The sequence below is a fragment of the Terrapene carolina genome, unplaced genomic scaffold (genome assembly GCF_002925995.2).
Source record: "Terrapene carolina triunguis isolate 2854851 unplaced genomic scaffold, T_m_triunguis-2.0 Scaffold66, whole genome shotgun sequence".
Classification (NCBI taxonomy): domain Eukaryota; kingdom Metazoa; phylum Chordata; order Testudines; family Emydidae; genus Terrapene; species Terrapene triunguis.
The window spans coordinates 19,827,309-19,888,539 of record NW_020664417.1 but is presented as its reverse complement, the minus strand read 5'-3'; the positions used below and the strand labels follow the sequence as shown (position 1 = coordinate 19,888,539).

The 61,231-nt window shown below is 40.3% G+C and overlaps 1 protein-coding gene across 2 annotated transcripts; it reads right to left on the bottom strand.

The window, feature by feature from the left end:
* Positions 1-881: 881 nt before the first annotated feature.
* On the bottom strand, positions 882-39,010 carry EDNRA (endothelin receptor type A). 2 transcript variants are annotated; one of them, XM_024207594.3, is made up of 8 exons: positions 38,801-39,010; positions 35,425-35,904; positions 18,527-18,654; positions 9,291-9,489; positions 6,020-6,172; positions 3,986-4,119; positions 3,424-3,532; positions 882-1,131 (listed from the first exon to the last, which is right to left on the bottom strand). In XM_024207594.3, the coding sequence occupies exons 2-8, from the start codon at positions 35,824-35,826 to the stop codon at positions 991-993; spliced, it is 1,266 nt and encodes a 421-aa protein (XP_024063362.1). In that variant the 5' UTR covers positions 35,827-35,904; positions 38,801-39,010; the 3' UTR covers positions 882-990. The 2 variants fall into 2 exon arrangements, with proteins under 2 accessions (XP_024063362.1, XP_029766539.1); XM_029910679.1 differs by lacking the exons at positions 882-1,131; positions 3,424-3,532 and having other exon boundaries at positions 3,952-4,119; positions 38,826-39,010.
* Positions 39,011-61,231: the final 22,221 nt, after the last annotated feature.

Genomic DNA, 61,231 nt, shown 5'->3' with positions numbered 1-61,231 from the left:
GTGGACTGTAACTTCAGGTCCACAATTTGTAAGCAGTATTATGCATTGCTGTAATTTAGTGACCATCTTCTGAGAAGAGTTTTGGACACTTTTAGTAACACTTTACTGTGTTACATTGATATTGCTGCACTCCACTTCAACTTAAATCCAAAACAGATTCAGTCTCTGCAGAATAACAGACCTAAGAGCTAAACATGACTGGCTAATTATAAATGTGCTTCAAGATTCATTTTTACAAATGATTGCTCTTTTGCTGATATAGAAAAATATATGTTTATTTTGTAAAGAGAGTTAGAATAAATAGCACATTATAATACCCTACTTTTGGTATCAGTCTGTGCTGTAAGTGCCTAATGTTGGTGCTATTTTTAGATGGTCTATTCCTATCTTTGAATTGTGAAATGCTAACTTCCCAGCTAATGTATTGTCTCGTTTTGCAAAATTAAGGAAATAAAATACTGGTGTGGACTGACACATTTCCAAATAAAAGCTTTTAAAATTCATGCTAAACATACTTCTATACAGAATATATTCACCACTCAGTTAAATGTTTCCTTTAAAAAGTGGCAGAAAGACAGAGATAAACTATATCCTCACAGATTCCACATTCAACATCTTCTGAAAATCCCATGGTGACTAATTCTAATTGGCTATCAAGTAAAAAGATGGCTGGGTACCAGGTACACACTGGACACTTCCTGCTTGGGTCAAAGATTGCAAACATCCTGCACAGTGCTGAGTGAGTCTTTCATTTTTCATTAAAAAGGTGAATGTAATTTTCAGAGACAGCAACATTGTCAAGAGGATCCCAATTTGCAGATCTTTAAATTTATAGTCAATCCATTAAATCACCTCTGAAATTTGCCCTTCTACCTAAGAGCTTCTGAATGGATTATATTTTGTGGAATACTCAGTGGATTCCCTCTTAAACAGCTTTCATGTGACATTTTTTCCTCCTGGATTCTGAAGTGGCCTCAGTGTCCTTCAGTCTCAGTTTATGCTGTCCTTATGGCTGCTTCGATCTGTATTGTGGTTATTTAGTTCATGGTTTTTCCACTGAATGCTTGTTCCATTCATTGGCACTGAAGTCACTAGACTTTTGGATTGGTAGCAGCAACAGCAGAGACATGACTGGAAAGAAAAAAGATTCCAAATAACATAAATCTAGAAACTCTCTATAGAACTATATTCTGTCTTCAAATGTGTGCATGGGATTCCAAGTGAAGAAGTGGGAGCTGCACATAGGCAGAGTTTGGCCTTAAAAATGCAGGTGATTCTGTAATTGCCCATCTGTATGACACAAAATTAAGGCCTGACCTTACACTTCTTATTTAGGCAAAATTTTCACTTCACTAAATGAGAATTTTGCCTGAGTAAGGTGTGCAAGTTGAGATCCCACCACACTCCTCAAGTGTAATGCATTCCACTCTACAGCAGATGATCCCTTCCTGTCCTGCAAACTAAGGCAGTGTTCCAAGACAAGGTCTAGTAGTAGCAGACAGGCGGGGGTGAGGAAAACAAGAGATCCTCATCCTCTTTAGATTCTCATCCTTTCTTTCCCTCCTTCTTCATCCCTTCCACCCTCTAAGAAGCAGAGAGAGTAAGAGCAGGAGCAGACTTTTTTTTTTTTTTTTTTAGCCAGGAGAGTGGTGAGGATGGTGACTCAAGCCTATGATGCTGGATTCTGCACAGGCTGGGAGGCTCCATTACCTCTTTTGAAAAGTGCAGCAGCACAACCTGCTCCCTCAGGCTTTCTCCCCCCCTCTCATGGAAAACAAAGTCCGATCCTAGGCAGGTGGGATTCGTGACTCTGCTCCGGAGAGGGAAGGGGAATGGGGACTGGGATTCCAGCAGCAATAGCAGGACTAGTGACCTCTCTGGGACACAGCAGCAAAAGAGCTTTGCAGATAAGTCTAGCTCTGCCTAAGTTAACTGTATTGTGTATCTGTGGGTTGGGATGTAAAATAACGGTATTGATACTCAGGTAGGGGGATAACTTAATTGTAACATGGGAGGGTGGCCTGAATGTATTGTTTTTGGTATGGGAGATGTGGGGGTGGGTTACAGTGAGGGGATGAGAGGCATAAATTAATTGTATGACGGGGTGGAGGATGGCCTGAACTAATTGTACTGGGGCAGGCAGAGGGACTGAATTAATTATATTGGAGGCAGCCTGGGTAGGTCCAACTCTATTTCCAGCCCCAGTTCTCCAGGTATCCAATGAGAGGTCCAGGCAAAGATCCTTTCCACAAACCCACCAGTCCCCAAGCATCCTGGGCAGGGATTGCCCCCTCAGCCCCCCGCAATTTGTAACTGCTTGCAAACCTGGTTTTATTTCATTTATAAAGTGTGGAAATATCCAGGGCCAGCTCCAGGTATTTTGCCGCCCCAAGCAACAACAACAAAAAAAGCTGGAGTGCCGCCCCTTGAAAAGTGCCACCCAAAGGGCCGGAATGTCGCCCTCTTGAAGAGTGCCGCCCCAAGCACATGCTTGGAATGCTGGTGCCTAGAGCCGGCCCTGGAAATATTGTAAAAACCCCTCTAAATTAGTGCATGCAATGCTGAACAAAACACAGGTGTTCCACATTGTAACCATTTGTCACATGATTCATTGGCTTGTGTCACACATTGGCGGGTTTGCTTTCTTTCCTTTGCATATAATCCTAACAGCTAAGGAAACTATACATATTTTGAAGGGTCAGCTGGTTTCACAGTCCCCTCCCCCCCATTCTACTTCTTTCTACTCTGCTCTTCACTCTCATCTTCTCTCTCACTTTACTACTTTTGTTGTGAATGGATACTTTAGGAAGCACCAACAACAGCAATCTGGAGGTACAGTGTGATAAGTAAAGGAGGTTACTTTAGCCCTAAGTTTTCAGGTGTCCATTTTGAGTTCATGTGAAAAATGGACTATACAGCTGTCCAACAATTCTGAAAGCCATTCCACTTATTTAACTTCCAGAGTTTGGATTTAGTTTCCTAACTTTGGGCTTCCAAAGTTGCAAATTTGAGCCAAAGTGTGATTTCCTGATCACAGGCAGATTGGGATTTCTGCCAGACATATTCATTATTCTGAGTAGATGCTAATATTGGGAGAAATGTGATCAAATGAATTCCACTCCATGTATGCGCATTAAGTGGGTAGACAGTACCTAAGATGTACATGCATAGATCACTGAATGTTTGACTTGGTGGAGTTTGTCAAAATTCTATTATACTGGTTTAGTATTTACACTGCATGGATAGCTTCAGCTCTCAGTCTGGTATGTGTGCTATGTGACCTTCTAGCTAATAAATTAGATAACTTCATACCTTTACATGCTCTTCCTTAAACTTTATAAATACCTATATCATCATTAAGTACTTTAATGGAGCATGTCTGCAGGACAGCTACATAAAAATGTCTCATGCCAGAAGTCTTACCTGGAAACAGTTTTTAAACTTCTTGCTCACAAAATAGAGAGCTATGGGGTTTATACAAGAGTTCATGGTTGCCAGGTTAATGCTGATGTAATCCAGTGGCAACAAGAAACTAGGCAACAAAAGAGAAAGTAAAATAATTACAACTTTTTACACATTGTAAGGGCACAAGCATAGCACATGGATACTTTTCTCTGATGTATAGGCCAATTCTCTACGATCTATACTGATCTTCTTCTAGCACAGGCAATGTGTCAGCAAAGGCCTGTCTGAAATAACTAGTCAGACATTCCAGTTTGGAAAAATGAGAGGAAGGTGAACATAATGGCAATGGTCCAAATTCTGCTTTATTATGAAACCTCATTGGAATGGAATCCCCTAAAACTGAAGGATATAATGGAAGGATCAGAAAATGGAAGAGTCAGCACTTATAATCTTCTAGTGTCTGGCTCTGACAGGTTAAGTTACCAGTTCTCACAGCTGCATGAACAATCACATTAAACTCTAGGTAACATATCACCCTATATTTTTTCATTCTAAATGGTTGAGTAAGAAGATACAGTACCTGAGCAGTTCACATCTGTTAGGGTCCCTTTCATTGTATACCATTTTCTTCAAAATTCGGCTCAAATGGAGAGGAAACCAGCAAAGGGCAAAAATCACTACCAGACAGAAAACTGTCTTTGCAACTTCTCGACGCTGAAGGAAGAAAGCAAATAAAAAGATTACTGATACATGTCAGTCACATTGCTATATAAGGGCAGGGAAGTGATAGCAGCACAAAAATAGGCAGTCTAGATAAAAGCATGCACTTAAGATTGCTCATGCAAAACTCATGTTTATTCAGGAACAACTATTAAATTGAGGTGGAGCTTTTCATGAGCAGACTACAGGCTCAGGCCTTTACAGATGGTTTCACCTGAGTCTTGTCAATGCACATGTCCTGTCCAACAGGTGTGGGTGGGTTAGTGAAAGGAATTGTGTGTGTGTGTGGGGAGGGAGGGTGTTGAGAATATAGTTGTTGCCTTTGCAGCTACCACTGGAATATAACATGGAGGGTAAGCCAAAGTTGTTACAATTTTCAGCCACATTACTCCAGCTAATCTCCTAATATGACTTAATATTATTATTGCTTCTTTCTTTTAATAGCAGTTATCAAAATATGAAATCTGATGTAACTTTGACTTCTGTGCTAAGAATGGGGCTGCTGCAGCCAGGAGCACAATTAAGATTCAATGTGGAGGAGGCTGTGTGAGGAAGGGGAGAAAGTGAGAGAGCAAAAATGACAATTAAAAAGACACTTTTTTATAAACTGAGGCACAAATCCACCTTGGCTGGGCTTTGGAGATCACAGCAAGGGGAAAGTAGTGGGAGGAGTCCTCCCCACACACTTCTATTTCTAATGTTTGGAGTGTACTCTGGGGTCCTAAAGCCACCTGCCCCATGTGGGAAAGGACTGGAGCATCTGCATGGTGGAGGATTTAGTCTCTCCTTTGGCCCACCTGACTCTGGCTCTATTCCCTTTCAAGCACAGCTGTGGAGAGCACTCTCATAGAGTTCACTTTGTATTATGAATGGAGTAAAAACCCTAGGACTCACCCTTGTGCAGTGAGACTGCACAGGTACAGCCTTTAAAGGGTTATTCACAGCTGTAGACAGAGGGTCAGGATTTGAGGGGGTGAGGTAGCAATTGTAGCCTCCTTTCAGACCTTAATTGCAGGGACTTGGCTAAAGGTTTTAAAACCGCAGTCCAGAAGGTAATCTAGAAAAGAGCTGCAAACCAAGCAAAGTACGGTCTGATATTACTGTGAGTGACTTTGCACCGTAATCAGTGTTTACACTAGACTTCTTTTTGCCACTCATGGTTGCAATGATGGGAGCATCAATGTAAACAAGACATTGGTGTTTTTATCACTGTCTAAAACTGTTCAGAGTAGGTGTAGATGAGAGAGTGGCAAAAATGCTGATGGCTGCCCGAACCTTGTCTACACTAGTGCTCTTACTGTTTCTACCACCAGTACAACAAAGGGTGATTTCTCCAAAGAGTCTAGTTTAGACAAGGCCAAAGTGTTTATAACTAGGATGCATGATCTCTAGCTCTTTTCAAGAAATGTAAAGTATTCAGCTGTAGCTAAAGTGGAAAGGACCAGCAGAGCTTTATGTTTAGGGGTAAAAATTCAGAAAACATAAAGCTCTGCTGGTCCTTTCCACTTTAGCTACAGCTGAATACTTTACATTTCTTGAGAAGAGCTAGAGATCATTTTGCCAATTTTTGCCAAATCTTTGTAGCAGCATTCCAAGGAATTTAGCCAGTAGAGATTTTAAGGTTAAAGAGTGGGTGAGCAAGACTCTCACACTTTCTTAGGAAAGGAAATAAACACTGTTTAGGCTCTTGAACATACAGACTCCAATATCTACCTATTCTATAAATTACTCTTGTGTTCTGGGTTTGGTTGAATACCTCAAGGTCAGAAGTCACCAGTAGCCTCACTTTCTATTTCTGGAATTAATTTTATTAAAACCTGTTTTGAAATGTTTATAAACCAACTTGCAGACACAGCAGCAGTGTTTTCCTGACCTTGGATTCCCTAATATTTACCTGCTTAAGATGTTCGCTGAGGGCAATTCTCAAATTGCTGTTCCTTCTGTTTAACATTTCACAAGTCATTAGTGTGTAAAAGACAGCAGTACATGCTAGTGGCACACAGAAATAAAATCCAAACAGCCACCAATCCTTTGCGTTTTTGTAAAACTGAAGATGAGAGAAAAAAGAGAATGAATTCTCTCCAAATGCAATGCAACAGACAACAGATATATAACGGAACATGTGGTGGTTGATAGTGGTTCTTCTGAGCCTATTAAGTGGAGTGAACTTTGTGCATTCTTGTTCCTTCTAAGATGTGTTTGTGGTGGAGTAGGATTCTGACTGTTTGCAGAAGGCATCATCAAGACATTTCTCAGGGAACAAGATAAATATATCTAATTCCTACTCCTGATTTACCATCACTTGTTAATTAGCCCAAAGTTTTAAAGGGTTTGAATTAGTAATAAACCTGTAGTATAATCTCCATAATGGTGTGACTAAACTCATCCCTTATATGAAACTAAATAGTTATAAGGTGTTCTTTTACAAAGGTTTGCACCTAGCATATTATGCCCTTGATTACCATGCTATTTCTATATCTAATATAGAGGAATCAGGGAGATGACCTTTAGCCTTGAATACTTTATAAAGACAAAACAGGCATTTGGCAGCAGCATAAACATTTAATTTACCCTGGTGATAACCTGTCTATAACTTTGTTACAATCTGTCTTGGGTTGGAAATTGCTGCTTGAGAAAGTGCTTGCTGGGTATTTATGCTCATTCATGTAAACCAGTGCTCAACACCACACAACTGACTTGCCAAATTGAAACAAGCTGCAGGTTGACTCCTAAGTCCCAATAATAACACAAACACTAAACTGCATATTAAACCTCTAGGATAACAAGTCTTGATAAGAGCCTTTCTCAGCAAAAGTCATTTACCTTTTAAGGCTCCTGTAAACTGTTTTGGATTCCAAAATGGGCAGGTTAAAAATGTCTTGTAAGTGTAATCATCCTCAGCTATCAGTGGATAGATTACTAGTTGGTGTGCTTATGTAGTGGGCAGATAGAGGCCACTTAATGTGTGCTTGTCTGGAAAATGTGAAGCTTAGTACTGGCTGCTTCCAACGGCTTCAGCTGTCTGGTTAGTTTTAACCCTTTATTTACTTGGTACGTGCGCTATGTGACTTTCATGACAGGAAATCAGGCCCAACAATAACTTCCTAGTATTTTCCTATGTACAGTTAAACTGCTGATAGTGATTTAGGAGGCATATTACATTTGACAAAACATTTACAATTTTATTCCTCTGTTGGCAGCTATATTTGCACACTTGAGGACATGCTGTATTCTATTTTTCCTTTTTAAAGAAGAGCTGTTTTAATCACCAAAACTCTCCATTGAAATATGACATTTTAAATACTTCCTGTCTCTAGGTTATTAGTCACTGAGCTGGATGTGTGTAAAATGGGACCACCCCCTTCTTTCTCAAACACTTTCCCCTAGCTTGTTTATTCCTAACGGATGTGATCTTACTTGTAACATCACAGTTCCCGCACCAAAATATCAGATGTTAATAATGGAGGATTATGTGTCTCCTAACTACTGTAGAAAGATGTCAGAGGTCTGAGATCTTGTTTACGTATATTTCTGAATAGTGCTCAGCTTCTGAAAAGGAACAAAATCAAAGCTATACTCCAGATTAATTGATGTCCATTTAATGAGGTTGATTTTTTATGCACTCCATCAGTACAGCCATGGGTTACATGAGAGAAAACATAACTTACTAAGGAAAAGCTTTCTCTCTGCACAGGTGGAAGGAAAGGAGGGATCACTGGTCATACGTCTGATTCTGAAACCTTTATGCATGTTGACTATCACACAAATATTCCCATTGAAGCCAGTGCTTTCTTACTTAGTAAGAAAGTACTACTCAGGATAAGATTTTCAGAACTGGGCCCAATAGCACTTCTCCTCTAGAATGATTTTGGGTCTTAAGTAGGGTTTTAAAGCCCAGTGCACCCAATTTCCAATGGACCTCCCCACTAGCTAGGATATAACCAGGTCAAACTTCAGTGAACTTACTCCTTCTCCTGTTGCACAGATAAAGTCCAGAACTGAGATCTGAGAGGTGGTATTGGGAGGGAGGAGTAAAGGAGATAGTTCAGGAGGACGTCTCAGGGGAACAACTTTACATTCCACATGGGACTTCATAGGAGCACACCTAGAAAAGCCACTCAGGGCATATGATGAATCAGCACACACCCTTAGTGCATTGGCCAAACCCCCTCCCCAGCTGACTTTCTGAATTGTATTGGTTGGCTCTTTTCTCATCATCACCACGTGGAGGAGGGGGTGGGGGGCTCTTTGCATAGCTGTATTCTCTGTGGGCAGAAGTTCCACCACTAGGGATGCACAGCCTGGATTCTGGTAGCAGAAACCCAAAAGAGAGTCAAGCCTCACATTTTAAAATTTTTGCTGCCTGGGCTGGGCAGGTGGAGATTGCCATTTGCCACCTTGTTGGCAGAGAGACAAGGACTGAGAAGACACACACAGAGAGAATTATTTTCCCTGCTACAGGATGTTCCTCCAGATCATGCTTGAAGCATCTTGGTAGGGGAATGTAGGGAAACTTGCATTGCTGTTACCCATGGTGGACCTGTTCTGTGCTGAAAAGGAACACCTCACTTTCTAAAACTCCCATGAGGACTACATGAGTGTGATAAAGAAAAGTTCAAATGAACAACAAAAAATACACCCACAACCTTGACCAACTTGTACACTCTGTATGCAGCACTTACTTATTGACATGTCCAAGTTATAAAACCTACAGCAAGATGTCTGTAAATGATTAATTAAGGAATCTGAGTTGCAAGAAGCTTACATCAAAGTACAAAACTGGGCTGATTTAAGAGAAATAGGCATCCTTTTGTTTGCCTTGTAAGTCCACATGGAACTAGTTTTCTACAGGAAATGTGCATTTTAAACATGTTTCCTAATGCTCTCAGCCTCCTGGGATTCATGTCCTCACATGAGTCGTTCAAGTCTTTCAAAGGATAATGCTTTAAGGTCAGATTTACTTTTATTAGCTGTGGCTGACTATGGGGACTCATGACTAAAACTGAAGTTCCCTATCCTAGTTAATCTACTTTTGTATGAGTCTCAAACTTTAATGGATAAATAAAGCTTTGTTTCACTCTTCAGTCCGACATCTTGCAAGAGTCTATATTCTAAACTGTTGACTGCAAAAGAAGGAACTTTGATTACTTGAATATTATACATACCATCATAAACTTGTTTGTAGCATTGAGCATGCAGGTAATATGATTTTCATCTTTGTATTTGAAAGATATCATGACAAAACCGATTGCTTCTGGAATAGCCAGTATAAAGGAGAGAATCCAAATGGAGAAAATTTCAATAGCAGTGATCATGGGGATACCAATTCCCTGAACACGACTCCAGGAGGCAACTGCTCTGTACCTAAAATAAAGAGATAAGCATGACATTCCAACCTATTTTCTTTATTAAGATCTAGAGCTCTTGGGTTGTCTTAACATATCAGGGATGGTTCTAGATTCCTTAAACTCCCTCAGTGTGGCAGCCTTAGATCTGTGTTACCTATGTGATAACAGAGGACCCTACTCATCCAGGAAACCTACCACCCATAATGCCACCAGCAGCATTGTGGAACAGATCAGGAGGCTGGCGGTAGACAGCTGGATGCAAATATTTACATAGGGCAGCACTGTATCTGCAGGCAGTTAACTAATATTTTATACCCAGAGTAGGGTTGTCAATCTTCCTAGACTAAAATACTGAAAAAAACCCCAAAACAAAACCAATCACAAGCAGGAAAACATGTGTGTTTTGTTTACTCGGCTTAAAGTGCAATCTTCCATTTATTTTAAATGCTAAAAATACCGGATTTTATAGTATGGGGCAATTTCTAGCCTGGCCTCAGAATACAAATAGTAAGGGTGCTAGATAGTGCTATTGACAGCATATCAATTCAGTCTCAGTACCTACATCACTTTTCCTATGAGAAACTGAAGCACAGGGTAAGAAAGTCTGAAAATAAAATCCATGCTAAAAACAGTACACTTTTTTCCATAACGTTATCCATTTAAAAATAAAGAGGTTACCAGTACTTTTCAGAAACAGGCTGTGGTTCTCTGGCAGCAACAGTATATTGTCCCCCTGTAATAATCTAAAGTGGCCTGGTGGGCAGAATTCTTTAATCTATTCAGTTCCACTTTGCAAACTGTTTATGCTTAATTTGTTTGTTTACTTCCCCAAAATAGTAATAAATAAATATAGTATAGTAATTCCAGATGGGGAGGTATAGGTTTATCATATTGTCTGTTGAAGAAGTATTTTTTTGAAGTTTGGAAAACAAAATAGGAATCCTAGAAATACTGTCCAACTCCTTACACAATAGTTATGTACAATATGAATATGGGCCCATTGAAACAGTAAAAATACCAATGGGAGATGTTGTTAGTCATTGTAGGGCCTGGTGGAAGTTCCATGTACAATCTCATTAATGTGATGGTGGACTTATGAATTCAGTATCATACAGCAAGGATGTTTGGGAAATAGACTGAATCAATGGATGCAGGATTGGGCCCTTACTCTCAGAGGAAAACTATTGGATGGCAGGACTGTAGAATAATAGCAGAGAATATAAAAGTGGAAGGTGCAAAGTGCTCAGTTTTTCATCACTTTAATAGTATACAGACTAGACTATCTCTCTCTGGTGTATACTACAGGCTCATACAGCATACTTGCAAGACATGCTGGGGAAAGGCTCTTAGTCTTAAGTTATATAAGCTCTTCAAGATATTAAAACAACGTAGGCCATTTTAGACTTGCAGGGGGGGAAACAAAGGAAAAACTCAAAAAAACCTTATTTGAAATGTATTCCTATGCTCTGAGAATGCCCTAAGAGTTTAGGTGATTGCTCAGTCCCTGGAGGGCATATGAGACAAAGCTATAAGATCATCTAACTGGGCAAACTGTATTTGAATGATTTAGGAAATTACCCTCGGTAACAGAGCTGACTGAATAGCCAAAGAAATTTTGCCATAATATTTATACACTTTCAAAATCAAGTTTGTTTGATCATATCTTTGACCCTTTTCAGTGTTGCTTTGTGAAAAAATTTCAAGTGCTTGAATTTTATTAGCAGGAATATCCATAGAAGGATCATTTCAGCACATGTACATGAATATTAATAGAAACTGAACTTAGAATTGTATGTTTGTAAAATTCTCATTCAGTTACACAAGTCATGTGATATTATTTCAGTTCCCCAATTGGATTATATATATAACTAATACTGTGTGTAACTGTGAACTGCAAATTACAGTCAAATACACTATCTGAAGTTCGTGCTGTTAGTTACTCATGTGTAACTTTTGTAATTGAGTGAATTGCAAGTTGTGAACCTGATTCTCTACTTCCCTACACTTTGTGCAGTCATTTACACTTGTGCAAAGTAAACTATTATTCAGAATTGGTCATGTTTTACAACCTTTTTGCACAGCTGTAAATCACTATACAAGAGGGAGGGCAGTGGAGAATTGGGTCCTGCATATTCAGTTGTGATTTTTGCAGCTCACAATTCAAATGACTCATCAGACCAAGAATTATTTATTGAATTTGAATAATTTCAAATAAAGAATAAATTTAATAATTTGATTATCAGAATTTGTTGAATACATTTTCATACAGAAATTATATGGTCAGCTGTACTCAATTGGTACAAAGATAACTTCAGTAAAATAGTGTACTGTAATTTTACAAGTGTGTGTACTGTGAACTATTTAATACAAAGGATCTTTGTCTAGCCCCCAACGGCCTATAATTAGGAGTGTGAAAATGTTGCAGAGTTTTATTCCTTCAAACTTACAGAAATATAGTATGTATATCAGGGAAGTATAATAAAACAAAGGAGCATAATACATTGCATTCAATTCCCCAACCTAAAAGCCATGTGTGTGTTTTCTGATTTTTCATTTTCTTTTGTTTTTATTTTCCTTTTCTTGCCATCAATGTCTAACACATTCTATTCATCTCCAGATTGTTTTCTTTTCTCTTTTTCTGCATTTGTTATTCTCTCTATTCTTTGAAAAGCTCCGTCTTCTTTCTTTTCAATCTTTAGCTTTCCTATTATGTTGTTTACCCACTTGCTTGCTCCTATATCATATTGTGTCCATCCCTTGCTGTCCTTCTCCTGTTCTCTCTGCTTTCTTTTACTCTATACAGTCTTAATTATTTATCCTCACTTGGTCTTCATTGCCTGTAACTAGTCCTCCCTACTATTTGGCATGAATATAACGCTTTTAGATTCATAGAGTTTAAGACCACAAGGAACCATTCAATCATCTAGTCCAGGGATGGGTAAACTATGGCCCAGGGGCTGCATCCGGCCCTTCAGACATCCGGCCCTTGAGCTCCTGCTGAGGAGCAGGGTCCAGGGCTTGCCCCACTCTGCGTGTGCTGTGGCTCCACGTGGCTCCCAGAAGTAGCGGCATGTCCCCCCTCCAGCTCCTATGCATAGGGGCAACCAGGGGGCTCCGCACACCACCCCTGCCCCAAACCCCCGCAGCTCCCATTGGCCTGGCTACCCCTCTGTGTAGGAGCCGGAGCGGGGACATGCCACTGCCTCCGGAAGCTGCTTGAGGTAAGCACCGCCCAGAGCCTGCACCTCTGGCCCCCTCCCGTGCCCACCCCTGGTCTAGTCTGATCTTCTGTATATAACAGACCTTTAAATATTACCCAGGCAGTGTTCCCTCTAATTTTTCCCACACGTGTGGAATGAATTTTGTTATGTGCACCAGTATGGAGGTGATGTGTGACATATCACCTTTATATTGGTGCACATAACAAAATTCATGGGGCAGGTGTGGGGCTGAGGGGTTCAGAGTGTGGGTGGAGGCTCAGGGCTCTCCCCGCCATGGCAGCTCTGGGGCTGGGGCCGCGGGATAGGCGCTTCCTCCCCTGGCCATGTCAGGTCTGGGCCAGGATTGGGTTTGGGCCGCCCCTCCCCCGGCCACAGCAGGTCCTGACTGGGTGGTTTCCCTGAGCGCCTGCGTGGCACTTAATAGCCTTCTGCACAGCTGCGCAGCCGCACAGCTTACAGGGAACTTAGCTGGGTACCCCTGCATTGAGCCCAATAGTTTGTGTTTGGGTAAAGTATTTGCTCCAAAAAAAGCATCCCGTCTTGATTTGCAGACATCAGGAGATGGAGAATCCACCACTATCCTTGGCAGGTTGTTCCAATGGTTAATCACCCTCACTGTTAAAAATGCTTGCCTTATTTCTGATTGGAATTTGCCTCACTTCATCTTCCAGCCATTGGTTCTTATGCCTTCCTCCACTAGAATGAAGAGCACTTTAGTATCCGGTATTTTCTTCCTGCAGAGGTACTTATACACTGTAATCAAGTCATTCTCAATTTTCTGTTTGATAAACTGAACCGACAGAGGTTTTTAAGTGTCTCAGTGGAAGGCTTTTCCCCCAGGCTTTGAATTATTTTTGTGGGTTTTTCCTGCACCCTCTCCAATTTTTTGAAATGTGGACATCAGAACTGTATGCAGTATTCCCGTATCGGTCTCACCAATGCTGAATACAGAGGTAAAATCATCTATCTGCTCCTACTCACTACTCCCCTGTTTATATAGAGGTTAACAAACATTATGTAATCCCTATAGTAGTAAAGTACTACCATCCCCATTTTACAGAAGGGGAAACTAATGCAGAAAGGGGAAGTGATTTGACCAAGGACAAAGAACGAGTTATTGTCAGAATCAAATTTAGAGTACAAATAATCCCTTGCTTTCATTCCTATGCTAACTCCACTAAACCACCCTGGTTCTCCTGCTATTGATCTGTTCTTTTTGGGAAGAGATTACAGTGACTGCTCACTAGAAAAGCCAGCTCAGCTGCAGCCAGCTGGGTGGTGGCTGGGAGGATATTTATGGCGACCACTCAATGCTGTGGTTTATTGGCATGATCTTACCCATCTGTATAGATACTGAAAACTGGGCTACCAGGTGAAAGCATATAACCTGGAGTGAGTTCCACACAGTACAGTATGCAACAAAGGCTAAATGAGACCTTACACATACGGGATAAGATCCTTACCTTTACTTTTCACCTTACAATCATTGTCTGGGACATGAGCAAGAGTAAAAAACTCAGTGGGGAAAAAAAAACCCTTAGTGACCTAAGTTTTCCCAACATTAGGCAGTACTGTAGACATAGCCTTAGTCACAGTCAGGCACTGTTTAGAAAAGACTCTGACTGTAGTCATCACCATGAACCAGAGTTTAAAAATGCCTGACAGGGATTTGCAACAAATGTGCATTTCCTTTAAAGGGTAAACGGCTGGTGTGGCACTGTCTGTCAGCCTCTAAGGGCTTGTCTATACTTATGCGCTGGTTCGGCGGCAGGCAATCGAACTTCTGGGTTCAATTTATCGCATCTTGTCTGGACGTGATAAATCGAACCCAGAAGTGCTCGCCGTCGACTCCGGTAATCCTGCTCGGCGAGAGGAGTACGCGGAGTCGACGTGGGAGCCTGCATGCCGCGTCTGGACCGCGGTAAGTTCGAACTAAGGTACGTCGACTTCAGCTACGTTATTCACGTAGCTGAAGTTGCGTATCTTAGTTCGAATTGGGGGGTTAGTGTAGACCAGGCCTAAAAACCTTCTCCACATGTGAACAGCATTGTTCCCCTGGGCATAAACAGTTAAACCTTAGTACACCATCCATGCAGGCCAGTTTCTGTGTGGGCATGGGTAATGGGCAGGGTTTCATAATAGACAGATATAGTTAAAGGCAGGGACAATCCTTGCAAAAAGGAGCAAACTTAAGGTTCCTAAATCAGGGTTAACATCCACAAAAGATGATTAGAGGAGCAACAGTGACCAAAGATGTGGAACACTGGGTTTTTCTGATTAAGTTCTGCCATTTGAAGTCAAGGATGTATGTGTAATTGACACCAACTGTGGGGCTTGAGGCATAAAACAAAGCTGTTTTATTAATGACCATGTATAACTTTTCCAGATATTTAATTACCTATTTCTCTAGAGAAGTAGTAGTTAAAGCAGCAATGCTTTGTCTTGGCTTCCCTTTCAGATAGAATTTCGCTGGAGTTTGAATCAGTATTCAGACTTCTTTTCCAGTAAGATCTCAGATTTATTTTGTATTTTAACAAGGCTTTTAATATGACAAAAGAGGTTGGAGGGTTTTTTTTTAGCTTGTTACCTATGAAAAATAAGAATGATTCTTGTTTTGGTAATTTACAGGGCTAATTGGTCATATTTTACTGGAATATATTCATTTAGCTTGCTATGTGGTTTCAACAATTCTAAAATTCTTTCTGCTGCTAACACTAATTTGGAAGTTCATAACAAACAACCCATGATCCGTTTTTACATATAAATTTGTTATTTTGAATGACAAAAGATGTCCAATCATCTTTGATAGCAAGATGATAATAGTTATCATGTTTATGAATACTGTTATTTTACTCCCAACCCATGTTTCTGTGCTTTGCACAATAAGACCAATTAATTTGGCAATAACAAATGAAACTTTTACTTATGTAACACATACTTATTTTGTTCTCTGCTTTACTTTCTCAAGTTCTAGTTGAAAATGTTGATAACTTTGATACACAATTTGTCCACAAATATAAGAAATGATGTGTTAATGCAGTGATGCCAAGCTTAAAGCAGCACTTCCAAAAACTATGTTGGCTTAGTTTTGCACCATGGAAAACAAGATGCACAATTAAAAAATTTACATAATTCACAATCAGCATGGGTAACTTAGTAGTATCTGTATCTGAAGTGGAACATAACATTGCGCTATTACCTCATATTTCTTTAACTGCACCCCAAAACTGAAAAACTTAAAACTCCATCCAAATACTGGGTCTGAGCACTGGAAAAATAATTTTATCTCCCAAAAGATGTGGGAATGATATTTGCTTCAGTGTAAAACTTTGAAGTAGAAATGTGAGATCGTGAGAGAGTGCTCTAAGGAACAGATCCTACATCAACAACATATGTGGAATGTATAGTTTATGGGATAAATTCATAGATTCATAGATTCTAGGACTGGAAGGGACCTCGAGAGGTCATCGAGTCCAGTCCCCTGCTCTCATGGCAGGACCAAATACTGTCTGACCAGTGCAATCCCACTGGGCCCTATGCTACTCTCACTAATACTGCAGTAAATTGGGAGTAACTCCATTGTAGTTAATTATCACATATATAATACTTTACAAACATTAACTAATTAATCACCAAAACAACCCTATGCTATTTCCATTGAAGTATAAAGCTAGTGTGGGATTAGAATCAGTACTGTAACTCCTTGCTTAACGTTGTAGTTATGTTCCTGAAAAATGCGACTTTAAGCGAAACGATGTTAAGAGAATACAATTTCCCCATAAGAATTAATGTAAATTGGGGGGTTAGGTTCCAGGGAAATTTTTTTCACCAGACAAAAGACTATATTATATATATATATATATATATATATACACACACACACACACACACGGTATAAGTTTTAAACAAACAATTTAGTACTGTACACAGAAATGATGATTGTGAAGCTTGGTTGGGGTGGTGAAGTAGGAGGGTGGAAGAGGGTGGGATATTTTCCAGGGAATGCCTTACTGCTAAATCTAGCACTCGGCTGAGCCCTCAAGGGTTAACACATTGTTGTTAATGTAGCCTCATACTCTACAAGGCAGCACAAATGGAGGGAGGGGAGACAGCATGGCAGACAGACACACCCCCTGTGTGTGAGAGAGAGATGCGCATTACCCCTTTAAGTATGCTGACCCCACTCTAAGTACATTGCCTTTTTAAGTAGATCAGCAAGTTGAGCCCTGTCGTGTCCTCCCCCTGCTTTATGGAGATGGGGCATGGGGGGGCAGGAGCAGAGGGGAGGGGGACACCCTGATATTAGCCCCCTTTTGTCCCCCCCGCACAGCAAGCAGGAGGCTCCCGGGAGCAGCTCCAAGGCAGAGAGCAGGAGCAGCACATGGCAGTGGGGGAAGGGACAGCTGAACTGCCAGCAATTGATAGCTTGCTGGGTGGCTGCTGCACAGGGAACTTAGGGGAGATGGGAGCTGATAGGGGGGCTGCTGGTCCACCCTGGTTCCAAGCCCCCACCAGCTAGCTCCAACGGGCTGCTCTTTCTGCAAGCAGTGGACAAAGCAGGTGGCTGCCAAACAACGTTATAAAGGAGCATTGCACAACTTTAAACGAGCATGTTCTCTAATTGATCAGCAAGGAAACGACGTTAACCGGGATGACTTTAAGGGCTGGTCCACACTGGGGCGGGGGATCGATATAGGAAACGCAACTTCAGCTACGAGAATAGCGTAGCTGAAGTCGACGTTTCCTATATCAAACTAAATGTACTTACTTCGGGTCCACGTGGCGCAGGCAGGCTCCCCCGTCGACAGCGCTTCCTCCTCTCGGCGAGCAGGAGTTCCGCAGTCGACGGGGGAGCGCTTCTGGGATCGATCTATCGCGTCCAGATGAGACGCGATAAATCGATCCCAGAAGATCAATCTCTACCCGCCAAATTAGGCGGGTAGTGTGGACCAGCCCTAAGTGAGGAGTTACTGTATCTTGTTAGTTCTCAACACTTAACATTCCTCACAAGGGTATTGTTATCCCCATTTTATATGCTTTGCCAAGGATACATTATTTAGCACCTCACACTACTATAGTAAATATTTGCAGGGAATATGTTGGGGGCAAACAGACATGTAAGGTCAGATTCAAATTTCAGTTGCACCAGAGTAAATCTCAATTAACCCCAGTGAAATCAGGAACTGACCCAGAGAGGTTAATACCAAAATTTTCAAATGAGGGTGTCTAAAGTTAAATACTTACATAAAAGTGACCTGAGTTTCAGAGATGCACTCGGATCTCCCACTGACTTCAACACGTTTGAAAATCAAGCCCACTTTATTTAAGTCAATAGGACATCTACTGACATCAGTAGGAGCACTGGATGCTCTTTGAGTGCACCCCTAAAAATAAGGACACTTTTATTTGGGGACCTACATATGGATGTAGATTCTTGATCTTAGGCATTCAGGTTTGAAAATTTGGGCATGAGTGATTTGTCCATGGCTACAAAGGAAGTAAGCGCCAGCCAGGATTAGAACACAGAGATTCTTTGGCCCCTGTGCTGTGCTTTTAGATCATTGCCCACAATGACTTGCGCCTAGAAAGCTATTTGTCCTTTGAGTGAGGAAAAATAGGGATTTTAGTACATACATTTTCAAAAAAGACTAAAACTTGCCATACAACAAATCCTAACAGTAAAACTGAATCCTATATGTTTTTGAGAGTCTGAACAATATGCACTGTTAAGATATGCACTTATACCTGTGGTATAAGGCTCTCAGTTCTAGAACAAGCACAAGTGAGAGGTCTCAAAGAAGAGGTCCAACAAAAGGATGAGAGATACTATACCTGTCCACACTAAGGGCACAGAGATTGAGGACTGTGATGCCCACTGATGCCTTCTGTATAAAGGGGAGGAATTTGCAAAGAAACAGCCCGAAATCAGAATCCTCAAATGGCCACCGCTGAGCATGAAGCTAAAGAAAGGACATAAGATAATCAGAAACTTTGAATGATAATGTAGACTGTGAATATGTAACAAACTGTAATCATGACCTATCTTCGGATCCAGCCCTAACAGCCCCAAATTCTTCATGTTTAAGCAATTCTCTTGGTAATGAATGAAACTGGGAGGTAATTCTGCTGCCGTAGAAACATGGAGGAATTAAGGAGAGTGTTTAAACATAAGCAGTGGGAGGATGTATTGATCCTCTCCAACTGAGGTAGTAACAGTTTCACTGTTAAAGGAGCCTTTCCTAAAATGCTTCAGCCACTGTTATGCACACAGAAAATCAAAGTCAACCCTACCCTGGCATCAGGGCCGGCTTTAGGACCTGCAGGGCCCGATTCGAATACCCGGCAGTGGTCCCGGTCCTCGGCGGCACTTTGGCGGCGGGGGGTCCGCTCCGCGTCTTCCGTGGCACTGAAGGACCCCCCCGCCGCTGAAATGCTGCTGAAGACCCAGAGCAGACCCCCGCCACCGAAGTGCCGCCGAAGACCCGGAGCGGAGCGCCGCCGGGTGAGTAAAAAAAATTTTAAATTTAAAAAGGCGCCTAAGGCGCGGGATCCTCTTAGGCGAGGCCCGATTCCAGGGAATCGGTGGAATCGGCCTAAAGCCGGCCCTGCCTGGCATAAGCTGGACCAAACCCCATGTGTCTGCTTTCACCAGGGCTGAATTTGGCCCAGAGTCTAGCATTCAAGGCATGACTCACACCTCATAATGGGACACTTAAGAGCCTAATTCTCATTGTTGCACACAAACAGATTCTTATCATTGTAAAAGTTTTGGATGCTGGATTATGAAACCTGTGGAAAGATTATTATTACATGTATACAATTTGTACCATGTTATATTTTAAAGGGCAGGCATCCCCCAGGTGGGCTGTGGTAGGTGACAATAGACAGGCAGTTGTAAGTGAGTATATGCATGAGTGGCAGCAGTTTGGACTAACATTTCTCTCCCCTAGGATGTATCAACATAACAAATGTGAATAAATTGATTCTGTGCATAATTAGGGAACCAACAGTAATCTCCATCCCAGCTGTCAGTTATGCTTTGAACAAGTAAAGATGCTTACAAAGCTTTGCTCCTTGTATTACTCACACTTTTTTTCACATCTATGAAATAGGTTATAGAACTCAAAACCTTATATGTAAAATTGAAACACAATGCATCTGAGCCTGGGATGAGATTCAGTCAATGTCCTGAAGTCTGCATAACATCATTTTTTGAAGGAAGTACAGAATAATAACAATACGTTCATTTTTTTATTTATACCCAGTCTTACTGACCAAAGGCATGGAACACAACGCATTTGCATGACACTCTGCAAGTGGTAATCACAAATGTCTTCCATTTGTTTCAGGGGAAGGTGGGAAGTAATACCCAGTTACTTTAGAGAGTTGGAGAGACTATGCTGAATTTCTCGTTGTGCATTACTTAATTAACAGCAACGATGGGCCCAACCAGCCTCCTTGGGTCCTAATCCTCTGAACACTTGAGGAAGTTCAGATCCAGATCTAGATCTTAATTTTGTGGATGGCTGAATTAAACCCTGAAATTTGAATATCCCCAAGTTTCACCTCAGGAAAGAGTAGTCCCTGCACTGGTGCTTTTTTTCCTCTCTGCACACCAGCACCCAGGTCAGGCACAATCTGACCAAAAACCTTAAATCAGACCAGCCTTGTTCTAAACACTGGCCAATCACAGTGTGAACTGGTGCCGAATTAGAATTGATAATGAAACCACATGAGTTTCATGACATTTGGGTTTTGCTGTGTACATTTCCTACACATCTGCTAAGCACACACAATATTATTTTCAAATGTCAACGTAATAGCCTAGAGATACAACTGTGGCATTTCCAATCAAAAATTTGTGGTACGTCATAGTCCGGCTGCCACTGAGCAAGGGCACAATGGTGAAAGGTGGGAGCAAGGAGTCATCCTTTTCCCTTGTACAGCTACACAAGAATCAGTTGGAATCGCGGTGCTTTTGCCTTTTGAATACAAAAGGAAAAGTGAGTGTTAGTGGGTCTGTACTCCATTATTGCTGCAGTAGGCTTAAAAGTCATGGAATAATCTTGTATATTAACTCTGCTACTAAGAAAGCTACAAGGTGAGGTCTTTGGTATAATGTCTCAAGGAGCCTCTCAAGATAAAATCACTCAGAGAAAAAAACTATATAACATCTTTTCTGATTGTGTTTGTAGAATTGGAATAGATCTGATTCTCTTCAATTCCCAGCAGAGCCTTTGGGCCTTTTTCTCCTCTCTCTTATGCTGGTTTTACATCATTATAACTCAGTGGAATTACTCTGATTGCATTGGTACAAATAGTGGCAGAATGAGACTTCATCCCTGTAAACTGATACTGCCCATCTGTACAACAGCCCACCGTCTGAGTGCTAGCTTGAGTTTGCTTGTTTTTAGATTACAAAAATCTTGAGTTTATTTCCACAAATTCTCTTCCCCACCCCTTCCTTTCTATTTTCAGCCTGAAATCTGGGGAAAGAGAAGATCTTGGACACTTCCCAGCCAGCATCTTTCCTCACGTGAGCTCCAAACAGAACTCTGGTCACTGTGGAGGTCAGGGAACTTTTCCCAACCCTTATTGTTTATTACTGGACACCATAAAGGCATCTATTCCTGAAGTGCTTTTATACCGAGATTGGCTCCTCAGGTAAATCTAATTCAGAGCTTTGACAATCAGATGGTCCATAAACATGTGTCCTCTTGTTTCCTGACTGAAGCCCAGACAAATGATTACTCTGTGGTATTAGTTGGTTTTCAGTCATTTGTCAGTGCATAATTGTTTGTTATGGGGTTTCTTGCACCTTCCTTTGAAGCATCTGGCTATGACAGGATCCTGGAATAAACTGGACAACAGGGTTTGATCTGTTATGGCAATTCCTATTGTTCTCAGCCAATTCCAAACATCTCTCCCTTACACTACTTTGTTGCTAAAGCTTTTTATCTTTGGAGATATTTTGAAAATCTGTCTCTTCTGTCTGTGCACTTTGGTTTCCAGGCCATCAATTCTTCTATCCACCTTGATTATATGGTTAGTAATTTGGACTGTAATTTTTTCAAGATTACATTCCAGAATCCACATATGATGTGGATGACCATCAATGTTGGTAAAGGGAAGGTGTGTAGTAGCAGTTTTGAGCACAGGACTGAGAATCATGACTACTTAGTTCTATTCCCAGCTCTGCCCCTGACTGCTGTGTAAATTGGGCAAGTCACTGCATGTCTCCGTGCCTCAGTTTACCGACCTTTAAAATAATGCTTACTTACCAGGTTTGTTGTGCAATGTTTTCAATTTACTTTGAGTGCAAAAGCATTACTAATGTTATCAGTACTAAATAATTGAACCTATGGATTTGACCCTAAAGAGATTAAAATGAAGATTATCTTTGTAACTGGGCTAGTGCCAATGCTGTGCTGAGTGTCAAGTTGGCCTAAATTCGTTTGTCTAGGCTCCTGTTTTCTTTGGTGTCTGTGGCATTTAATTGAATTCAAAAAAGGAAGTTTCCATTATTCATTTTCATGTAATCCAATACAAATTGGTACAAAGTTGCTTGTTGTTTTGATATTGAATTTAATTAATTTTATTTTGCCCCTGCCGTTTTCATTTTTCCATGTTTTGCAGCTTGTTGTAGTAGCATTCTATAACTGCATTTTAGAAGCTGGATAACAAGTGGGCGGGGGAAGCTCAAAGTTTTGATAATTGGAAGTTTTACTACCTGGGAAACGCAGGAGGCAGCTTAATATATTGGGATAAGCATATTAGCTGAATGTTTTTTCTAATATAATAAGCAGTAAAGTAGTTAATAATGTTGACAATCAATGTCGTTAGGTTTCAGAGTCAACACCCAGTTTATGTTTTGGGCTATCTGCCTACTTGAATAGACTCTACTGCTTTGGCAAATAGTAAGTTCATATTCTGAAAGTTATCTTTGCAGACATAAGCTTTTTTTCTAAATGAAAGCTTAGACTTTCACTTGCTATTATACTAAGGGCATGATTCTACAAGGCACTGAGCACTTCACCTTCCCCAGGAAATGCTCAGCACTTTCAGGTGTGATCTGTAAAGCAGTACACTTGTATTTAACCAAACCATAGCAGACAAAATGCTGTCAGCTTTCCAGTGGTTTCCCACTTTGATGAAAACATACACCCTACGTACCAACTTCTGATATCCTAACTAGGATTTGTGCTTGAACCATTGTAAATAATAATGAATGATAGGATGGAGTTTCACCAGCAAGTTATTGACCAGTTCCTCTGATTCTAGCTGAACTTATAGACTGTATTTAACAAACTACAAGCTCCAGTTTTGCAAAGGGATCATCATGTGCACAAGAAACACACTCTACCTACATTCCCATCTATTAAACAGGGAGGAGTGGAGACTGGCTCCCACTCGTTATACTCCGAGTAACCCAATTAACTTCTTGATGACCACTTTAGTACAGCCAGCAAGAATCTATTCTATATGGACTGGCTGTACTCTAACAAATATTTGCCAGGTATATATTTGCTTTTTCTCAATAACTCTTCTCTTGGCTGAGGCCTTCAATTCATTTCAGAGGCCACAGAATAGCTGTCAGAGATGGAAGGGCCTAATCTGTAAGATTTCGATTTCCAATGCCCCACAAGATAATTGCCCAGCCAGTTATGGAAACATGGCTCCAGCTGCGAAATTCAGATCTAGGTTTTGATTCCAGACTGTCAGTGTTTGGATCTGGGCCAAATAACTATTGCTTTCACTTCCTACTGCTGAAGGTAGGATTTGAAGTGGCACTGTCAAGGGGAAAGGCTTGGCATGCTGTTATCAATCCCCTTAGCCATCCAAACATTTATGTACCATTATAGTTAACATTTAAGAGTTAGTAGAAAGAAAGTCAGTTGTTCTTTTATTTGCACCATATATGGTCCCAGCATATTTCAAGTAATGGAAACGAATGTGCACTTTGTAGTGACTATCTGAAACTCTGCTACTACAAAGCAAATATTGGCATCAAAAAGAAAAGTCTTGTACTTGAAAAAGGTTCATTTAGTCACTGGTTTTCACAGTGAGACTCTGTCATAGTTGCAGCATGTACACTTCCTCCCGACACCCCAGGAATCTCTCCTTTCGCAAGATGAAAAGTATTTTATTCCTTTTGTTTCATCCTTTCTATTTTTTCCTTAACTGAAGTAACACTAGTACTGAATCATTGTACGTCCCTATTAAGTTGATTTTAATAAAAATCACTGGAATCAGAATTAATTTATTTCATTTTTCAGATTAATTTTACAATTATTTTGGTGGGTAGTTTCCATTATTATTCAGTCCTGCTTATGCATTCATTACTTTCCTTTGGATAAGGTGTCAGATTTTTCCTCTTCAAATATCTTTAGAATCAGTAGGTCTGATCCTGCTAGCACTTGCATTAGTTTTACACCACTGCAAGTCCAATGGTCTCTACTTTCCCATTAGGGTACAAGTAACTCCTAAGAACTTTAGTAGGAGTTACTCATATCCTTTGCATGGGACTTTTGGACCCATTGATTTTAATGGAGTAACTTCTGATTTACATGGGCATGAGATAAAAATCGGACCCACTGGGCCTGATCTTCCATTGTCTTGCATGTTATATAGCCTGTGCAAAGTGGATGTATAAAGCTACCTAATCAAAATGGCACTCAAGGAACAAGACAGTGGAGAATCAGGCTCAGTATCCCTCCGGGTGTTCTGACTCTCCATAACACAGGCCACGTCTCCACCACAGGAACTATAGGGACACATCTACAGCACCACAGCTTTGCCAGTATAACCCACTAGTGTAGATGCAGCCTACCACAACAGAAGGGATTTCCCTGTCACTGTTGGAACCCCACCTCCCTGAGCGAGGATAGCTAGGTCAATGGAAGAATTCTTTCATTGCCGGAGCTGCGTTTACACTGGGGTTATGACGGCATAGCTACAGTGCTCAGGGGTGTGGATTTTTTATACCCTTGATCACTGTAGCTCTGTCGACCTAAGTTTTGGGGCCCACCGTCAAATGGATTCTGCTTCTGCAATACCATTAGTAAAGTCTCCAAGGTTTCAGGACAGGACACTTCCCAAAAGAAACATATTTTCCCCTTGTGCATTTCACAGCCACAGGGTAGTCTGTAAAACCAATCTATGGTGCAATTCCTTAGAGAGAACAGAGTGTTGTCAACAACATATTTATACACTGAAATCAGAAACTGAGATTTCAAGGTTCTACTCTTGGTATTCAGAAAAACTGACCAACCAACCACAACTTCCAGAACATCCCCCTCTCTTCTTATAGCGACCTCTCCACACTGATTCTGGAGAATTGAAGCAAACAAAGCAGAAGTGTTGAGAACATTCCACTGGAATGATTTTTAAATGTCACCCAGTTGGTTTTACTTTGCTGTTCTTGCTATTTGTTAAGCACCATTAGTGTGCTAGCTGCTGTACAAAACACAGATAAAGACCCAGGCACGTAGTCCGGGTCCCAAGCAACTTACAGTCTAAGGGACATAATGTTATAGTCCTACATGTCTACACACCAGTACATATGTCCATAGGAAAATCTTGAATCTAGAACCAAATACATGGGCTGCATTGGGTACTGCATTCCGGTATTTCTAAGGAAATTCTGGTATTTCTAGGAACGGCGTGGGCCCTCCCCTGCCGGTGTGACCTCACACACATGGTACATGTGTAAGCAGAGTCAGGATGAGCTCTACCCTGACATCTGGTGGTGAATTATGGCGAGTGTGGAAAAGAACTCCAGGGGCGGATCTTGTTTGCATAGGCACACCCACACGCCTAGCATGAGCCCACAGCAACCAAAAGTGGTTACTTTGGCTGGTGTGGGATCCCCAGTTTCTCTGTTATTGGGGCAGGAAGAATAAAGTTTTGTTACCCTGATTCTGTGAATCAAGGCCAGTGGAACTGTTGTATGACAGAAGGACTGAGTGAATCCGTCACCATTACCTAAGTAGCATTTGCTTGTCAAGGGGCATGGGTTACAAAACCCAGTGAATTGAGAGAGGTTGGGGGCAGGTATTGGTACCTGGTGGTGTGGGGCCCCTGTGTGAGCCTGAAACACCAATTGCACCTTCTCCTCTCTCCACTGTTGAATGTCAGAGCTAACTTTGATTCCCTTAGGAGTCTAGTTACATGCTGCTGAGCTGAGTTCACTTTGGGCCACTAGTGCACCAGCACTGGGGCTCCCCTATTATGAGCTGAAATCACTATGAGCTGAAATCACAAAAGAGCTAAAGTTACTAAGAGCTGAGATCACTGTGTTAACTAGTGGGGGAGCCTGAATTGCTAAGCGGTTGGCGGAGCAGTTTGCGGGGACGGCTGGAGAAGCAGCTAGCCGAGTGGAGCCTCGTGGGGATGGTTGGAGCAGAGCGGAGCTGAGCGGCTCACAGGTCGGTGAGCGGAGCAGAGCAGAGCAGAGCAGTTCGTGGGACGACAGGAGCGGCTCACGGGACAGCAGGTGGAGTGGAGCGGCTCGTGGTGAAGGCTGCGGCGGAACCCCACGGAGAGGCGGCCGGTTGGTCTCGGATCACGTAAGGTGCCCCTTAACACCCTGCGCCCCCCCCCTGAACTCTGGGGCTGCACTGACCAGGGACAGAGACTTTGGGGGGGGTTGTTGGACTTTTGGGACTTTGGTGATTCTTGGGTTGCTGGTTTCAAGAACCAACGGGAAAGGACATGGCCCAATTTGCTGGGGTGGGTCTTCGCTCATGGTTTGGTCTATGAACTCTAGTTGTGGTGTTTTCCCAATTTAATGCTATGTCGTTTACCTCATGTTATTAAACATTTTTCTGCTACACCGAGGCTCTGTGCTTGCGAGAGGGGAAGTATTGCCTCTTCGAGGCGCCCAGGGGTGTGTGTAAGATTTTCCCAGGTCACTGGGTGGGGGCTCGAGCTGGTTCTGTGTCACGCTGTTGGGAAGGGACCCCTATGTACTGAACCCGGCCCTTGCTGCTATCAACTTGGCCTGGCAGAAGGGTTACACATGTAAGGTTACACCACATGGAGGATGCCATTTTTCAGAGCATGCCAACCTGGACCTGACAGCATGACCTTGTGTCCCCCCTGAAACTGAGCTCTGTTTAGCAGAGGGTGTGTGCTTTTTATGTAGCACACCTTCCCCATATGCAGTGGAATTGAATAGGTTCCATGACCAAAGGACCCTTTGTTGCTGTGGAGGTGGGGCTGGATTTGCCGCTTAGTGAAGACATCTAGATGGAGCTTTGTTAGGCATTGTAGTCTCCAACAGCTGTACCTCTAGGACTGCAATCTGCTTGTCACAACTTGCTAATATGGCCCTCATTTTGAAAAAGTCTCAAAATCCTTGAAATGAACCATGCAACTTGAAGCAGAGCAATGTGACATTTTTTGCTTACAGCTCTGCTGTTTGTAGAGTAAAAGAAGATGATTTTGGCCCATATTTCCCTCCTGCCCAAAACTGGATGGAAGGGAACAAACTAATATAAAATATCGTTAGCTCTTCCAGAGCCACAGTCCTGGTGTACCCTCCCCCTGGTCTGTGAGATTATTGGGGGAGTATGGATGGGAGGCAGGGAGTTAGTCTGGGACCCAAGCTATCCCAAGCCTCAATATTGAAGATACCCAGCCAGCTGTGTGTTGGGACTCCCTCTACACATCTCTCTGGTCCTCCCCCAGCCACTTCTGGCTAGTATGCTATCATTGGTCGTCTACCCTTATGTTTTATAGGTCAGTCGTTCTCAACCAGGGGCCCGGGGCCCCCTGGGGAGCTGTGAGCAGGTTTCAGGGGGGCCGCCCTTGTTAGACTTGCTGGGGCCAATGTTAGACTTGCTGGGGCCCAGGGCAGAAAGCCGAAGCCCCATCATATGGGATTGAAGTCCGGGGCTCTGAGTCCCACCACACGGGGCTGAAGCCGAAGCCTGAGCAATGTAGCTTCACCGGGACTCCTGTGGCGTGGGGCCCCAGGCAATTGCCCAGCTTGCTACCCTGTATAGCCAGCCCTGGCTTTTATATGCAGAAAACCAGTTACTGTGGCACAGGTGGGCCCTGGAGTTGTCAGAGCATGTTGGTGGGGGCCTGAGACAGGGCCGGCTCTAGCGTTTTTGCCACCCCAAGCAGCAAAAAAAAAAAAAAAAGCCGCTTCATTCTACGGCGGCAGGTCCTTCGCTCTGAGAGGGAGTGACGGCCCTGTCGCCGAATTGCTGCCGAACGGCCAGATGTGCTGCCCCCCTCTTCATTGGCCGTCCCAGGCACCTGCTTGCTACGCTGGTGCATGGAGCCGGCCTTGGCCTCAGAAAGAAAAAGTTTGAGAACCCCTGTTATAGGGGATCATGGAGTGTGGAGCTTCAAACAACACTAACTTTCCACAATGCATATTGCAGTCCTTTAGCAATTTGTTGTGGGGAGCATATTGTTAGTTTTGCTCCTCCCTCCTATTCGATTTTCTGCGAGGACAATGGGCTGCCTGTATTTTTTTGTGAGGGGTGAAAGGTCATGTGGAGAGGTAGTTAGTATCAGCAAAGCCATTTCATTTTCTCCCCTCTGCACTGTCCCATCACAGTTTTTTCTGCAGCTTTTACTCTCCTTTGTCCTGCTAAGCAGAGGTGGGAGTGAGCAACAGGGCCTCTGGCAATAATATCCTTGGATTCCTAGTTTTTTTCTTCCCACTTAGGCAGTGAGATGTAACTATGGATGGGGCTGTATGGGCCTCACACTGAAGCAGAAGGGTTACATTTCACAGAGATGCTGAAAGCTCAGATAACGAATGCCTGGTTCTGAAGCAAACAGCAGGTAAACGTTTTTGAGTTTGAGTTTGTCTTTAAAATCCTTGTACTATTATTTTACAAAGTCTGCCTAGTGGTAAAGCATTCCTTACAATTCTAGACATCTCCCTTGTAGTATTTTTATTGTTTACACAGTATGATTAGTTGCTCTTTTTATTTGGTCTGTGGTGTTGGCAAACGTCCTCTTCTTTTGAGGTGTACTGTACTTCAAGCTGTGCTGCTCTTCTTCAGAGGAATTATCTGTTAGGTATGCTTGTGTGCATGGTGGTTTGTTGAAAAGATTTTTTTCCCAATCCCTGGGCAAAGTGCCTCTTTTATTTTATTTCCAACTGTGTTGCCTGTTGTATGTTGCTAAAAGAGAGTGACAGTATTGCTAATGAACTACTGCAGAACTCGTGAACCCTGGATATGCGCAGTCAGAACACTCCCTTGTTATCTGTCTATTTCAGCTGATTGAAGAAGGAACAGAGAGAACATTCTAAAACATTCTTGTTATACCTAGGGCACCTAGCTACTACAGTGATCAATGCACTACAAATCCACAGACACCATATATTAGAAGAAAGGGCAGGGAGGAATTGGTTATGTGCTGGGTGAGGAGAAGTTACCTCTCAAGGGGTCTCGATACTGCCTACTAGGTACAGCTGTGAGTAAGAGGTGTTGCAGCTCTGCACCACCACAGGGGGAGCTCTGGTAAGGATTGTACCGCAGGAGGCAAAATCTCTTCCCCCAGCTCTTTGGAGTACAGTGCGAGGGTACATGTTGTACTTTCTTTTAGGTTACTATAGTCTGCTCCCACAGTGCAAATGGGGAAGACACAGGCTGGTCACTTGCTATTTACCAGAGGCGTGCCATTCACAATACTCAGCCTAATGCCACTCTACATGAACTGCTGAGGTTTGGATGCTGGTGTGACTAGAATATGAACCTACCAACAGAAAACCTCAGTCCATAAAAGATAACACCCTTTTGTTCAGCTTGAGCACTGGAGATATATATCAGCTCTCTGAATTGGGGTCATTGACTTCACCACCAGTAAAATGAATATGAAAAATGCCCTGTTAATCAGATTTAAAGAAGCAAGGAACAGAAGGGGCCAGTTTGGCCTCAGTTATTTGTATGTAACCTAATGGTCCAGAGAGTTAAAAACTATTAAATGTAAGGCAATGAGTCATACATCAACCTTATTTCCTAGGTTAGTTTTGAATGATTAGATCTTTGCTTTAAATATACATTAAAAACACACACAGAGTGGAAGGTGAGCTCATATTAAAATTGTAACTGAATGCTTTCCTGGGAAGCTAGGTTTCATTAGACTATTTAATTTATGTTTTAATAATAAATATTTATGAAGTCCTATTTCAACCCCCATCAAATATTACTCAATCCTGAACATTGCCATATTTTACATCTTATGTTCACTGCTCCAGCAATTTTTTACAAAAAATAGTGATCAGTTTTTTTATTCCCTTGCTGGAGACAAGTAACTCTCATGGACTTGTAGGCATCAGGATCCCTGGGGCGGGGGGGGAGGGGAGTGGAGATTTGGGCCCAAGCAGTGTAAACACAATAGAAATTTGATTACAAACAAAACTAAAAGCTGTCTTAAGACCAATGTTTCAGTCTGTTCGGGCTCAGGCCAACTTCAAAGGTCATTAGTGAATATTGCTAATGTCTAGAACATTTTTGTAAATCCTTAGGGGGAAGCAGTCATGAGGAAAAGAGGTTATAGGGTAATAGTAGTTGGAGACAAAAAAAGTCCTAGAAGATATTTGAGTCCATCTTTCTGCCAAGGCAGGTTTAGAAAATAACAAACATAAAGGACCAGATCCTCAGCTGATATATGGCTCTACTATGTCTGTTTGCAGTATTGCTTCACATTTAATTAGTTCAAACTGCATATTACAGGAAGGATCTCAATTGGTAATATAGTGGTGGACTCTTCAAGAAGATATAAAGGTTCAGATTGTGAGAGTAAATCCAGTAATTTATTTCCTGGAGACCACTTTCTAGCATTTTGATTAGGTTTATGGAAAAATATATCCAAGTTCTGAATATATTCTTCACTTTTTATGATCGTGTATGACTGACAATTAGTAGATTTGCTGCATTTGAAATTTGCTGCATTTGAGATTTGCTGCATTTTATGACTATAATACATTTAGGTTAATTTATATTTTCATGATTGCATATACGTTATAAATGCAAACAAATGCAAATACAAAGAAACACAAAACAAACAGATTTTGATACAGCAAACAATAATGGAATAACCTGCCCATAAAGGAAGCTTATTCTTAGGCCCAGTCAGTTAGTGTATGGTTTATGCCTTGAATCATGAAGGTTTCTATCTCTTATACATTTTTATCCTATGTTACCTAACTGTGGAAGTTATTATCCAGATAAATGTTTGCACTCTCTGATGTCCATGGCAGTTTGCCTGACTAAATGGTGCAGGATCAGATCTATAACTTACAAAACATTTGAAATCATTTATACATAAAAGATTGTGTTATATTAATTAGTAATAGAAGCAATTAATACTATCTACAGCAGAAAACTGTTCTGGCCCCTCCAACTCAAACTGGTCTGGCTTTGCTGAAGTTTATATGGCTCAGCATGAAGCTGACCTCTGAAATATAGACCCTTAAAATTTAGTTCAAAACTGACTGCAGAAAACCTTGAAACTGGTGTTTGACCCGCAAGGAAGAAAGCAAACTCTCCGTGTCTTTGAATTCTGATTTTTTCATGAAAAACCAGTCACATTCATTTCCAAATTCCAGTAGTATTTTCAGCAAGGTCCCAAAGAAGATGTCATGAGTTGCAGCTGTCAGAATGCTGTTAAATGCTGCTGTGGATTTAGGATTCCTATATGTCCTAAAGATGGAGCGTATTTTAAACTAAATTATAAAGTAGAACATTATTTTAAAAAGTATTTACTATTTAAAAACAACTCTTCCTTTGACTAGTAATATCACCATGTTTTTTTTAAAGTCATGGAATGGTTTATATTAAAAATGTGCTATAATAGCATTAACATTTGTTAGGGGAATTGCCAAGGTGCTCAGTTCTAATAAACGCTTGTCAGTCAACTCACAGTATACTTCAGGGATGTAAGTATATAATATATTATATTTCAAAAACTTATTCAGGTTGCAAAGTCAAGTACTCAAAAATTAAGAAATGGGAGAATTAACTTTAATGCAACTTTAATTCTGCTCCCTGTGTGTATGAATTGAACACAAATTGAAATCCTAGCCCCAGAGAAGTAAATGGCAAAACTCCCACTGACTTCAATGGGGCCAGGATTTCAACTACAGTCTTTAATTACATGATTATATACTATTTTTTCCACAGTGCCAAAAGGGTATTTTGATAGGGTGAGCTAGGGCCATTTTGTTTGTATTTGGTGTGGCTGCTTCAGAATGATGCATGAGATACAGCAGGGCTGGGGAGCATGCATAGTGCCAATGGAATATTCAGAGATATAGGGTGGGTAATATCTTTTATTAGACCAACTTCTGTTGGTGAGAGAGACAAGTTTTTGAGCCACAGAGAGCTCTTCTCAGGTCTGAAGAAGAGCTTTTGTGGCTCAAAAGCTTAAGAGCTCTCTGTGTCTCAAAAGCTTCTCTCTCTCACCAACAGAAGTTGGTCGAATAAAAGATATTACCTCACCCACCTTGTCTCTCCAATATCCTGGAACTGACATGGCTACAGCTACACTGCACACAATAATAGAATATTTAGAAAGTTAATGAACAAATCTCGAACAGGTTCTACGATGCATCTAAAAATGACAACTTTCTCTAGCTTGTAGCTTGACTAAATTTCAATGAATTTTCATAAAACCAGCAAAAGGCTGATCCAGGACTATCCTCCTCCCTAATTTCAAGTTCCTGCTCTAAATCAAGGAGGGGCTAGAGCTCTTTAAAAAATAGCTTGAGGAAAAATTTTAATATTAGCAAAATTACCTCTAACCTCATTCTCAAAACACCTGTACCACTTTTGCTGAAACTTTCCAGTCAAATTCCATCTCAGGCAAAAGCAGAGCATAGAAAATATTCCAAGATACACCATGGCAGTTCAACCAGAGGAAGACTAGAGATCATAGGGGATGTGGTTCAGCCACCAAGTCCAGCCCACAGAGAAGAATGGGAGCATAAGGCACCTGAATGGGAGCATGAGGCGAGGCAACATAGTGACAGATGATGTGGAAAAAGCTGAAGTACTCAATGCTTTTTTTGCCTCGGTCTTCACAGACAAGGTCAGCTCCCAGACTACTATACTGGGCAACACAGTATGGGGAGGAGGTGAGCAGCCCTCAGTGGTGAAAGAACAGGTTAAGGACTATTTAGAAAAGCTGGACATTCACAAGTCCATGGGTCCAGATCTAATGCAGCCCAGGGTGCTGAGGGGGTTGGCTGATGTGATTGCAGAGCCATTGGCCATTATCTTTGAAAATTCATGGCGATTGGAGGAGGTCACAGATGAAAAAAGGCAAATATAGTGCCCATATTTAAAAAAGGGAAGAAAGAGAACCTGGCAAACTACAGACTCACTTCAGTCCCCAGCAAAATCATGGAGCAGGTCGTCAAGGAATTCATTTTGAAGCACTTGGAGGAGAGGAAGGTGATCAGGAACAGTCAACATGGATTCATCAAGGGCAAGTCATGCCTGACCAACCTGATTGCCTCCTATGATGAGATAACTGGCTTTGTGAATATGGGGAAAGCAGTGGATGTGATGTATCTTGACTTTAGCAAAGCTTTTGATACCGTCTCCCACAGTATTCTTGCCAGCAAGTTAAAAAAGTATGGATTGGATGAATGGACTATAAGGTGGATAGAAAGCTGGCTAGATTGTCAGGCTCAATGGGTAGTGATCAACGGCTCGATGTCTAGTTGGCTGCCGGTATCAAGTGGAGTGCCCCAGAGGTCGGTCCTGGGGCCGGTTTTGTTCAACATCTTTATTAATGATCTGGATGCTGGGATGAATTGCACCCTCAGCAAATTCTCAGATGACACTAAACTCGGGGGAGAGATAGATATGCTGGAGGGTAGGGATAGGGTCCAGAGTGACTTAGACAAATTGGAGGATTGGGCCAAAAGAAATCAGATAAGGTTCAACAAGGACAAGTGCAGAGTCCTGCACTTAGGAAGGAAGAAACCCATGCCCCGCTACAGCCTGAGGACCAACTGGCTAAGGAGCAGTTCTGCAGAAAAGGACCTGGGGATTACAGTGGATGAGAAGCTGGATATGAGTCAACAGTGTGCCCTTGTTGCCAAGAAGGCCAATGGCATATTGGGCTGTATTAGTAGGAGCATTGCCAGCAGATCGAGGAAAGTGATTATTCCCCTCTATTCGGCACTGGTGAGGCCACACCTGGAGTATTGCATCCAGTTTTGGTCCCCCCACTACAAAAGGGATGTGGACAAATTGGAAAGAGTCCAGCGGAGGGCATCGAAAATGATTAGGGGGCTGGGGCACATGACTTACGAGGAGAGGATGAGGGAACTGGGTTATTTAGTCTGCAGAAGAGACGAGTGAGATTTGCCAAAATTAAATTGTTTATTTTATAACAGTGGTTTTCAACCTGTGGTCTATGGACCGTTGGGGGTTCACAGACTATGTCTAAGAGGTCCATGAAAGGTTGTCATTACCATAGAACAGTGGTTTTCAACCTGTGATCGGCGAACCCTTGGGGATCTGCAGGCTATGTCTAAGATTTCCAAAGGGGCCTGCACCTCATTCAAAAGTTGTTAGGGGTCCACAAATGAAAAAAAGATTGAAAGCCATTATTTTATAATATTATGCCTTGTTTGAGGTCCTAAGGAAAGAATAGTCATAATAATCTCAGCAGTATGTTTGCTTTCCAGGCTCACAAGGCTAAAGTGAGAAAAACTTTACAAACATATTTCAAGGGTTTCTAAAACACATTCAAGCAAGTTTCAAGATCAGCCAAATATTTTGATCCTCATGAAAAATAACAAGAGTCCAATCCTGTTCTTATTCACGTCAACAGCAGCTATATTAGGGCCCACAGGAGTCTTTTGCTTATTTAAAAAAATGTGTCTTTTAAAATCTATTTCTAATTGTAGTTCTGTCTTTCCAACCCGCAGCATATATCAGTGAAGTCTAGACCTCTTTGGGCCCAATATAATCATATGATTAATCATGCAAGTTTATGGTCAAATTTGGGTCAGTAAATGTATAATACAATATAAAAAGTAACCTTTGTGGGTTTGTATATTAAATCAAGGCTGCACTGTGTAATTTAGTTACATTTAAAAGAGTTGTTTATAATCCTTTATGTATTTTGACAAATCCAGCTGCCAAACAGTATCTAAACACTATTCTGATATATAAGTGGCCTTAACAATCATAAACTGATTTGAGCCTCTGCCATGAATGAATGTTAAATTCAAGCCCTAACACTCAACTCTAGAAGGGCTATTAAATCATCACATAAAGACTGGGTAAATCATGGGAAATATTTTCTGTATAAACAAAGGAAGAAAAGGATATGGTCCCAAAATAATAGTTATCAATCTGATCCATAAAGAGAATAGCAGTCTTTTCAAAATTCGCTCTCTTCATTTCTTTAATTCTGTCCTCAGTTGTCTGAAGGACACCATCCAAAATCAAATTCTATTGTATTTTATTTGTAACCAGGTGCTGCTAAATACACAAGGACACACCTTGCTATGGTAGGTCAGAATAACTTGCAAAAGAGGATACATTGTATCTTCATAAGAAGAAACCTAAAAATGATGTCTTGACATTTGCTTTTGAACATAGACTGAGTTTCATTTCCCTTTCCTTTATACTTTGCTTATTAATAAATAGAAAAGCAGTAATTAGAAACAAACACACTGATACGTTGTGAACCTGTTAAAGAACAGCAGTTAAAGTGTACCCGTTGTTGCTTCCTACCTTATATACATTGATAGGAATATCAATGACAATATAGATAAGATCTCCGAGTGCCAGGCTAGCTATCAGCGCATTGGGGCCATTCCTCATACACTTGTTCTGGTAAATGATCCTCAGCAAAGTTGCATTCCCAACCAATCCAACGATGAAAATAATACAAGATATCACTGTGTTAATGTATTTGAAAGTGTCAGCAATTTTGGCCGGTTCGGAGCAATAGTCTGTTTTGTTGGGTACCATGGGTCGGATAGTAGTAAGGAGTAAGCTGGGCTCTAGTCCAGAGTAGGTGGTCAAATAGTTTCCAGAATCACTCAGATTGGTGTAATATCTGTCAGAACTGTCGCTGAGGCCACATCCAGCGACAAGCAGTAGCAAGGAGACTCTTAAACAAAAGGCTTCCATCCTAAAGTCTTGAATGGCAGGCACAATCAATGAAATACTTCTTTCAATGTTTCAGTGTGATCCTTCTCACTTCTTCACCTATATGGAGAAACAAAACACAGATTGACAATCATCTTATTTCTCATTTCAAAAGAAGTGCTTGTACAGCTTGTTTTTTATACTAGTTAAGCTATCTTGGATAATAGATTACAAAATGAGACAGAAAATCCCCAGGGCATTTGAGGGGTAGTGCTAAAGAAATCCTGCCATATCACAAAAGTGTGTAGGAGTATTTGTCTATATAAGGGATAAAGCATTCCAGACAACAAGTGGTGGATAAGAGTTTTGTCACAAGACTTAGGCTTCCAAGTCGAGTAAATCAGCATGGGATGTCTTGGCGGCATTACTGATACTTTAGTCAAAAAAAAAAATTAAATTTTCCATAGCTGGAGTTCTGCTAAATAACAAAGCCACAACCCTAAATTCATAAATTCTATTTAAGGCTAGAATGTATTATTATTATTTGTTTTAATATTTGGTGTACTGCAAAAATGATTCTATAGACCTATTTTTCTTTGCCATAATCATTAGCTGGCTTTTAAAATTTAAAAGCCCTGAATATATAATTTTCAAATCCAGTTCATGAATAAGTAGTTCATTTAGTGCCAGATCCAAAGCCCTCAGAAGTGAGTGGGGAGACTTATATTGACTTCAGTAGGCTTTGGATCAGGTCCTTAATGCTTTTAAATCTGCTACATATACCAGTAGGCTAGTAGAAATTTATCCTGGATATTTCAGAATTCCAGTGCAGCTCATGTTCAGATGTTAGCCATAGATAAGTTAATTATAATTATATAAAAAGAAAACATGATCGATATTGCATACTAAATACTTGGCATGGCATTCCAAGGAATAACCCATGAAATCTGCAGCTTGTAAAGGGCACATCAGTAGCAGGACATTCTTCCACCACAAGTGTGACCCTGAGTAACAGAAAAGTCTGTGGCCTATTTACTGCAGTGGAGGAAGGTTATCATCAATATTAGTAATGCTGCATCATGCTTCAGGTCATAGAAACCATTCTGGGATTCTCTTTTGTGAAGTTTAGTGTGCACTCCCAAGCCCCAGAGATTTTTTCCCCTTCCCTTCAGCTCAGTGTGACAAACTATCACAAGACATCTCTGTGTGAGCTAGGATAAAGTCAAGGGCAGTGTTGAGCCAAACTGGAGATTCAAAAGTCCAGTGTTGCATAATATTACTAGGAGAACTTGAATGAAGGAGTTGCAGAGATACTTTTAAGTTAATAAATTCCAGTATATGTGGAGATTCCCGAATAACAGTGAAGAATTTACAGTAGAAAGCAATGAGAGAGAGTTCACTGACACTGGGCCTTTGGGCACTATCATAATACAAATATTTAGTACTACTACCTACTATGCTCTTCCATTCCAGTAGGTGGAATGTAAAGAGTCATGAGTGTGTAACAGGAGCATACATATCCCTAATGCGTGTGTGTGTGCGTATTTTGCATAGAGTATATGTATGCCTGTGTTTGTCCTCAGTGGTACAAATTCTGACTCTACTACATTGGTGTAGCTAAAATCATAATCTGGCCCACTATATTAGTCTGTGTATATGATCTTAAACCTTAATGAACTGGATATCTGTCTAAGATATTTATTTAAAAAATGCTTGTTCTACTGGTATCTCAGGACCACTAGCAATACTTTGCACCGCTTTAGTGCTTTCAGTTTAGGATTTTAAAGCACTTCGTAACAATTTTACAACAACAATTTTACAAATGGGGAAAACTAAGTCACCGAGAATTGCAGTGACTTATCCCGTTCATACAATAAATCAGTAATACAGTGATACAGCCAGGTATAGAATCCAGATCTGATTTCTCTTTCTCAATTTATGAACTTTTTATGTGCAAATTTGATATATTACTTATATACCACATAAATGTGATGTCAACATGGCAGTTGTACAAACAGCATGAGGAACGATGGACAAAATACCCAAGACCCCAAGAAGAAACTTTTCCTGAAGAGGTAGCAAAATCAAAAAAAAAAAAAAAGATTCCCATATACTAATTTCCAAGAACATGGATTCATGATATACATATTCAAGATATGGAGTCACTGACAAATCCTCCATTACTATGTGCTTGTTTTCAGTATGCCTGTATGTATGTGTAATAGCAGTGCACAAGCACCCCATTGCATGCAATATAATAATACTTGTGTTAACTGTCTGTAAGAATACAATATAATAGCCCATTGTATTTATGTAATCTCAGTATCTACAATAGCTAAGGAATTTCTGTGCATTTACAGGCCATATGCATGTGGTGTCAGTGTGTCACTAACACAATGGTACACAAAATTTCTTACAAGCAGCATGGGACGCTGAAAACAAAACTCCTAACTTCCCGGCAACAAATATCCTGCTAGGGAGAGTAAAGCCAGGACAGTCCCCATGCCAAGATTTCCAAAACCAAACCGGGCAGTTTGAAATGAATTGTTTAATTGATTAAACACTATTGAGATGTGTAAACATTCAATTCATTAAATTAAAAAGGCCAAAAGGCACACGAGGTTTAAAATGGGATCTAACAAACTTAACTAGGATGGAAGTTTCAAAGCAATTACAATAAAAAGTACTGAAAAAAATAATTTTCTTCTAGTTAGATCTCACTAAGCAAAGTGTAATTGGTTGTGGGATATCTGCCCTTTTCCCTTCTTCCAACACAAAAGAAAACACCCTCCCTTCTAGCACTGTCAAAAGATCAGTTCCAAAATACAAGTGGCAAAGCATTACAATCCACAACTCCCCTTCAGTACTGGGTAACTGACATGCTCTATATATTTTAAACTTTTTAAAATAACATTTATTGCAAAGGTAAAATAAGATGCCTGATAACTAACACACACTTTTATCATCATCACCCAATCCCTTTCTGAATTGTTAAGGATAAGTGCTAAAACCATACCATGAAGCTCCCTCTAGGCTCTCACCCGGGGAATATGCAGCTGCTTCTGCCCCCAATTCCGTGCATAGGAGACTGCAAACCCACTCCAAGTGTAGTTCAGGCTGCTGCTGAGAATTTCCTCAGTGTGGCTTCTCCTGGGGAAGCCTTACCAAATCCTCCTTTCTCAATGTGACTGGGTGGGATTGGAAATCTCCACCTCCGCTGTATCAGCAAGAGAGGGAGAGAGACAGAGATGTCAGAACGTCCCCTCTTTCTGTCCCCTCCCCCATTTACCCCCTCCTCCCCAAACCTCCAGCCCAGACTGAGACCCTGCCAATGTTAAACACAAAGGCTGCCTCCCGGGCACAAGGGAACAGTGAGTTCTTTAACCATTTCCTCCCTGAAATAGAGTTAACCTAATGTGCTGGGTTCATTTAAGCAATAGATCTTAGAAATCCACTACAGTAGCTTTCTGCTAAAGAAGCCCAGGACAGCCCATTGAAATACTGGACAAATGAGCGAAATAGGAGGCATAAGACTGATAAGCACAGTGGGAAAACATTGGCTCTTGAAGATTTCCATAATCTTTGCTTTGTAATTTCCCATTTGTTATGATTAAAAGACTTTTACAAGAGACTCACTAAAATATGATTTGTAAAGTGTTAAAAAACCTGTATCCAGAAAGTCAGATTGCCCAGAGGCAGAATTCTCCAAACTGTGGTCCATGGATAGCTTGGTGGTCACATGTTGCTATATTTCCTCCTCCCGATTTCCAACTGCTAAAATGCATTAAAAAAGTCAGTGAAAATACATTACTTTTCCTAATATTGCTATGTTTCCTAATATTTCCTAGTATTATTCTTCCAGGTGAGCAATATCTTGTGTAGTTGTAGTTGCCTCAGAGATGTTAAGCATTTGTGAATGGGAGGGCATACTGTCCATGGAATTGCAGATGAGAAAGGAGATGTCCATGAGCCAGTCTCTCTATTCAAATGAGGTCCATGCTATCAAAAGTTTGAGAAGCCCCACCTTATGGTCATGAACCTTTTTCATTCTGAGAAAAATATGATTATCTCACCGAAGGCACCTGTCTCCACTCACAGGGCCTTAGGCACAGTAAAAAATTTGGGCTAGGATAAGTGTCGTATTAAAGCAATCCAGGAATGCAAGCACACTACAATCCAGGGCTCTGTGGGTATGTCGACACAACAACAACAACAAAACCCCACGGCTGGCCCATTCCAAGCAACTTGGGCGCATGAGGCTTGAGCTGCAGGGCTGTTTCATTGCTGTATAGACTTCTGGACTCGGGCTGGAGCCCGAGCTCTGAGACCCTTCCACCCCACAGAGTCATAGAGTTTGGGCCCTAGCCCGAGCCCGGACTACACAGCAATGAAACAGCCTCGCAGCCCGACCTTGAGTTGGCTGGCATGGGCCAGCCACGTTTTTTTCTTTGCTGTGTAGACATATCCTATCTGGCCCAGGGTCCACCTGCGGTTGGTGTGGCAAAAGCAGAAGGGCCCACTTCTCTCTCAGAGAAACAGAGGTGTCAGGGCCTTTCTCCACCCCCCAAAAATGGCAGCAGGGGCCAATGTCTCTTTGGGAGCAGCAAAGGTCCTCTTTCTCCAGTAGAGAGGCAGAGGAGGCAGCAAGTGATAGCCTGGTCCTTACCCCAGCAGTTGAGGTGCACCTGATTGGGTAAGTGGGAAGGTCCTTCCCAGAATGTTCTGCTGGGATGGTGCTGATAGTGCCTCTCCCTACCAACCTGACCACTCTTAGCAGTAGGTCTTGGAGTTAACACCCCCATTGAAATGAATAGGGCAGTTTACTCCTCTTGGAGCTATTGTTTCAAGATCTCTGCAGACTCCTGCAGATGTTCCAGTATCAGATACATTTAGCTTATGTTTTCAAGCTCTTCTTTTAAGCCACCAGGGCTGGAAATATTTTTTAAATGAAAGCTCAGATTTTGATGTAATCACATGACTCCCAGAGCTTGGGTCTAGGCAAAGGCCTGTAGTGCCCATGTTTTCATTCAGCCCTGGCTGAGATGATCTGATACTCCATGAAAGCTAACCAATGTTGTTTTTGAGCCCCTGGCTGAAGCCTTTTAAGATCTTCATTTCAAGAGCTAATTTTGTCTTCCCAAATGGTTACACCAGTGGAATAGCTTTATAAACTTTTGTGGACTCCTTTTTGAGCACTAAAAGACAACCCTGCTCAATTTGATGTCAACATTTGCAGTTCTAAAAGAATAGGAACAGATTAGGAAGAATGGATCAAGATGGTGGAGCCACACAGTCTGCAGAATGTGGAGATTTGGTAACCAGATCATATGAGAAATTCATTTATACTTGCTCTGAGTATTGGATAGTAAATTTTCAGAAACTGAAATGTCTCTAAAATCCTCTTTTAGATCAACTAAGTGAAAAGATTGATAGATTTCAAAATCAGATAACAGCAGTGGAAAAAAGAGTTGTGGCATCTGAATCAGTCCAAACAACAGGCACTTTTATGTATCTCCTAGAAAACCAGCTCACCTACTTGATGAGTAAGAACACTGACTATCTTAAAAGAAACATAATCCCTTGTTTAGAAACTCTTCAGAAGCCTGAAATTTGCAAAGTCAAGCAGAAAAGCTAAACTCAACATATCTTAAGGTATTTTTTATATTAAATTAATGCTGGTGTATAATTAAACCGGCAATATTGTTTGTTAAATGAAAGGTATTTAAATAATTCATATTTATTAGTTTTATTGTACATACTTAGAGTCACTGCTATGTTTTTATTAGGAATCATCATGTGTAAAAATTGTATTGACAATCATTGATGATCCAGACTGAGTGCAGTCTGCACTTTCCATATAATCAATAGACTAAGCATGCATTAAGGAGGCCTATATGAAATACCATTTATATCTTTCTCATAGACTCTCTAAACAGTCTCAACATCCTATTCCTTTCCTATGGCCTATTGATCCTAATGCCTAACTTGCTGAATAGGAGTAAACTTGAATTTCTGCTCTCATTCAAGCCCACATCTTACCTTACTGATTTATAACTAATCCAATCAATTTGGAAGGTTCAAACAACACACTCCAAAATATGCCATGTTTAGTTTTAGTTTATTTAATATTAAACAAAATAAGAAAATTTCATAGTACTTGTAAAGCTCTCTCTCCTACAAATTACAATAAAGATAAAAAAAGAGAAAAGAGAGAGAGGGCTGTTACCATAGTACATAATTCTATTATTGCCAGTCAGTCTATCTAGTGTTAACTATACAGTATGACAATATTAATGTATGGTTAATAATGGTTCTGTGTTCTTTAATGACTGGACCTTTGTTCTGTCTTTAATCGTGACAGTTTACCCTCAGCAGGGTCGTGTGTTTAGTTTTAATATATCTAAAATCTGGTTTAATTTAGAAGTTTCATATAATTAGTGAGCCGATTACCAGCTAGTTTATCTATAGACAAGGCTCTTAAGTTTTTGTTTTTACCGAAAAATTCCTGAGGTTTACAAAAGTTATTCGGTTTTCATCAATTTTCACCTGAATTTTGAGTACATGTATGCAAGTACATGAAATTACTGATTATATTAAGAAAATAGAATAGATTACAGTAGGTAGATGTGTTTATGCTAATAAATTAATTTAATTGTAAATGTGAGGCTGTCTGTAAAGTGAGGAAATGTAGTGGAAGGTACACACATGCAGACATATGGCAGAAACAACTCCCCAGACCCAGCTTCCCTGTGCTGCAAGGAGAGATGGCAGGTTGGTAACTTGGGCAGACCCTATGGGAGCCCAGAAGCATTCCCCCATACCCAGCTCCCCCCCACTCTGGAAAGGGAGAAAGCTGCTTGGTGACGTGGGCGACCCAGGTTATCGAATTGCCATCTCTCCTTCTGGAGTGGGTAGCAGAGTCAGAAGTACTCTTTCTTTTCTCTGTTGCTTTTCTTCTGTTCTCCCATCCCCCAATATTGACCCTGATATTTGCCCAGAAACTCTGAGTTGATTTTTTTGTAGTGTTTTTCACCCATTTTTACTTTTTTTTAATCAAGACATGGGAAATTCTAAAATAAATAAAATCTGAAAATGAAACCTTACCTATGAAAGATACCCTACATTAAGCAAAATGCAATTTGCCATAGATACTGAGAAGGCATTCAATAGGGTTCTTTGGGTCTACATTCTTTTAGTACTAGAGAAATTTTGGCCTTCATTATCTGTAAGTCTCTGTATACATTCCTTTATTTGAACAGATCCCGATTAGAGACATTCTCCTGAAAAAGTGGCACAGCGCAAGGATGTTCTCTTACCTCTCCTGACAGGTTTCTCCACCAAACCACTTGCAATAGCTTTAAGAGATTCAGAGCATCATAACATTCATGAGGACATGATTATTGGCTGTGCAGATGGACATCCTATTATATTTCAGTGAAACACAAGCTTCCATTCTATACCTTAAATAATTCTTAAAGGCGTACAGGACTATGTTTTGAGAGCTGAAGCGAGTGACCTTTCAATGAAATGCTAAGTACTTTCTTATGCTGATGGTCCCATGAAGAATTCAGGTGTCAAAGGAGCACAACTTTTACCCAGTTTAACTAAACTGATAATGTTAAACCTGCAACCCCTTTTATACACTTGCCCTTCAAAGGTGGCATAATTTAGCATTATCTATGTTTGGATGAGTTAACTGGATTAAAATTAATGTTACCTGAGTACGATAGTACCCACAAGTTTTTCTAGTACTGCTACCTGGTTGGTATAAAAAAAGGAGTAGATAAAATGAATATGCTACAATTTTTATAGCTTGAAAAGTGCCCATAAATCCATTTGCTGAGGTTTAAAAGAAAGAAAACATGCAAAGATACTAACACCCTCCCTGTCATTGCAATCTGGACAACTGTAATTTAAAATGTTTGGAACAGGTTGGATTTTACAGAAAAACAGCTCTCCAGGGCAAAACATTGAAACAGTTTGTTACTTTTATTCTTTCCAACTTGATTTATGACAGATACTTGTCTCCCTCAGGAGACCAGACAAAATCCTATCCTAGGGAACATTCTGCAAATATGGAGAAAAATAATTGGGTACCTTGGTGTAATGCCAGAACTCACAGTGCCTTCCTGGATGTATGGGCAATCAGGTTTTCCTCCAGGACTGGATGATGCTAACTTTAAACGATGAGATGCCAAAGGTCTGTGAACCATTGGAGATATTTTCCATGGCATAACACTAACAGAACTTTGTACAGTTCAAAATTAAATTTAATCTAGCGTCTTGAGCTTTCTCTGTGTATCTACAAGTTAGCCAGTAGTTCTCAACCTATTACCATTTTGGGCCAATCCAATACTACCTGTATGGCCCTGAGGATGTAACATGGGCTGCAGCTCTGTGCTGTTTGGGCCGCAAGTGGCTTGCGGGCCACAGGTTGAGTTAGACAGTTCCCAGACCAAGTTATTTAAAAAAGAAACTGAACAATGAAGAAGAAACAATTAGAAGATGGTGGCTAACCCAAGTAAGCTTCTGTCTCTCCCATACAACTGCATCTCCGAGTAACACATAATAGTGTATAAGCCAAATTCTATAACCTGCACTCAAGACATTAAAATTCCTCTTAAGAATAATCAATAGCAGAAAGCATTTGAAAACTCCATTGAGGTCTCTATTTGCAGCACCCCTAAGCAAGTGCAGTACTTTGTGGTGCATAGACTTTAGTATTTTCCTCCATTTTCGAAGGAAAATAATCCAGATATACATTTGTTCATGTTCCTAAATGTGATTATCAACCACCCTCACTGATACATTGTTTATGGAGTTGCTGTAACATAAACCCATTTTGGGCACTGATCTCCACCTTTTCATATATCCAGCATGGCAACTGACTCAATGTTTACACCTGTGATGGGGTATACAAACCTCGCACCACTAAGGAAGGGGTTAAGCAGCTGCTCTGGGCCTAGGCAGCCCCAACCCATCACACCTGCAAAAGCATGCATGGCTTGAAGGAGGAGCTCAAAAGGGGAGCAGGCCAGCTCAGTAAGGCAGCAGACAGTAGAGGTTAGCTGACCTACATTTCTGAGCTCCTGCAGTCTGAGGTCTTACTGTAGTATGGCCAAACCCAAAGAGAAGAGACTTGGGAGTTGTAAGTCTGAGATTTTATCTTTGATTTCCACTTATTTAATGTCTTTATTTTACCCGTTGGAAAAGAGAGGACTGGTAGGAAGTGTGATCCAGGGAGGAAACAGTATAGCACTTTGGTAGTGCAGGATGTAGTTGCCTACACTGGGCCCTGCATGGGAACGCGGTGGAGAGGACTGGCCTACGAACCCCTAAGGTGTGCCAAAACGGAAGCAGATCCCTGATACAGGGAGTCTAAGGGAGAGAAGGCCCTGAAGCCTGAAGGACAAGACACCGAGACCTCAACTCAGAGGGAGACCCAGAGACCCACAATTAACCCAGAGAGCTACTCTTTTGTTGAACTCTTCATATACCCAGAAAGGGGCAGACTCGAAACATGTGACCTGATCAGAGGGGGCTGTCATGGAAGGACCAGATCACTGCAGCACCAGAGCAACTGTCAACAGGGGCATCCTCTGGATCCCTGATTTTGTACTTATGACCCTCACTCTTGACCCTGTTCTTCATTAGTTGTCCCCCATCCTCATTTGAATCCCGTATCCAGTAGCTCCTCCCCTTAGGTGCGGGGAGGGGCCTTCAGATGTGGGCGGGCTTGCGCCCACTCGCCTCCCAGACTTCAATAGGTGTGAACTGGGGCACCAGGAGAGAAGAGGGCCTGCCACGCCCTGCCTGACCACTAGATGAATGAACCCCTTCACAAACCCATTATTATACATTCTGGGAACCAACCTTATGTGTGGCTAGCATTGTAGGTAATGGAATATAATGTCTGAGGGAACGTGTATATTAGTAGAGATGCAAAGAATGAAATATTTTAACTGATCTAATATCATACTCATTGAAGTTTGTAAAAATCTGATTGCTTTTCATAAAATACACAGAAAGTCCCGGTTTCCCAGTAAGTGCTTTATTTACAGTATGTTTCCTGTAATGACATATTTACTCCACCTAAATGATAAGCGCAAATAAACCCTCTATTCCTGTGCCAAGTACAACTTATTCTCTCCCTTCTTTCATCATGTTCCCAGAGTACTATAGCCACTAATAACATGAATTTATAATTCAAAGTAAATTATAAGGAGGACATTTTTATATTAGCTCATCATAATTAGGTAGATGTTCAGAGTAGTGCCACCGAAGAATCTCCATGGTGGCCTTGTAGTGGCTTAGGCACAAGGCTGTGATGGAGTGCGAGGAAAGGATAGAGGATCCATGTTTAAATGATGTAGTAGAGCCAACACCTTGTGCACCCCCCCCCCCCCCCCGAGCGCTGCCCACCGAAACAAAACAAAACAAAAAAAACGGAGCGCTGCCCTACCACCCCAAGATTGGCTGCCCCTTAGAAGGTGCCGCCCCAAGCACGTGCTTAGTCAGCTGGTGCCTGGAGCCGGCCCTGCTTTCCTGGGTCTACTTTTCACACTGCACTAAACTCCTTCCCTTTAACTCCTCCCTCCTGAGTCTGACTCACCTTCGAGATGTAACAAAATGGGGCTAAAAGAGATCTTGAGCTCTTGGTTGGTGTGCAGTTTATACACCCATTCACACAGCCTCTCCCACTGATCCTGATTTGGGGGCATGTTAATTTTACCTTCCAAATCTCTCTGCACTCCACTTGTACAGAGTGTGACTTCTCAGGCTCTCTGTGAGTGTAGTGGATTTCACCCTCTATCGGAAAGATGTAAGGCTCCTCCAGTTTAATATACCTTATTACAGTTGTGCTGCACTTGGTTACCCATAGATTACATTATCCTGTATATAAATGAAATTATTTTAGAGAAGAATGATACAAAAGCTACAATAAGAAAGGAGATCACTGGCCTTTTAGCATGCAGGTTGGAGAATCGCTAACCTGAATCATTTACTGTCTTCAATTACTGACCCTTTCTGCGTCCCCCAGGAGTATTTTTTCATATTTTGTTTGAAATTATAGTCTAAGAATAAACCCAGGAAACAGTGTCTGGGAGAGGTAGGAAGTGCTGCTCTGTGTTATAGTTTGTCAGCATCAAACCATTGGGGATATAAAACAAAATGTTACGTTTCCTTTCCTCTTTAAACATGAAAATTGTTACAGTAGTTTTCCATTTACTGGGAAAAACTACCATAAGCAGAGAGTATCAGCATCACAAAGAATATACCATGTCAAGCCACAACCCCCCACTCCCCGCCAAACATATTTCATCCAAGATCCCTGGTTTGCAGAGAGGGGAGGGGATTTTACGAAAGAATATAAGTAGTAATAACTCTGTACTTTTACTCTTCATATATTTTTGACAGGTTTCCATGCCCCCTGTTATATTTTGTTCCACCCCCTTTTGCCCCAGGAGTTGACTGTATGCAGCAAAGTCCCTCTTACCTGTCCCAGGAGCCCCAGGTATCATGTTTGGACATGTGCATTTTTGGTACTATTGGCCACTTTGAGGGTGAGGGATTTTTAAATTTTATTTAATTTATCCTTACTGAAATCATTAAAATAAATGAATAACTATAGATTTCATGCCTTTTCCTCATTTTAAGGGGAACATATGCTTGTTATGCATTTAGTACACATCTAAAGTTATTAAAATTGTACAAAATCAACAAAGGAGAAGTGTCAATACATATATCCATAAAAGTTATTTTTTAAAAAAAAAGCACAGAAAGCACAAAAAAGGCAGAGCGAAGAGAAAAGCATCTCACCTCATAGACTGTTACTAGCCAAATGGCAGAAACCCCTGTTCTTTGACCTGATGGAATCATATACTGTATCATAAAATATTAAATTGCATTACATTTCATGAAGATTTTTCTAACCCTATGGCCTTTTGTGGAATTATTCATTGTGGTACATTAAATTGTAACTGAAAGATAAAATACCATCCAAAATGAGCATGTATGTAGATTTCTTTAGAAAACTTTTTACAAAACTTATGCTAATTTAGCAATTAGCCTTATTTGTTTTTTAATTCCGGATCAGGAATAAAATTTCCTCTTTTTATACAATTCCTTTAACAATCGTCTTGCAAAACAGATAGAGAACCTAATGTAGTTACATGCCAAACCCTTATTCAAATTTCCCTTATTCCATTTACTCAAAGTAATGTCTTCCTTCATAATGTTGTATCCTTACTGGAAATTAGCAACTGTATTAGAGGCCTCATAATTTTAGAAAAGTTTTTGAAGGACAGATAAATTAAAAGAATATTTTAGCAAAATATACTACATATACATCTTAGTAATAAAACAAAAATAGCAATGGAGTATTCGGGAAACCTATATTTTAGTTTTTGGGAGACAGTAGATACATACAAAATATTCTCCTGAAAATTCTATACAGTATGTCTTTTCTTGACTTTTTAAAATTAAAAACTGCCATTTTTTCCATATTTTTCTATTAAACATACAATTTTTAATCATGTCTATGAAATAAAAAATAACATCAAATAAAGTCTTAAAAATAAACTATACTAAACTTTCAAAAGTTTAACATAAAAAAACAGAGTATGGAGGTAAGAGCTGATTCGATTTTAGGGGAAACTTTGACAACGGATTGAATTTTTTTGGGTTTGAAACTGTTTTGTATCCATCCTTTGATAGTGGTCGTGCTAGAGCATGGACAAGCATTTGTCATGCAGAAACTCTACCAGACTTCATGAGGCATTATTGTTTTGCCAAACTATCTAATTGCTCTGTCACAGGGTATCAGAATATATATAGAATATATAATATTTAATAAAAGCACTGGGCAGATGACATACTTGGTGATATTTTGTAATAGTACCTGCAAAGCAACTATTACATTTATTTGTTTTTGTTTTATTTTTCATCACACTGAAGGGGCGCTAAAGAATTATTTTTCCTGTTCTTATATAAAAATTTACATTATACTTTTATATAAGATGTAACTCTAGTTAATTTACAGTGTTAAATAATGTACGATAATATATGATATACCTGAGAAATTACTGAAAAAAAGAGGCATTATGGTGACTAAAGCCTTAATTCAGGTCATTAGACCTTTTATGATAAACAGTATGTCTAACAGAAGGATATTGAGAAGATGGAAGTTTTTGATTAAAAAAGAGAATTTGGGGGACAGCCTTTACCTCTATCCTTCATGAAGTTACAAAGCTATGAAAACAACAAGGAGTCTGGTGGCACCTTAAAGACTAACAGATTTATTTGGGCATGAGCTTTCGTGAGTAAATACCTCACTTCTTCGGATGCATAGAGTGAAAGTTACAGATGCAGGCATTATATACTGACACATGGAGAGCAGGGAGTTACTTCGCAAGTGGAGAACCAGTGTTGACAGGGCCAATTCAATCAGGGTGGATGTAGTCCACTCCCAATAATAGATGAGGAGGTGTCAATTCCAGGAGAGGAAAAGCTGCTTCTGTAATGAGCCAGCCACTCCCAGTCCCTATTCAAGCCCAGATTAATGGTGTTGAATTTGCAAATGAATTTTAGTTCTGCTGTTTCTCTTTGAAGTCTGTTTCTGAAGTTTTTTTGTTCAATGATAGTGACTTTTAAATCTGTAATAGAATGACCAGGGAGATTGAACTGTTCACTTACTGGCTTATGTATGTTACCATTCCTGATGTCCAATTTGTGTCCATTTATTCTTTTGCGGAGGGACTGTCCGGTTTGGCCAATGTACATGGCAGAGGGGCATTGCTGGCACATGATGGCATATATAACATTAGTGGATGTGCAGGTGAATGAGCCCTTGATGGTGTGGCTGATGTGGTTGGGTCCTCTGATACTGTTGCCAGAGTAGATATGGGGACAGAGTAGGCAACGAGGTTTGCTACAGGGATAGGTTCCTGGGTTGGTGTTTCTGTGATGTGGTGTGTAGTTGCTGGTGAGTATTTGTTTCAGGTTGAGGGGTTGTCTGTAAGCGAGGACTGGCCTGCCTCCCAAGGTCTTGTTGTTTTTGTAGATACAGACTAACACGGCTACCCCCTGATACTTTACAAAGCTATGGTTTGTCTTTTTATTTTTATTTTTTAACTAGTAAAACCCATGGGTAAATGATGGATTTTTTCACTGTACCCTGGAATCTAAAGTTTTCTTCACAATTTACAGATGATGAGCCTTTAGTACAGTTATCTCCTATCTTTCTACGTAGAGAAGGTTTTGTTTGGCTATTATTTTATTTTTTTGGCATGCTGTGCAAAATTTTAAAAACAAGCTAATGCTATTTTTAAAGGTTGGTAGAATGTATCTTTTAATCATTGTAATGGAATTTTTTTTTACACCACCTCTTCCTCTTAGATTAAGACAAAATGTTGATGAGAGGTGCTGTGTAGGGGTGTGAGCTAGAAGTTACAGTTTCTGTAAAATGAACTGTACAATTTAAAGTTTTATACAAGTGCAGGAAAATTAATTCTTCTGGGCTGCTTCAATATGATGATAAATAAAATGGGGAAAGAGTAATTGGTTTGCAGATAGTTCTATTCTTCTTCCTCGAAGAAGAGGGGTGATTAACAACATTCAAATAAACAAACCCAGATTAGTAAACCAGTGAATAACTTCGGAAGTGGATTGGTTTAGCTTGGTGGAGTTACCTTGTAGCTATAAAATATTGCTACAAATGTAAAACTGTTTTGTTTTGACTGTAACACAGCTTTTTTATCAGTCAAAAATGTCTGGGCTTGGAGATGTGCACCAGTGTGGCTCACAGTGCTTTGCCAATGGCTTTCCACCCCATCATTCTGTTAGGTTTCATCTTAAGTCACAGCTATTAGTTTAGGGTCCAACATGTGTCAATGTATAAAAGTTGTTGCTTTTGAGGTACTTCTGTAAAATACCACTAATGTGTAATGACAAGCATATTTGTTATGTTACAGTGTTTTTCTTCCCAGTCAGAAATGACCAATTGTGTGGTTTTGCCTTTGTATATATGCCCAATCCTCCTGATGCAACTTTGCAAAGAATATCATTTGTGATGAATAATTTGACTGACTCAATTATATGCAGGGTATCTGGAAAAATGGAGCTTGCCGTGGCTACTTGAAATTCAGTCAATTGCAGTTTCTTTTGGAGACATTCTGACTCGCCTATTCTTGACTGATTTCTACTAGAAGCCTACTTGTTCAGATGATGAAATCTGTGTAAAGAAGCCAAATGCTCAGACTGGCAGGACTAAGAGTCACATTTTTTTTTGAATAGCAGAAAGCTTCCCAACAGCAAGAAGCCAGATTTTTTTTTAAAGAGCCTTGAGGTTAGGTTGGTCAGGCCGAATAGTTGTTTATGTTTAGAGTAACTCTTCAGCGAAATATCCAAATTCATAACTACGCAGCGGGAAAAAAAACATTCTAATGATTCAGGATTAACAGGCTATGGATAAAAGAGTTTAGGGATCATTAGTGTCTTTAAGGTACAGCCATGTGTTGGGGGCATTAAGAAATTGCACTGCTCCAGGGAGAGCATGCTTTCTGATACACTCTTCAGGGTTACTGCATATTCACCCCCAAATGGCTGACCAACTTTGTGGCCAATGTGTGAAATGGTACACTCCTGACAACTCATTCTCCCTACCCTCTTTAGGGTATCTTATACCTGAGGAGGTTCATGGAGGGCTCAAGGACTGATATTGTGTCCCCTGCTGGGCAGGGATGTAAAGGGAGGGGCTCCTTCACCGCTGCTTCCCCCTCCTCTACTGTACACTTGTGAAGCATCTGGGCACAATCTGGCCTGATCCTAATCCCTTCAGCCCTGATTCAGTAGCCCATCCTAATTTAAATACATGCTTGACTTTAATCCAATTGATTTCAATGCGCTTAAATTCTTTGCTGAACTAAGATGGATTTATGTATGTACTTAAATATGCTTTTCTGAATTGGGGCCTTTGAGGGCAGTAAGAGTTTGTCTATTGAGCAGGTTGGTTCCTTTTATCATAAGATCACAGTCCAGAAATGATCTCTCTCTCTCTCTCTCTCTCTCTCTCTCTCTCTAAAAAAAAAAAAGGAGTTTTTCTTCTGTAGGATTAGGTTTTAGTGAGTTGGGTCTGGATATACCAGCTAATTCAGGATGAAAGTCGTAAAAGACCTGGAATGTTTCCCAGTAGATAAAGCTCTTAAGTTAAAGTCTCCTGCTATAGATGCAAAATGTTTCTTGTCACACAGAGCACAATGTGTTGACTGAGTCCATGCAAGCGATGTGGGAAAATAAATATGAATGACCTTTTAAATGTTGTGGTTTTCAATGTTTAAAATAATTTTCTTTTAAAAATTGTGTTTATTGGTATTTTTTGTCTGCAGAGTATGTTCATAAGTAAACATATGGCATTTCAGGTACACGTAATATGTAACAATTGTTTATATGCAGAGTGAAATGATATAGGTTCTCTTTACATTGGTCTCCTAGTTGATTTATAAAGCTTTGGTATTGTTTGGCAGTTTTACTTCTTCTCAGTCTGGCTCATTCCATTTAATTTCCATTAATCTAGTATGTATCCCTTTCTCATCCACATAGGGACTGTTCACTAAGGATATTTTTATTATTGCTATAAAACATATGCAATCACATCAAAGAGCTGGGAGACCAAGTATGTGCATGCCTGAACACTGAAGGGGTCATGTCCTCTCAGCTCCCACTAGTACATCAAATCTTCTTTACTTGTTCTATATTACAGAAATACTAATAATTCCAGGAAAAAGAACCAGGAGATAGTTTCACCCTTTTACTTTTTTACTGCATCAAATCAAACATTTCCTGGATACTTGAAATTAAACTGCCATTTCGACTGGAAACCTAGTAACAATGATATGCATTTACAATAAATAATATAAAATAAATAATATCAAAATTAAGGAACTATTTTGAGATCCTCCACATTGATCATGAGCCCCATGCAGAATTATGCTTGGTTATTTACTGTAACAGAAGTTTTATGGGTTTGGATTTTATTGATTCAATCCATAATATTTTTATAGTGCAGCTATGGGCCTTTTTCCCATTGGGAGCTGCTCAGTACTGTTGAAAATCAGGCCCTGTATGGAACTAATTCACTCATCAGTACTTGGCTACATTAACAGAACAAAATGTATGTTAAGTCTGGGAACCCTCAGGATAATTGCACTTATCTTGAGGATTCTAAACTAGGGGTTGGGAGTCAAGGAGACTTGGCACTCATTTCACTCCTCTTTTCCCTACATCCCAGATCATCAGGAGCCTTGTTTCTCTTCCTGCTCCTTTCTCTCTAGCAAGGCCCTCTCATATCTTTTCTTGCTTCATATGTGTACCAGAAGGCCCCACAACCCCAGTTGGCTGACATCCTCACATTGCTGGTCCTCACTTCCTCTGCTGAGGACCCAATGGCTTTTCTCTTCCCAGTCTCTCACACCACTGGAAATGTGCCCGTTCCTTCTCTCACAGATCCTAGAGATTGCACCTTCCTGGCCACCCACTAGAATAGCTGGGAGGGGAATTGAAGCCTGTGTTACTCTGGATCCTCAGGGTGTTTCAAGCTCCTGGAGCCTGAATGGAGTCTAGCCACTGCCCCAAACTTGAGGGCCCTAGGCACAGTCTCAGGATTCAGACTTTCTGTCTGGCACCACCTTCTGAATGTTGGAACCCACTGCCCAGATGCCTACCCCCTCTGGGCACAACACTGACCCTTCAGACTTTCCAGGACTTAAATGCACCCCTCACTCAGAACTCCACCCAAAAGGTGTGAAGCTTTAACTCTCTCAGGGGAAAACAACATTTGTGAAGCAGTCAATATGCATACGCTTGTACAGTGTAACATCTTTATACTCTTTTATCCTTAATCATGTGAAGCAGAGGAGAATAGAGATGATACAAAACAATAAAACATCCTAAATGCAATGTCCCTCAGTAGCTCACCTTACCCTTTGGAATCCTTGGGGGACCATCTGTGTTCTGGCAAGAAGAGTCCTCTGCCTCCCCCCCTTACTTACCCTTCCCCTTCAGCAGCCTCCCGTATCTTAATCTGGTACAAAATGTCTCTCACTCCCAGTTCCCCACTTTTATTAGACTGCTGCTGTTCTGCCTTTTGGTGATTTTTCCATTGCTCTCAAAACCTCCTCCCTTCAGACAGGAGGAGGAAGAAGTATCTTCTCCCAGTTAGAACAAATCCATTGTCCTAAGGTGTTTAACGTTGAATAGACCATCATTGAGTGTTGTTCTCTCACCATTGGCTCTGGCCTGGCAGTGACATGACACAATCCTGCTAAGCAGTGTTGTTGTAGCTGTGGATACTAGGATATTAGAGTAGGGTGACCAGATGTCCCGATTTTATAGGGACAGTCCCAATTTTTGGGTCTTTTTCTTATATAAGCTCTTATTACCCCTCACCCCCATCCCGATTTTTCACATTTGCTGTCTGGTCACCCTATATTAGAGAGACAAGATGGGTGAGGTAATATCTTTTAATCAATGGACCAACTTCTGCTGATGAAAGAGATAAGTGTTTGAGCTACACATTCCTGAAGAAGCTCCACCATGTCACACCATGGGGGTGGGGTGGACCATTTTGAAGAATGCACCGCGCCTCCCCTGCTGGCATTCAAGGTCACACTGGTGGGAGTGGAGTGGCACATTCTTCAAAATAGCATGCCCCATCAAATACCAGACAAAACCACATCCGGTTTTGTCTGAGTACTGTTCAGGGGACAAATTCTAGAAAAGCAGAACTGTCTGGTTTAATACCAGATGCATGGCCTGCCTAGGTTAGGCATGATCAGTGGAAGAAAGCAAGCATATACGGAAGGCAGGCCTGGGAAGAAATGGAGTTCCCAGGAAGACTGAGGTAGAATCAGTCAGGAGAGAAGAAGCGGGGTTCCTGTGGTAGGTTCTATTGAGGTTACAAACATTCTAAACACGAGATCCAAGCTAGTCCTGCCTCCCGTTGACCAGAAACACTTCCTCCTCTGGGGACAGTCACCTTTAGTCACTCCCCTGAAGTATTTTGAAACTGAGCAATCTTCCAAGTGTTAAACAGTTGGGAATTAGAAAGTATCCTAGGAATTAAAAGAAAATTATGGAAAGACTTTCATACTAAGGAAAATGGTTAACCATGCTAGACCTAATTATATGCTCATCATTTACTTTCTATTTGGTTTTCATTTTTTTCTTGCCACAATTGCTAATTCTCAGAAAGACTGTTTTTAAACAAGAGATCTGTTCCTTCCCAGTCTGTCTTCTCTTCCTATTTGATTCTGCAGTAAAGTCATATGAGCATGACTATTTTAGAAGCACTAACCAATTGTGACTCTGGGTGAAGTCAATAGGAGCTGCTGAAGCTCAGCACTTTAAAGTCAGGCTCATCATATTAAATTTTTGACAGCACATCAATTTCAGAGCAACAGACTCGCATATCGCAAACAGAAAAAAACATTCACAGCACAAACAAGGCCAAATTTGTTTGTCAGGGAGAAACAGAGAAGAATTTGATTCACTGTAGAAAAAATAAAATAAAAATCAGGCACTGTTGAGACCTGTGCAATACCTGGATACAGTAGGATGCATAATGAAAGGAGCTTTAGACTTTATTCAGAGTTATTGTGAATATGGTCGAAAGCACTGAAATTTTTTTGCTATTGTTGGTAATTAAATAGAACTGTATATTTATTTGATGTGACAACAAGCAGAATAACTTACATTTTTTAAAAATTAACTTTTACTTCTATTTTTCTCAGTTCCTAACTTTAATTTTATTAACAGTAATTGCTTTAGTATGTTGCCCTGCTTAACTTATTAAAAAGCAGGTTTTTTTAATATAAGGAATGAAAACACGAATATGAGCATATGCACGCTTTGAAACACTGAGCTCATAATTTGCATCATACCTTCCTAAGGAGAAACATTTGGAAAAACACTTTCAAGTGCCTCATAAACATAAAATTCATTTTCTTAATCCATAAGTAAATGATATCATGCTAAATCTTAAGTAGGCCAAATTTAAGGCAGTGGGAATTTAATTTTCTCTTTAGCAAGATGCAAGCTCTATGGCTGTCTGGCATTTTGAAGTATGAATATACTGAAGACCATACATATCCACATCATATTTTGCTCATTGTGAGGTTTCACCTTATTTCCATTTCTGTATTAGGAATAAAAACACTAGCCTCCCTGATAACCTTTTTAGAAATGTTGTCCACTCAAGTCCCACTGAAATCTTTATGGTGTAAAGTTTATGCTTCTAATCCTGGTAGGTTGTGAGATGTCACACCTTACTATCATCAGATTCTCAGTTGGTGTAAATTGGCACAAATCTATTGAAGAAAAATGGAACTTTGCTGATTTGCTGACAATGTTTCTTTATAAGCAGAAGAGTAATTTTAGGTTAATTTTTACGGATTTACAAAATGTATTCTTCCTCTTCTTCTTTTGGTATTTACAAGCCCCAGAGATAAAAATATAGTTTCAATAGTTTTAAAAAAGATGTTTTGTAAAACATTGCTAAAATAGCTTTTCTTTAAAATATATAGCATATAAAGATTCAATTATGTATGTGTTTGCAACTTCGGAGTGATTATGGTCATCTCAGTCTCATGCCAGTAAGACTTTATTCAGAACTACGCCATTGTGTGCATATATATATGCACATGTAAATATATTTGGACCTGGTCAAATACTGCAAACAGTTTTCCACACAAAGTTATTTCAGTTTTTAAATAAATTTACTTCAACCACATTCGTATCCCTTTTGTATTTATATTTCATGAATGTTCTGCCAAATGAATTTATTATAGGTGGAAATGTTTGCCTATATCAGTAGTGTTGAAAAGTTTTGGTAATCTCTAGCTTTTCTGCCAGAAACTTTATTCTAAGAAACAGAAATTTTTACCTTGCGATCTGTGTCCAGTCAAACAAGCTTGAATTTCAAATACTGAATATGTGTGCTGAGTAGTCTGTGAATGAACTTTAGACAATATGTATTTACAGAATATTTTCTGTTCAATAATTTAAAAATGAATACGAGAGATGAGAATACAAGAATAATCAATTGAGAAAAAAAATCACAATTTAAATAGATAATTAGCAAACAAAGAGATGAAATTCATTAAATGAATTATTTGTAACTTGCTATTTGCATAGCTGTATCATGAATAGATGAGGGGCCAAAACTGAGACTGCATCTGAATGAATATAGGTGTCAGGAATATTCAGATTAAAATACCTGCATCAAAAACTGCACCTAGTGTTTTTGATCATGTGTTGCATCCATTTAGAAAATTCGTATTTTCTAGTTCTTGTTTTGTGGCACTCAAATCACATGCAAATCACTTCTTATGAGATTTTGGGCAAAAAAGACTGGAAATCTCACAAGAAACACTAATCTCATGAGAGTTTAATCCATTTAGGAGTGAAATCTCATGGGAACAGATTGTAAGATTTTGGTAAAATTGAATCAAGACTAGAACCCTAATTCCAATTTGGCCTTGAACCTGCACCTTAGATCTGAAGCCTAACCTTTACCTGGACCTGGGTTTGAACACTGAGTCCATCTGTGGAATCTATATTAAAAATAGAGCGGGTTGGGGGGGGGAGCAGTAAAAATGAGAGAATATATTTGAAATTTTTTACTGTTTTTTTGAAATTTCAAAAAATGTTAAAATGTCAAGATCTTTCTATTGTCAAAAAAATGTTTACCAGCCATATAGCTGATTGAAATCCCCAAACTATTTAGACACACTTTTTGTCATACTTTTTTTGTTTGTTTTTCTTTTAATTGAAAATTGAATTTTCAACAACAACAAAAAATAATCAAGAGCTCTATATTTGGGAAATCTCAACCATCTCTATTAAACAGTATTCTATTTCCAGATATTTTCATGGTTTATTGCTTTCCCTTAGATTAAAGAATTTAAATTCACATCCATGTATATTTAAATATACAAATCTGTACAAAAATACTAGATTATTGGAAGAATTTGCCTATTGTTCAAATTCATATATAAAAATACCCTCTCAAGTTATACAGAAATAGAAAGAAATCCTGTATGATTGTAGTTGCTAGCATTTGGCTAGACTAAAGAGAAACGAATCAAACAGATATCCTATTGACTGTGAAAACATAATGGTATTAATGAACATGTCTGGTCAAAGTACTCTCTAGAGATAGTGGCAATAATTGTTGCCTCCACAGAAGTCATGTGACTAGTCTGTACAGTTTTCTAATTGGTACAAATACTCAGTTGCTTTTTATTTTTAATGAAGAACTGCTCTTATTATAACATTGTCTGCACATTTAACTAACAGTGTCTAACGTATCTCAGAGAACAAAAAAACTTTTTTAAATATAGTGAATAGAAGCTGATAGTTTATTCCTTATGTCCTGATGGGATTGAATGACATGGTATGTTGAGGAAATGCTAGTTTGAACAGATGTGTATGGTAGCTTACTCTAAAGGTGATGAAATTCAGGCTCAGCCTGCTTCCCCATGGAAATTTGTTCTATAATGGTGAACCCTAACTCCACCATCATAGTGGAGCTGTTGGTTACCAGAGTGTCCTGATAGAAATTAGCAAGTGTGTTGGGGAGTGGAGTGTGTGACTGTCCCAGGGACAACAGGGCCCTGTTTTATTCAAGGCTTTGAATATGAGATTGGGAAACTTTAAAGGGTCCCAGAATTCTCTTAGCGGCTAATACAGTGTACAGAGCACAGGTTTTAACCCTAGTTGGCATTGTTTAGAAGATAAAACACAGCTTGTTGCACCACCTATAGCTTGTGCATAGCCCTTGGTTCAATCCCAAGTAGAGGGAATAGTAGTAGCCCAGCTTCAGTATGATAGAAGCTGTCTATTGTGGTAGGAATGGGCATGGCTCATGGCTCTGAGTAGATAATAGGTAAGGTATTTAAGGTCACTCTAGCTACCAGTGTCTGAAGAGCAGTGAGGAGCTAAGCAAAACCTTTGATCACTGTGGGCCAGTAATAATAGGAAAGGTCATCTTAAAAGCTAGTTCCTCAAAATACTTCTTCCTACTGAAGTGGGGTCCATCTGGCCTGCATTGTGCTTGAGCTAGCTGCTCTTCATGTAAGTCCTCATTTCACACAGTCATTGCATTACTAAGGGGATCACTGTGTCTGGACTAGTTGTGGGTGGTTTCACATAGATGCTAAAGAGGAAACAGGATGAATAGAGAGGAAACAGGATGAATCCCTGAAGGACTCCACATGTGAGAGCCTTTGAGGAATAGGACAAGCTTCTCTTCTCTACTCTGGGATCTCTAAGAAAGGAACAAAAGTAACCATCTTAAAGGAGCGTTATCTACATCTATCAGGTGCCACTGGTGGCCATATTACTACTACTAATTATTATTTGTTATGTTTGAGTGCTTTACAGAACCTCTGTCTAGAAGAGTTTGTAACCTAAATTTAGACAGGACACAATAAAAGACAAGAGTAACAATTGTGAGATCACATGGTGTTTCAGTTAAATTTTATACATATCTTGACTGTATACATAGTCACATTTAGGGCACTCAAATGCACTCGTAAGTTTTGTACAGAGAGTCCCAGAGGGTACAATAAGACACTGTCTATGTACAGTTACTGCAGGCTAAAGAACATTCTGCCGTATTATTGGAAGCACATACTCAAAATGGTGGTGCAACTCCCACAAACAAGCAGGAAGTAAGATCAGGGTGAAGCATGCCTCCATCCCTTAATAGCCACTTAACTACAATGAGAATGACCTCCACACTATCTAGGCAGAATGCAGGTATCTACCTCAGTGCCTTCAGAAAATGTCAAAGAAAGTCACACAAGTAAATTCCTGCACACAGCACTTGTTCTCTCAGCTTCTACTACATAAATCAATTATAACTGACACATACACATAACATATAACTGGCATAATCATGTTGGCAAGCTCAGCCGAGAACAAAGGACTGAATGGGCATAAAAACTGAACAATCTTCTCATCACTAGATGTGGTCCCTCCAGGTCAAGGTTGAAGCTTGTTGGCAAATCCATGTGGGTGGGCTTACACTGTCACTGCTATTCTGTACTTGTTCTGTGGATAAATATAGGATTTCAGTCTCCAGGTGTGTCAATGTGGCATTGTAAGTACTAAATTAACCACACACAAAAATCTACTTACATACTGGGTTTATCCTGGAGAGTCTTCAAAAGACTAAGATAAGTGCCAATTTAAACAGAATTCTGTTGTTAAGCATTTACCTTTTCGGTCACCTCTGATATCTCATTCTCACACATGCACACACAGAGCAGTTAAAACTGTTGACATTTTAAAAATATGCTGTCTGTGTCTAATGTAGCTGCAGTATTTCAAGAAGGAGAAAGGTTTTTTTTTAATGTTTTCACCCACTTAATAAAAGTCAAGTTTTAAAATGAGACCAAACATGGCTGGTGCCCAGAATAAGATCAGTGCATACAAAATAATGCATAAGTTTTCGTGGGCTACAACCCACTTCTTCGGATGCATCCGAAGAAGTGGGTTGTAGCCCACGAAAGCTTATGCTCTAATAAATTTGTTAGTCTCTAAGCTGCCACAAGTACTCCTGTTCTTTTTGCGGATACAGACTAACACGGCTGCTACTCTGAAACCTATAAAATAATGAATTTCTGCTAATGTGTGGCATTCTTTTGTGCTTTTACAGGCAGTTAGCAGTTGTACTGGAGAACTGGTGTAAAATATCTGCTATCCGACTTCTTACAGCGACATAGCTCTTCTTTCCTAGCTCAAATTAGAGAAAACTACAAGAAGGGTAAAAAGCTGTGAAATTGTATAATTTGATTAGAAAATCACTTAAAAGATATCTCTAATTAATAAACTGATTGATGTATGTAATTCACATCTACTAACAACTGCTGTAACTTAAAACTGCCTTCAGAAAGTCTTCCTCAGTGAATAGTGGCATACATATTATAGTAGCAAGGCAAACAATCTTGGTTGATTTTACTAAGCATTGGTATACAGTACAGAGTTAGGTCAGCATAAGGCACCTTACGTCAGCCTAACTCTGTAATTGTCTACACTAAAATGTAGCTCCCACCAATGTAACTCGCCCACTACATCGACTTAATAACTCCACCTCTGCAAGAGGTGTAACACTTAGGTCAATGTGGTTAGGTTGACGCAGTGTCAGTGTAGATACTGCATTCCTTACATTGGCTGTTGCTGCCCTTCAGAATCCGGCCCACAATGCCCCACAGTTAAATTGGTGCAAGTGCTACAGGTGAGAACACGCACCACTGACACCAGGAGCATAGTGTGCACATTCAAAACCGTTTTAATAACTGTGGTGACTGTTTGTCGACATAACTTAGGTCACTTAATTTTGTAGTGTAGACTTTCCCTAAGTGAACAGGGTCCAGTTATGAAGTCT

What these genes read in the sequence shown, in the direction of transcription:
- EDNRA (XM_024207594.3), bottom strand. Translation starts at nt 35,826, where the DNA reads ATGGAAGCCTTTTGTTTAAGAGTCTCCTTGCTACTGCTTGTCGCTGGA. An exon ending in TTCCTATCAATGTATATAAG is followed by an intron (nt 18,655 to 35,424) that starts GTAGGAAGCAAC and finishes TCCTTTCTTTAG; the next exon opens with CTTCATGCTCAGCGGTGGCC. An exon ending in AGTTTAAAAACTGTTTCCAG is followed by an intron (nt 1,132 to 3,423) that starts GTAAGACTTCTG and finishes TTTTCTTTCCAG; the next exon opens with TCATGTCTCTGCTGTTGCTG.